A 71,921-nucleotide genomic window follows, 5' to 3' on the forward strand; every position below is an offset into this window, starting at 1 on the left:
ACTAAACTTCCTATAGCAAATAATCTGTGGGCTTTCATTTAAGTTCCTTTAAAATAAAGGAACTATACTAACACTTTCTTCTTTACCTTCAGATATTTTTCAGAAAGTATGCTAAATCCTAGAAAAAAAAATCCATATAATACTCTTCACTGGCACTAGAAACATAAATTTTAAAGCATTGGGAAGGAGCTGGGAGCCTCTTTCCCAGTTCTCCCTAGACTGAGAGCACACCAGATACCAGGCCCTTCAATCACTCTGTAATATTCCCTCTGCTTTGCCAGTGGCACAAACCTTCACTTTTCAGCAGTCCAATTTCCTAACAAGCAATTTTATGTTCCCTTCCAAGTTAGCCATTACACATGGAAAAACCTACCCATTAATAACCATAAAGCTCCTTTATTGTTCTCCTTCAAATCCCCTTAAAAATTAGTTCTGACACCAAACCCTTGTCATTGGCCAGGCCTGTTGCTTTTTATTCTCAAGGCTGCTTTTCCCTTATCCTTCCCCCATGGGTCTGTAGTATACACCTGTTGTCTTTCATCATGGGTTAAGATCATAAGCTCTTTGGGCACAGACCATCTCTCTTATTACATGTGTCTACAGTATGCAACACAATGGGACTGTGAGCCCTCAACGGGGGCCTCTGGGTACTGCCATGATCCAGTTGATAAAGAATAATGATTTTTGACATGGTGAGTTCTGCAGTTTTTCCCAAGTCATTCTGCAGTTGTTCAAGCTGATATAACCAGAATGTGTGTGTGAGCAGTGTCCTTAAACACGATATGTAGGGTAAATGCTACGGAACTATTTACTGGAGGGCACTGACTTCCTGCTTTGGTGTTGGGGGGGGCTCATCTGCTCTTGCACATCGAAATGCACAGACTGACATGCAGCAACTGTTTCTTTTTGTGGGTTTGTACAGAACTAGTGTGAGCAACCCTGCTCTGAAGCTTCTGCATCCTGTCCTTCAAAGAGCCATGAAGACCGTTGGAGTAAAATGAAAGGGAGATGGCTCATACACCACTGGGATGGAGTGTCTGTTCCCTTAAGGTCCATGGGGATTCAGGACACAGCCTTTCCCTGATGCAGTTTCCCTGCTAGATATGGAAACTAGAATAAGTCTCTTTCCTTTCCCTCCTCTCAAGTGTTAAGTCACAGTGGCAAGTGGGGGGATGCAGAAGGGCTGCACCAGTCAAGAGTTGGGCTGCTGGCTTGTGTGGTGGGGAAGGCAAGGAGGCACCCCCTCTCCCTCATGCCCACCAAGCAGGGGAATATGCAGAAAGTGAATTATTTTTCATTAACTCCCTTGCAAAATTCTCCTTCTCCCAAGCTCTGTTCCCAGCCTCCACCATTGACCTTCCTGGTCCTCACCACCTTAGCGATGCACATCAGCATTCTCACGATGCAATCTCTCTCTCCCCAACCCCCAAGATATTATGTTTCTTCTCCTTTTCTCCCTGCTTCTCTCTCTCTGCCCACCACCCCAGAAGAGCCTGACTTCAGGTTTTGCACTTAATTCAAGGGCCTGCCAGAGCTATCCCCTCCCTAATGCAAGACTCTGCAGCGTGCCTGCTCCTTCAGCTCTGCCCAAGCAGCCCTTCTGCAAAGAGCAGAGACCCTTCTGTGCTTTTGCTAATGAGTGCAGCTACATCGAAACGGCAAAAAACCACAGTAACACTAACCCTCGGCATCATAAGAAGAATCAGAAATACTCTCCCCCTTCCCGGGTCTCTCCTGACGGTTTTAAATAACTTTTTTTTTTTTTTTTTTTTTTCGGGGGGGGGGTTGTGAAGAACATGTCCTTAGTAGCACCGACACCCCCTCCTGCCGCCGTGCCACCTCCTGCCCGCCTCCCCCTTCCTTCCACCGTGCTCTTTTAAACTTGGGCGAAGCCCGGGCGCGGGGAGCCTCGATTCGCCCCCGGAGCGCCCCGGGCGGCGGTGGGAGGCGGCGGCGGGGCCCCAGCGCTGCCCGCTCCCGCCGCGGCATCCCCGAAACTGCCCCCCCGGCACCCGGCTGCGGCCCGGCCGCCCCCGGCAGCGCAGGGGCAGTGCGGGAAGGCTGCGGGCTGCCGGCGCGGGCGGGCGGAGGGCAGAAGGAAAAAAAAATGCGGCGTGGGCGATAGCGACCCCCCCTCCCGGCTCCCAAACTTCTCGCGACCCCGCTGGTTTGCCTTCCGGAGCTGAGCTGGAGCCCTGCCTGGGACAGCGGCAGCCCGGTTACCTGAGGCGCGGTCCGGCCAGGGCCGGGGCTGGGGCTGCGCTGCGGGGCGGCCGCGTCTCCGCCTCCCCTGCGGCGGGGCAAAGCGGCGGGGCCGGGGCCGGGCTCCGCTGGCGGGGCGCTGCCCGCCCCACTCCCCCCGCCAATGTCAAGGGGGACTCGGGCTATGCGGGCATCTCCCGAGGAGCCCGCTTCCCGCAGCGCGCCGGCTCGATATATTTAGCATCGCGCCGCTTTTTTCCTCCCCCAAAGTTTCGCCCACTTATTTATTTATTTGCCTGCGTGCGCCGCGCTGCCGCAGAGCAGTAAGAGCCGCTCCACGCCGTGCCTAGCGCTGGAAGCGGCTCTGTATTGCAGCAGGTAGGGCTGAGCGCTAGGACCTCGGAGAATCCTTCCAGCAGCAATCAGGACTACCTTAAACCCAGCCCAATGCCTCTTCCTGCGCCACTCTGCGTGCTGGATGGAGATCCACAGTCAAGAGCTGCAGCTCAGTGCTGGAGTACAACATTTCACAGGGAGCCCTGCAGAAGCAACACCTGTTTCGAGCCAGCCAAGAAAGACACAAGCACTTGTATGTTGCTGCTTTGCTTGTGGATCGTCAAAAATCGTAAACCAGTGGACATCTGCTGATCCTCCTGAGAATTCTGGATAATAGATTTGGACGTCAAAAGTTTTTGTGGCTTTTTTTTCCTTTTTCTTTTTTCCTTTTTTTTTTTTTTTTTGGATTTATCTCAGCCAACAACGTGAGATTCCCCCCTCCCCCTTTGCAGGATTCATGCTGATGTATGCAGTCTGTTATAGAGTAAAAACAGCGCATGCCTTTCTGGAGTCAGAATCCATAAATCCTGACGTAGCCTGTGCATCTTAAAAAAAAAAAAATCCCTATAACGCCTAGGTATTTAAGTTGCTATGGTCATTCTTATCTTAAACCAAATGGAGAAACTACGGATTTTTTTCTTTATTACAGTTGGATGGGCTGAAGACCGTATTGCTTGCTAAGAGCTGGGGATATATGCATTTATATAGATATACACATCTATATGTTTATAAATATGTCAGTGTGTGAGTATAAAGTGGTGGTTTCTTAGACTAACTGGTTTGACCTTGAACCTGTACCAGTCAAAACAGAATATTACTTTTATTTATGCATTTAATGGATTGAAGAAAGAACATTTTCGCTGTAACTGCGATAGGGAGGGGAGAGGAGTGGAATATACCTAATCTTACATCTCCTGGGTTTGGCACCATCATTATTGTTTATTCTTATTCTCTAAAAGCAGAATCTTCTGATGGCTCCCTTAGGTGAAGTTGGGAACTATTTCGGTGTGCAGGATGCAGTACCCTTTGGGAATGTGCCCGTTTTGCCGGTGGATAGTCCGGTTTTGTTAAGTGACCACCTGGGTCAGTCTGAGGCAGGTGGGCTACCTAGGGGGCCTGCGGTCACGGACTTGGACCATTTAAAGGGGATCCTCAGGCGGAGGCAGCTATACTGCAGGACTGGATTTCATTTAGAAATCTTCCCCAATGGTACTATCCAGGGAACCAGGCAAGACCACAGCAGATTTGGTAGGTATTATCCTTAACCCTTTAGTGGTCATGTGATGAAATAATGGGGCAGAACTGCGGGCGGGGGGACGGCGGGGGAGGGGGTGCGAGGCGGACGGGGAGGGGGGGGTTTGTGCTGATGGTTGATCCGCCGAGGTAAAAAATGAATGTGTCCGGGATTGCATACATCGGCACCACCGCAGCGGAGCAGGAGCCCTCGCCGAAGTCGCCGGGTGTTTGATAGCGATGTTTGTGTAGCCCCAAGTTCTGCTTAAGAGCAGACACGTACTGGGAGGTGGTGGCGGCGGAATTTTTACTCAGGACGTTTCTGCTGAATGATTTGATTTCGCGAGTTTAAAGGGTTTTTAATCATTAACCACTGCAATTTAAAATTCACCGAGTTTCCTGAAGGGAGTGGCAGTCGTCTTGTACGCAAATTAACGAGGGCTTTTCTTTCGTTTTCTCTGCCGATTACTTGCCCTAGTAACTGCATGAATTGCAAACCCAGCCTATTTCGCTTGTCGGCGAGGATCCACCGGGGGCTCGCCGCCTCCCCAGCCCGGCTGCGCTCCCGCAGCCGTGCGGCGCTGCCGGTGCCCGGCGCCCTGGGAAGAAGGGAGCGCAGGTGGGGTCGGTGTTCACCCGCCGGGAAGCTTGCACCAAAACCTGCCTTTCCCAAGCTATGTGGCGTGTCAAGCTGGCAGCGAATTTGAAAGAGCCTTCCTTGGATTTCATTTCCAGGGGACGCTATTTGTGACTCAGCAGCGAGGGCTGGAGGGCTCATGGCTTCGTCGCCTCTAGAGAGCCCCGTCCACACACCCATGCCACATGCACACACGCACACGCGAGTCAGTGGGCCTGGAGCTTCTTTGCTGCCAGGGAGACTGCTAAAGGCTGGGCAAATTGAATGTACGAAAGTAGCTAAAACAGCCTGGATGAGCTGATTATTTGGTGTTTTAAGGACGGGTGAGGAAAAGGTGCCAGGTTAGTTCGCCACGCTCCAGCTGTTGGAAGGAGTTAACTTGTGAGTGAACCAACCTGACAGCACTTAAATTCGGTCGTAAAAAAAACAAAAAAAAGTCCTGTGGTGATTTTTTCCCCTCTCTTTGTATGTTAATGCCAGATGTTGAACGACATCTAAACGGTATTTTATTGCTTTGTGAAGCTGTTTAGATATCGCTGGTGTTGTAGGAGATGATCTCCAAAGGGCGCAGAAGGGAAGGGGCGAGGGGGAGGGAAAGGGAGAGGGCTGAGGCTCGCATGGTCGCAGGTTTATCCTCCATGCCCCGCCAGCCGCTGCTCCCTGACACTCTCACGCTGCTTCCAAGCTCTGCCTCCCTCCCACGCCGCCCGCCCGGGGTCCCCGAGGGGGTGGGGGTGGAGGGGAGCGCCGCGGCCCTCCCGGGGGCGCAGCATCGACGCTTGCTGGCGAGAAAAAGTGCGGAAAGTGTTTGAGGCAGCAGGGAATGGGGGAATTGTGCACCTAGGCATTTTCCTTGACACAGGCAAACGTCGCGCGTAGCTGCGGAACGACAGCCGCAGGTTCCCCCTGCCCGCAGCGGGTGCAGGCACACAAGAGGCGGGCGCAGTGCGGGGCCGGCGGGGGGAGGCGCGGTGCGGTGCGGTGCGGAGCGGGGCAGGCGGCCGCGGTGCGGAGCGGAGCAGGGCTGGCAGCAGGTGTAGGCAGACGGGACTGCGGGGGGCCGGCCGCCCGCGGGGCCCCACTGCTCCCGGAGGAGAGCCGCCAGCTGCTCCCTTCGCAAAGCGGCAGCGACCACATTATTCGCGGCGTCTATTTTTAAAAATGGCTTTCCAGCCGCAGTTGTAGGAAGCTGACGGTTCCGAAAGGCAGCTCTTCCAGCTCTTGCAGCGCCTTGCCTTTAAATAGATTTATTTTTTCCTTCTCGCTTTGATCGCTCTCTCCTCACCAAGATGCACTATTGTTATAGACTACTCCTCTCCCACGGAGAGCGCCGGAGGTGCCCCTGTTCGGTCCAGGGTCGGGCGGACCGGGCACAGCAAAGCCATGGGATGCGTCCGGGCTCCCGGCTAATTCTGGGGCAGGTAATGGATCATGGTGCTTTTGGATCGGTGCCGTGACATTGCTGTTGTGTTTGCCGAGAGACCACCGAATAGCAGATGCTATTTGGGTTGTGGTGATTGTAAAGTCTTATCATGATCCTGGGAAGGTCTGCATCCCAACTCAGGAGCTGCCCGGGGGAGAGCGGCCTAACTTGGTCTCCTCTAAGTGTATGACGGAAACCTGCGCGTGTGTGGATGTGGATGTGGGGGGACGAGTCAGAAGGAAGTTTTCCTCCAGGAATAAGGAGGACAAAGAGAAAACCCCGGGGGCTGAGCGTAAACTCTCTGGGCTCTGCCCTGTGGGAATCCCCCTCCCCGCACACACACACACACGCGTACACACCTCTGGAGAGACATCAGATAAGAGTAATTCGTTTAGTTGGATGCTAAGAGTAATGCTATGTTGGATGTGTGCCTATTGCATACAATAAACCGAGCCATATTGTGTGTCTATACTCGCCCGGTTATGGGAGCCCTAGCATTTCGCAATTCCTGCAGCAAGATGTCCATCTCTGAAAGAAAAGCTCCCCGGGAGAGCCCGGCTCGGTGTGTCGCCCCCCCCCTCCAAGTAATGTGATCTCAGGTGATCAAAGCCTTATCTCTCCTGGGTGACAAAATAATTTATTTTATTTTATTGTGTTTTTTTTTTTTTTTTTAATGCAGTCTCCTTTAGTCTAGGGCATTTGCTAGACAGTGGAGTCATTGTAAATTCAGGAACTCTGTAACAGCGGAGAGGCGTGCCTCTGTGCGTCAGCACAAGTACTGCATGCACAGCATTAAAAAAATAGGAGCATGCAGGAAAAAAAAAAAAAGCTTGTCAGCAGGTGACCTCCGCTCCTCGGGACCTGCTGCTACAAGGAACCGCTGCGTTCATCATCTGCGGGAGCCGCGCAGCCGCCCGCCCTCCCGCCTCTCCACCTCGCCCTGCCTGCGCCGGCTCTCGGGCTGGCGAGGCGGGTTCAGAGCCGCGGGGACGCGGGGGGCGGCTCCAGCCGGGGGGGCCTTGCGGCCGCCCGCCCCTTCTGCTGCTGGATGCGGCGGGCCGGGGCTGCCGCCCCCCGCCCTGTGCTGTCTCCAGGGAAAGCCAGCAGACCGGGGCCGGGGTGGGTGGGGGGGAGTGTGATGCATGCGGAGGGCTCTGTCCCCCGGGAGTGGAAATTGCGGACCAGGTTTTAGAGGGAGGGAAGGGCCCCGAGCAGCCCCTTCAGTCTCCCCCGCTGTGGAGCGTTGCAGAGAGGAGAGGATGCGGAGCGGCTGCGAGGGGTGGGGGGGAGGGGCTGGCGGCGCGGAGGGGCTGTGAGGGCGCTGTAAGAGCCTGAAACTGAAGCAGGGCCCTGGGCCGCCTGGGGGCTGGGGATGTCTGCGCTCCCGTCTCTTAATTGGCATCCCACGGGGGAGCGGGCGGGGCCGTGACAGCTGCGACATGCGGGACCCGCATCCCGGAGGAGCTCTCAGCTCAGCCCAGCGCCGCAGCCCCGGCCGGGGGCTGGGGAGCACCGGGGAAACCCTGGCCCTCGCCCCATCAACGACCTGACCTCCCGGCAGCTTCTCAGGCAGAAAGGGCCCTTCTTTACTCGCCCCTCTTCTCTTCCCGGGGTGTCCGATTGCTTGCTAAATACACGGCGGCACAGCTCCAGCCGCCTGCACTCTGACTGCGGATCCTCTGTCACTTCCCTTCTCTCCGTTTACCCAAGAAATCGTGCAAGGTGGCTGGCAGAGATGCTTGTTTACTGTATTCTTTGATGGTGTGTTAAGGTGCTAGGTGGAAGCTAACTGCTTCAATCCAGCAATACAAAGACAGCCTATATATATAGCCAAAGACAAAACTGTGCAAAGGGCTAGAATATTGGCAACAAAATTTTGCAAAAATGTTCACTGCCTAAAGCCAAGGCAGATGCTTCTGTAAGTCTGTTCTTCACTAGAGTTAAGGTAGATGGAAGTTAAAATTTCACGTTGTGTGAACAACCCAGCTCCTCTCTTCTGTGAGCCTGGCAGGGGAGCAGGGCTGGCAAAGGTCCGTGTCCTGCTGCCATCCAGCATGGTCAGAGTTGGATCATGTGCAAGAAAGGGGGTTAAGGATGATGTCGACATGTAAGGAATGGCTTTCCTCAAAACTTTCTTCCTAATCTCTTTGTGGACGAGTGGGTCTTTGCCTTAAAGTGATTTTGTTAAAGAAAATGTTCAGTGTCTGACGAGACTGTAATCGGCGTCCCATGCACTGAGACACTTATTTCCTCTCTTTCCCCATTTTTTGCTATAAATAGGGCCCTAGCTTTTAAAGTTTGAAGCTGTCCTGATTTTCGTTTTGTCCAGCCTCATTTTGTAGAGGAATATCTATTTTAATATCTGGTTCAGGTCCTAAGTACTATCTGTATATTGCAGAAACTATACAGTGAAAATATTCACAGGAGCATTGGGCCAAATCATGCAATCCTTAAACTGGCAAGACTGAAACACTGCATGCTTGGCTCCAGATAATCTCTTGAAGGACTTAACAGCACGGCACATAAAACTTGCTGTGATGAGGCTTTTGAGTATTTCAAATGAACAAGTCTCTATTCTGATCTCAAATATGTGGATGCGCTTTGCCAAGTACCTTAAATTAATCTTCTGCATTTGCAATAGGATGTGAAGAGCTTTTTTTGTGCTTTTGATGCACAAAGCAGCATACTCCCAAGTATTGAAATGTGTACAGCAATTAAAATCTACGTTTATGCTGATGAGAAAGATGCCAGACTTACTAACTTAGCTGTAGTATGGTATATTACATGCTTAACATAAGGTTTAAACTCAGTTAAAATTGCTTGGTAATATATATCAGGTAATATGAGAGTTTGGTAAAAGCTTTACAGAAGAAGCCTTAGTAAGAAATCTGGAGGTATTTCACATCCGGATATAGTGAGAATGTTTACATTTTTCAATGGATTGACTGTATCTGAGATACTATATGTATCAGATAAGCAGCCTGCTACCACTTGTTATTACTTCAAAATATTCTGTTATTATTAAATATTTCCTCCCAGTATTTTTTATTTCTGCATATGTAGAGAATAACTTAAGATACCCAGGCCTTAAAAGATGGTTACCAAAACAATAAGACAATGGTGTTTGTAGTACTGAATAATATATAAGGTAATGATCAATAGTCCCTTACAGGGAAAACATTTCATCTTTACATTAGTTTGACTATAAATTCTCTCCATTCGCTTCAACTTATGCTGTGTTAGATTTATATGATTCATGCCGGTAATTGATTAGTGCTCAACTATTTTACAGGAGATGCCAAATTAATTGGTCAAAAAAATCCATGAAAGTGCTTTTTTTATTGGCCGTATGAAGCTCAACATACTATATGGTTATTTTATTATTTAATGTAAATATAGTTTTCAATAAGCTTTAAGAATAGCTCCATGGTGTTCTTAGACATAAACATTTAAAAAAATGCATTGAAAATGCTACTCTGTGCTTTATCTTGTGTCTCAGAAAGTAGCATAATGCAGCAATGTGCTCCTGAGCATTGCTGGGTAACTCCTGTGAGATCCTTACTATTTGACATGAATACTCCCAAATAGGAAGCAATTTCAGGTTGTTGTTTTTTTTTCACAAGACTTCTAGGTTTATGCAAGGTTTGTCTGGTAGCATCCTCATTGAAGGAGGTAAACAATTTGCAGGGAAGGCTGCTAACAAAACCCCCAAACCCTCAAAACCAGATGAGCTGATAGTTGATGCAAACACTGGCCTTACCATGCGCATTGATGCTGAACCTAGGATCTTTGCAGAAGCAGTGCTTCTCTGCAACATGTTCTTACCTGTAGTGCACAAATGTTTGTGTCAGCTTGCTGTTGTGTGCACAAGAAGACTTAATAACTTATACACTATTACTTAGGTTTAGAATGTATTAATTTTCAAATTTGAGGTGACAAAAAATAACATACCAGAGAGATGGTTAATATCTAGACAGAAATGTATGAGACTCTGGATTATACTAGGGAATTTAATTTCTCAAGTTTCTGAAAGATAATACCATGAGTAAAGCTTTCCACAAATTCCTGATTCATTGATGTCTGGAAGCAGATCTTTTGGTTCCATGGGTAACATTGTTTTCATCTCATAATTCTGGTTCAAAAGTAATTTTTAAAAAAAATTTTTTGCAAGCCAGATTTCATAGGTTCTTTAATATTGCCAATTTTGGCAATCTAAAAACTTGGTTTGTTTTATTTGAATCTCTAATTATTTGTTGTGCAAATCAGAATATGACTGAGCTTTAGATTTTTGTTTTGAAATGATGAGAATGATTGAGAGTAATCTTTTGATTTGGTTTGTTAATGCTGTCTGCAATGCATCAATCTAGCAGAGACTCAAAGGACTTCCCCGTTCAAGTGTCATACTTTAAGATATAGTAATTTCTTCCTCATGTTCCTCCAAACAACTCTGAAAATGGGAACACACCTTTGAAAATAGCTGCTTGTTGCTCAGGGAACAGTCACATCTGAAAAAAAAATAATCAGTGGAAACAACATGTACATTGTTTTGTTTTTTCTGCATTTTATAGGTATACTGGAGTTTATCAGTATAGCAGTGGGCTTGGTCAGCATTCGAGGAGTCGACAGTGGACTCTACCTTGGAATGAATGAGAAAGGGGAACTGTACGGCTCGGTAAGTTCCCATTTGTCTGGGGCAGTCATGATCCTTGCCTTTTGTGGGAAAAGTACTTGATAGCTCCTATAAGTCCCTGTTGCATTAGGTACTGTACAAGCACTGTTTCTGCTTTACGCAGTCTAATTGGAAACAAGACCCTGCGGGTGGTATAATGAGTATGGGAGAGGGAACAGGTGACAACATCAGGAATGAGTAGTAATGTGGATGGACAATGATTTAGATGCAAGCAATGGAGGCTAATGGCCAGAGCTAGTTACTAAAGACTAAGGGATGCATTGTAAGATTTGTAAACCTGTCCTTTCAGTAAGAGACCTGAAACAAGACAAAGTTGCTGCCTGTTGTGCGTAAACAGAGAGCTTTCTAGGAACTGACAAGCAACCAGAGAAGGAGGTGAAGGGTGGCATATGTAGATGAGAAAATGAGAAACAGAAGTGGATAAAAGATATAAAAAGTATAGGAATGGGGGCAAGAGTCTTGGTGGTCTTGCTCTGAAATTTCAGCTCGTGCTTTTTGAGGGATGGCAGCAAAAGTGAGTAACAGGTGTAAGGGAAAAGTAAAACTTAGTATTTCAGATGTGCATTAGACTGGCAAACCAGCCTACCTGCATGTGTGTGTGTGCAATGTGACCCTTACCTGGGAACATTTGAGACATCTGATGTACATCGGGGTTCACACCCTGGCTAGATCTTGGGCAGGAGGAATCTGAAATCAAGCAGGTAACTCCCCAAATAGTAGAAGACAACCTCTTACAGCTTCCATATACATAATCCATGGAGGAATGTAAGTGGAACCAGGAAGTGCTTTTATGGAGGTGTCCAGGTTCTTCAATCCTTTCTAGTAACATTTTGTGTGAGAGAGGAAAGGTAGAGAGGGGAAGGGGACTGTGTTCTGAGCATAGAGCAGAGAGGAAGCCAGAAGGTACAGATCATGACAGTGTACGTGGGAGGCAGAAAAAGAGGTGGTAGAATGTGGGGCAAGGCTGGGATGGACAATATGTGGATGCGGAAGGGGGGGAGATGCAGAGATGGTGAGAATCAGTGAGTGGGAAAGGCCAGAGAAAAGGTATCTAACATAAATGTCAATAGGGAGGAGGAAAAGATTGGAAGGATGGAGAAGAAGAGAGAAAGGGAATGGATGCAATGGCAGATGTAAACAAGTTGTCTGTGAGTGAGTAAGTTGTCATAGGTCACAATCCTTGTGCAGCTGATGAACAGGATAAAGAACTGGTGAAGTAGTGAGTACTTTTATGGTTCAGTTAGGCAGCAAAAAGGCAGAACAACAACAGTAATATGAATCAGTAATGTTGATAATCATCAGGAAGAGTAATTGTTTAAACAGATAAACATAGTGAATCAGTTACTCTGCACTTCATATATTCAGAAAAATAAAATGTGGTTATTGATGGAGCTTAAATGCATGGGCTTGGGAAGGCAAATGTTACATCACTTTTCTGTGCAGTTTATATTTTGTGTTTGCAATATGTTTGACTGTCAGAGTGACTTACTCAAAACATTCTTTGCTTAAGAAATATGCAAAAGAAATTCTTTGTAAATTACTAAGCTTACTGCGTTGGTAAAATAGTTTTTCCATGAACAGCAGTTATAAAGAAGCCTGCTTTCCTAGGGATTTGTGTCTCACAGTTCAAGGCACAGGTTTCCCTGACCTTCTGTCCCTGCAGTAACACAAATTCCCCAGCCTTTTGTGTTTCTTGCATGGAGACAGAAACAGTGTTGTCCATGCTCACTGGATTGTCAGTTTGCAGGCATTACATAGTTTACCACTCCCAAGCGGGACGTGCAAATGATTTCTCTTCTTTACCCTGCCTCTGATTAGTTGCAAAACTGATAGGAACTTAATTTTCTTGAAGACCTTTGCCTCCTGATTGAAACTGGTTGAAAAGCTAAACCAGGACAGACTGGCAGGCAGATGGATGTACAGTATAACTGGATAACCTCTTTTCCCTAAGAAATGACACTAAAAATATGAAGCCATTCATAATGGAAAACTGGCAATCTGTAGGGCCAGAATGCAAAGTTCAGGTTAAAATCTGATGGATGATATGGCTTATTGTCAGCCTCCAGAGATGGGACATACTAAAGAGTGATGGTAATTGAATGACATTACTTCCAATGAAATATAACCTCTAATGGCTACTCAGTGTGATGATGCTTTAAAGCCTTGTCAACACTAGCAATCCTAGAGCCTATATTTCAGCAACTGTCAGCTCTCGTAGAAACACTGAGATAAGAAGGCCTCAGAGTAGATTTTTGTTGGCAGAACATTTTTAAGTGACAGTGTTTTGCTTTTGGTTAAAAAAATGCAATTAATTGAAAATTAAGTTCTCTGATGAGAATAAGTGTTGCCATTTGAACCAAAAACAAGGCACGATCCAGAACAGAATTATCTTTCTGGCATGAGAGATCACCTTAACTGAAATAAGTTTTGAGACTGATGCGTGATAGGCTGAGGTTCAAGTTTTTCACCTGAATTAAGCAGAGTGGTCACTTGAGTTGAACTGTTTTGTAGCACCAGCAAGTCTTCCTTGTGCTGCCTGTGCTGGGAGGTGGGTCCCTCTGTCTTGGTTTCTTCACTAAGGGTCATGAATAGCACCAACTTTGTCATGGAGAAGGTACACTTATGAGGCTGTGAACTTGTTTTCTAAGGTGGGAAGACTGTTTCCCATGCACAACTAAATATCAACCTAAGAAAAACCTGGTTCTGCTCTACATCAGCATTGTGGATCTAAGCAGGGGTGTTTCTGCAGGCATTCAGTACTGCAGCTCTTGACACTATCAGAATAGAAGCCCTGTGTCTATGACACGATCATATTTGTATTCAAATTACTGCATGAAAAATATATTAGGTGTGAATCAGATTAGTGACCTAAAAGACTTCTTTCCTTCTATATTTGTGTTTGAAACATTTGGCACAGGAAGATTTTTCCCAGCATATTTGTGGTGCCACTGGAGATGGGACATATGGCGAAGCAGAGGAGCCAGGATGAATCACTGCCAGTTTTCATGAAAGGCAACAATAAAGGCAGTTTCAGCATATCTTGATCCAGACACGTTCCTCTTGCCCTTTCAAGATGCTGCTTTCCTCCTAGATTAGCTGCCTGACAAACTCTTCCCAACTTGCCACCATTACAGGGGGCAGCTCCTACTGCATCTTCTGATTAAAAGAGCACAGTGACTCTCATGCTGCTCTCAGGCAGCAACGTATGACATAGGATGGCTGTTCTTAAGTTCTTCCTTATCGCACAGATTTAGCCAGGGAAAACTGAATATATATGTATGTGTTACTGCAGAGAAGCTAGTGATAGCTATGTAGTGACGACTTGGAGGCTGGTTAGGGACAGCAGCTTTCCTTCCCATCTCTCTGTTCCTGCTCCCTTTACCTTGCCTTCCCCTTGCAGCCTGGAGCTATGACTCATCATGTTTCACAACAGCGACTGTGCTTGTCACTGGAAAGGAGAAAGAATCCCAACTACAGATAGGACCCAAAGTTTTGTTAAGATGAGACATGAAGACCTTTTTCCTACCCAAGTACTGAACAGCTCTTGCCAGCACTTCTGGCAAGAGTGTTAGCAAATGCCTTAGCTGTGCTCCTTGATTCTACGCCGTGGAGTGAGGGGGGTCTTTCTGATCAGTCCCATGACCTTCATGGGTTGTCATCATGCTGCCCTGCATCATTGGTTGCCTTGGGGAATATTGACAGTTGGTGCCCACGTGGCAAGCAGTGATGAGAGCCCATACCACAGGGTCCCCATCATTTGCACTGCAGCCTGTCCTCCGAGGCAGTTCTGTGCTACCTCGAGCACAGCAGGACCATGGCACACCCTCACCTCAGCAGCCCTTGCTGTCCCAGGCTCTCCTGCAGTAGTGAGCTCTGCTATATCCCACTGCTGGCACCCCTTCCCCACTGATCTCCCACAGTCACAGACCTGCCCCACTTCTCTTCTCTAACTAGATATAAGAGAGAAATTTTTTACAACAAGAGTGATGAAACATAGGAACAGGTTGCCCAGAGAGCTTGTAGATGTCCCATCCCTAGAAACATTGAAGGTCAAGTTGGACAGGACTTTGAGCAACCTGATCTAGTTGAAGATGTCCCTGTTCACTGCAGGGGCATTGGACTAGATGACCTTTAAAAGTTCTTTCCAACCCAAGCCATTCTATTGTTTGATGATTTTACAAAATGCTGGTGTCTTCTTTGCTCCTTGCATCCTTGGCAGGTGGCAAAAGGCAGCTCAGGCTAGACCCTCAGGAAGAAAATTTGGAGTTGGAATATCTGGAGATACAAAGGGAGCTGTGCAGGGGGGAGGAGGAATATAGGAGGGGAGATGGGAGAGAAGAGAGTGCTAGGAGTGCTTGGAAGGAGAAGGAAGAGTAGAGAGAAAGCGAGGTTTCATGTGCCTGCAGAGCAGCTGGGACAGAGCTGAAGAGCCCAGATCTGGAGTCAGAGAGGGAGGCTCCTCACCTCTAGGTTTCAGACTTAAGGGGTGCATGCAGCAAAGTGAGGGTTAGGACTGCTTATAACAGGGTAATAAATTGCTGTCCTTCAAATAATTAACTAAAAACTAGTTTGTCCTAATGTTTTTTGAACACTAGACCTGTCTTTTGCACCTAAAACTACTGGGGAAAGGGTGAAGGAGATGAGAAGAGAGATGCAGAGAGAGAGAGAAAGAAAGAGAGAGAGAGAGAGAACCATCCTTGAGGAAACATGTTTTCCCAGTAAGTGTGCAGGGAGGTGATGATGTGCCGCTTTATTATCCCAGCTGGGCTGCACCTGCAGTGTTTTGTACTTTTGTTTGGGTCTCCATGGTCCTGGAAGGACTATGCAGCTACAAAATTAGGTGAACAGATTCTTTTTTTACAAAAAAAGGACAATTTTTCATAGTTTACTGAAAATTGCTTGGTGTAGGTAAGGATTTGTTTTGCTGCATTCTAAAAATACCTTATATGTTCCCGTGCAAGTAAGGGAAAGGAATTGTTCAGCCCTTCAAATGATAGGTCAAGGTGCACGGAAACAACGTGAAGAAAAAAACAAGATGAAGGTGCATGTTTGGAACAGCATTTGGGCCAAGTATACGGTCACTACAGATATCTAAGAATAGCATAGATAAATAAATTACCACACAGTATAATTCACTAACTTTACTGTTAGTGCTAAACACCTCTGATCTAAAGCCCTTCCACATGCTTCAAATTGATTTTTTTTTGGTTTTGTTGTTTGTTTTTTTTAATAATCTGAATTATCTGTCTGTCAGTGTATGTACAGGCAACTGTGGCTGAGGTGAGCCTGGCACTCCCATGACGAAAAACCCCAATGGTGTCTTTTAGCAGTAAGAGTGACTTGTGTCTTATTCCTGAGTAAATCCCCTTTCAGCAGAGAAGCTGGAAGAAGCAGGCCTGTAGCTAATTTGAAAGGGCAAACTTTGAGATCTGAAGAGGACCAGTTCAAAAAGGGGCTGAGGGTTCTTGGTGTGAAGGAAACTTGAAACTTTGTCAGAGGTGCAGAAATCTGGTGCAAACGGAATCTCAGCAGGGTGAAACTGCCAGGAAGGATTTGGAGACTAACAGGCACTGGGCGCTTGGCAGAGGGTCTGTGAGGAACAGGAGAAATGCAGGTTGCAGAAAAGCACGTGTCTTAGAGGTGTGGAAGCATGGGGATAAAATGGAAATTTTACAATAAAGCTGACTGGGGCCCTGAAGCATAGACTAAAATATAAGGCAAAAATGTTTTAAGCTATATAATTGAAAAGGGAACAAGAGTCCTTAACAGACACAGTGTATTTAGGCAGGAGTGTAAATGCAATATAGTCTGAATGTGGCTGCTGACTGGGCTAGCAAGGATTTCTGATAGGCCCCTTGCAGTGGTGACACGGGGCTGGGGGACGAATAAAGGGAGCAGGGGCAGCTGACACCACTGCTAAAAGAAGTGGCTGTTTTCCCTCCAACCATCTATCCCCCCCTTTTGCTGGCACAAGCATTTCTGTTGCTGCCTGGTGAACTGAAGCAGAGAAGTGGAAAATGATCTGGCCAAGCAGAAGGGCTGTCTTCAGCTACAGTGGGACTCCTCCCAGGTCACTGCAAGATACGGTGCAAAGGTGGGAGCAAGCGTGGGTAAGGGAGTGTTTGCTTCTTTCTGAGGCAATGCAGGTGTTTGCCATCCTTGAGTGTTTGTGGACCTCCAGCTGTGTGGTTTTTGTTTGGCTGGGGGCATGACCCAGGAAGCTGGAAGGCTGTCAATCTGACTTGAGCTGTCCTCAGGGCGTAGGAACAGGCTTTTAAATGAAAGAGTAGAGGAAGATCTGGAAGTACATGCAAGGTGAATTTACTGAAGCTGGATAAAGAGTTTCAGGCAAGCCTAGTATTTTTTTTTTTTTGGTAGGAATTTCTTTTTGTAGAAGCAGGAAATACGGTTGTGCTAATCTGCAGGGCTGCATTAGGTATGACCTGAAGAAAAGAGCATTTGCAATAGTGGGTAAAATGGGTGTTAGTAGAACACTTGCATGATAAATGGTGAAAAAACTGAAGAAAAGAGCAATGGGGAGTGTTGAAAAGTATTAGAACAAAGTGAAGCTATTAGTGGGGTTTTTATGGATTGGTCCTTGGGCTGGTTTTATTCTCTGTTTTTATTAGGGACATAAAACATCTTCTCATAAAACAGTAGCAGTGTGCTGCTGAAATTGTTGCAAAGTTAGCAAGTATTTTCAGCACAGGAGGCAGCCTCACAGAAGGGACTTGGTGACCTAAAGTGCCCAAAGTGTTTATGTGGGGCTCAGGGAGAGTTCTCTTGGTGCCTCTGCATGTGGCACTGGTAGGATCCAGTCTAAATGCAAAGTGCAGTTGTTCACTTGTGCTAAAAAAGATGAATTGAAACCAAAACAGGTGCAGAAGGATCTTACTGGAATGATCAGAGGGATGGAAATACTATCATATGATTGAGTCTAGAGATCTTGGCTTATTTAGCCTGCAGAATGAAAACTGGTAGAGTACACTCTTGGTTTCTGTGAATACATCAAGGTTTAACATGAAGGAGAGAAAGTCCTTGATATAGAGGACAAGGATGAATTGGTTTGAATGGGTCAGAAGAAAGCTTAGGCTGGATAATTGGGAAGTTTCAGGTCATGAGAAAGTGAGATTTTGAACTGGCCTGAGGATTTTTTTGCAAGGAGGAGTAAAGTGAAGCATAAATGCTTTCTCTCTGTGCTGTATGGTAGGAGACAGCTTTGTAATTGTGAACATTTTCTTTGTGGAAGGCATAGGTCTGAGAAAAGCCTTGAAACTTGAGTTACTTGGAAAGATTTGTCTACAACCTCATCTACTTCACCTTTGCAGTTAGCATCCCACTGAATGTGGATGGGCAACCTTGCTGAAAGCTTGGTACTGTTCAATGGTGTTCCTCACAGGTACCAGCACTGGGCTGAGAGCAGAAACTTTACCCACTCAGCAAGGTATGAAGGACTCTGTAGAAAAGAAAAGTCTTTTGAGATGTGGGTTCTGGTATAGGACAAATTGATGATAGGTGAACCCATACACTTAACACAGGTAATATGGGAGAAAGCTCTGCGAGAAACTACAGCTATTACGGTTCTGTTTCTGGCTTCAGTCTGTTGCTTAAATGAGAATTACACAGATTTTAACACCTGTCACCAAAGAGGGACACCTGGTAATACTGTCCTGTGGGACAGATGCTACACTTTTACTGAGGTCTTTGATTTTCATCAGAGGACTTCCTTCCAGATGCTTACTGAGGTCTGAGGATAGTTTTTTTATGAGAGAAAACCCCCAGTGATCTTTGTACTTTGGTCCACAGTTCTGTGCTGAGTTTGGATTCTTACCACATGCCTGGTACAGGAAAGTATTATAATAACCCCTACATAAAAAAAAAAAATATATATATGGGGTGCGTGTGTATAAAACTAAGCTTTGGTAAAACAATATCCTACTCAAACCTTAATTTAATTATTTGCTTCCCTTAATTAAAGATATCTGAAATTTTGTATTCTTACAAAAATGGGAGATTAGAGGTGCTGCTTGAAGAGGCAGCCAAGATGGTCTAGCACCTTGCAGAAACACCCTTCTAGAAAGGTCAGTCTTGGCTCCCTGCCTCTGCTGCCTGCTTCTGCTTTATCCCTTGCTCTCACACCAGCACTCATCTGACCTGTCAGGAGGCTAATTTAGGGATCTAAAGCCACAGAAGAAAGCTTGCCTTCTTTATGCCGGTTGCTTCTCTGCTGGTTTAGCTCCCTGGACTGGCTTGTTGCCTGTTTGGGCAAGCACTAGTGCTCAGTGGGGGAATCGGCTGCAGTGTGGGATGGGAGAGGGCTTGAGTACTGCCTTGTCAGCAGTGGGTAAAGTGCCATAACTGCATCCCAAACCCAAATCCTATCCAGTGAGCATGCACAGGGCACGTTCAGTGTGAGTATCTTCAGTTTCACTTCTTTGCAGTTGTGCAGTTCCCCAGTTGCTGCAGCCCTGAACATTTCTGGAGGCAGCTGTGCTAACGATACAGAGGTGTGAAAGGTTCAGTGTCTTCAGTTGATCTGAGAATACTGTGTTGAAATGACATGCTAAAAGAGCATCATCAGCAGTGACATACTGAGATATGCTTGGGGATTATTCGCTGCATCAGATAAAGATCTGATGTGCTCTGTTTCTGACTCAGGAGCCCGTGGGATGTGAATGTGGCACTCTTTCCCACTTTCCCATTCATCATTTTCAAAGAGAGTACAAAACGTCTGCCCTGTGGGGTCTTCATTAGGGATTTTGTCTAAGTTGAGATTTGCTTTGCAGTCTGAATGTGTTCAGACTGACTTGGTGGTGTGCAGTAATGCAGTTCATTTGTGTCACATTCAAAAATCTTAAGAAATAAAGATTGTTACAGTGCAAATCTATTTCCTGTGTTTTTAGAAAGGCTTTGGTTTCTTTTTCATTCCTTTTATAAAGGCAGACGTCTGCTGTTACTTTTGATTTGAAGATCAAATTTTATATGTGTGTTCCATGACTGCTGCTGAAGTGAAACTTGGCTTCTGGTGTGGATGCTGCATGCTTTTGAGTTCTGGCCCAGGCTATGCATCTTTAACATGCTAATCTTTATTCTTCAAATTTAACACATTTATGGAGGCAACTGTGACTAAGGAGAAATTTTGACTTGATTCTTTTATGGTTGAAATGCCATTTACTTCAATGGAATTGTAATTGGATCTGCTCCTGTAAAGCCACCAATTAATTTTATGGTTGTGTCAGCAGACACTGATCAGGATAAGAGCTCTACTATATTCATAATTTTAAAAATCTAAATCTAAACAGGGTTCCTGCCTGAGCGATTCCTCAATCTAAAGACAGTCTTTTAAAATTTACATTTTTATTGTTTTTGCATATCAAGGGGGATTTTGGCCTGCTGATGCCTTTGTTAGGACAGGAAACTTACTGGGGAAGACTTCAGGAAAATTCTTTGAGTCATTTTAGAATATAGAAATGTAAAGTTTCAACAAAATCATCAGGTGTTGTTTGTTTTTTTTTTCTTTATACTTTGAAAATCTGAAATCTTTGGAAGGCCTTTGTGCTGCTGGTACTTGGTAGACCAGCTGCTTGGTCTTTGAGCTCTTCAGTCACCAGTTCTGTTGAAGTTGTTGTTATGTGTATGTATATATAAATATTTTTTTATTATTATTATTTTTTTTTTTCAGACTGATTGACTTCTATAGTCAAAGCTGAAATTAACTGCATGGCTAAAGCCTGACCCACTGAAAGACAGGTCCACTGATATGTATTTGTGTGTTTGTGAGGAGTAGGGAGCTCATGCAGAAGCAGAGCCACCAGACTTCCTCCTGCTTTTCCCAAAGGCTGGGTTGGCTGGATCACGAAGAACATAAGCCAGGGCATAGCAACACCAAAGATATGTGCATTTTCTGAGAAATCTTGGGGAGGTCTGTTTTGTCCTACTCAGAAAGTGAAATACTAAAATTGTGTGTCTAGATCCATGACTTTTTGGTGGGATTGCCTCTAGGAAAAGGGATGGGGGTGTCTCCAAAGAGTCCTCTCTGGAGAGACCACTTACGAGAAATGTTTGCCAACAGAGGTGCACTTCTGTCTATAAGGGCAAACGTGACATCTTTTCTTCAGCACCACCTCTTTGAAAAGCTGGCCTTCCTTTGTGTCCAAAAAAGAGTGGGAAAGACCTTATTTTTAAACAACTCAAACTGAATATGCAATTGAGTCCTGCTGTGTAAATAACAGAGTACTGACCCTCTGCTGTACTGTCCATCAAAACACTGTAGATTTTTAAATCTCTTGGGTTCCAATTTCTTGGTTTCCAAGACTCCAGTGGATGTTTGGCATTTCGGTAGGGAGGACTGGATCTTTAAATAATGCAATAGCCTATGGTGTTTTGTTTGTTTCATGACCCTCATCCAGAATGACAATGTGGTCAGTAATGTCCCTGTCCTCTGAGCTCATACCTAACAGGTAGCTTTACATAAGATCAAAACCAAAATATAGAGACAGGCTTTTGTTCATCAGTCCTAGACCAAATAATATTGCGGAAAGAGTAAAACATGAAGTACTTTGTAGTGTATATGTTTGTCACTACAGATGTGTTATAATTATTTGGTCCCTGTGGCAAAGTGTTTTATGAAGGGCCCTGAGCATTCTGCTGTTTATATGACGATACCTTGTAGCTGAGGGATAAGGTGCTCCTTTAATGATGGATAAATCCAGTTTGGGAAGTACCCACTGAGTTTAGACACTCATGCACTGTAAGTACTTTTGGCAGCTCTTTCTGTTGAAGGAGGGCTGTCTTTCCTTTAGCCTGGTGTTCTGTGCTTACAGAACTACAAAGTAAAAAATACTGACAAAACAGATGGTTTTCTGCTCCATTTTAGTAGTATTTAAGGAAAGCATATTGTATTTAAAAATCTCTATACATTTAAAAGCTTAACTAGTATTTCAGGCCAAAGAGTGTGTCTGTAGCTGTAGGATAACAGCCCTGATTTGACATACATGTTGTCTTTTGATAGAAGCGAATTTGTGGAGTGAGGAGCCAGGGTAGGTCAAGTTACAGCTTTCAGTAAATCTGAGCATGCCTGAAATGGTTCTTTTAATGTCTTAAAATATTTCTTGCCTTTTTATCATTGCAAGCCTGATCCAAGTTCCATTTAAGCTGATGGGAACTTTTCTCCTGTCTTCTTTAAAAATTGGCTCTGGCCCCCGTATCAGATTGCATACCACCTTGCTTTCTGATTCTTGGAAGGGTTCAGCCAAGCGTTATGAATTAGATGCTTAGATAACATTGATGACTGCATTTCTTGATTGTGCCAGGGAACCCAAAAATAAAATAGAGGTCAGAAGTGTGACTAGTAAATGGCACAGTGTGGGCCCAGTTCTGCTGGCGTGGGAGGGGAACACACCTGCTTGTTTGTTAGTTTTTGAGAGTTGACTTCATCCCAGTCCTGCTCTGTTGTGACACAGAGAAGGAAGCTCTCCAGCTTCCAGTAAATGGTGCTGGGACAGCTCAGGTGGCCAGAGGCCTGTCCCTGGAGCTTTATTGTGACTTCCAACAGCAGCATGAGCAGGCCCTGGGTGTTTAGGTGAAAATGAGATTTCATCTAATGCACCTGGCTGGGCAGATGTAAATCAAACCTTTATGGACACAAGCATGGCTGCTGGTAGGCAGCCTGTGCTGGCAGATTTGAGCTCAGGCACAGTGAGGTTGCTTTTCCTATAAGGATTCCATGTCCAGGGTGGGCATGCTTAAAGCTGGACAGATGCTGCAAACTTAAAAAGTCACAGAATCACAGAATCATCCTAGTTGACAAGGATCTTGAAAATCATCAAGTCCAATCATAACCTAAATCCACCTACCATAACCTAATCTACCCATTTGATGCTTAAATCATGTCCCTAAGCACTACATCCATGTTTCTTTTAAACACTTCCAGGGATGGTGACTCCACCACTCAGAGGAGTTAATACCAGTAAATCCAAGAGCTGTGGATTTGGCACTAGCAAAAATGGATGGAGGCCCAGTTGGCATCTTGTCCTGCATCTCATGTCAGAAGAACTCTGAGTAGGGCTGGATCCCAGTCTGTCCCCTCCAGAGGGGGTCTGTGATAGTGAAAAGAGCAAGAGAGTGGGAAAAGAGGGGCAATGAGGCAAAGGGAAGCAGCAGTGAAAACCCTGCTGCACTGACAGCCTCCTGTGGTTTTACTGTTGATGTTGGAATCTGCTTGCTTGGTTCAGGAAGCTCTGATTTTCTGTTGCCTTCATCAGGACGTGGAAGCACCACGGTGTCTGCATCTGTGCAGCTATTGCTGCTGTTGATAACACTCCTAAGGGGACCATGTTCTGCTGTGTCTTGAGAGCTTTACAGGCTTTCTGTATGGAAGATATTTATCTTTAAGCACTCCCATAATTGCTGCACAGCAGCACTACAGAACTGTTTTGTTTTGTTTTGTTTTTTTGTTTTGTTTTTGTAAGTGGGGATTTATGTATAATAAAAATTTTATACAAATTACTTACACGTTTAGTAGGAGTACTCCATCTCTAAAAGTACAAGGTGACCTCAGGTGGGGAGAATGCAATTGCCCAACTGTGGTTTTGCCAGGCTACCTTGCCTAATTTTCCTCATCTTATACAAGTGACACGGAATATGAAATGCACGTGAGTGGCAGCATGGGTGCCTGGCTATTTGCTTGGTCTCTCTTCTGGCCCTTCAGAGTTTTCTGCTATCTTTCTGAAGTGCTCATGGAGAAGCACTGATACACAGAAAACCAGTGAGTTAGTCCTTTTGGCAAGTTTTTTTTTCTTTCTTCTCTTTTTTTTTTTTTTCCCCGCCCATGTTTTGTCAAATTCTTAAACAAGTGTTATGCAAAAACACTGCTTGGAGAAACTGTTCAAAGAAAACTCTGTGATATTCACAGAATCACTCAATGTGCAGGGGCTTGCTTCCCATTGTTGTCTCACTTGGAAAAGAAAGTGGCACTGCTCAGACACCGGGACTTGGCTTCTTGTTGTGGCTGGAGGTTGTTGGCCCAGCCAGGGACTAACAGGTTTAGCGTGGGAGATCAGACAACGCCACGGCAAATGCTAAACTACACCTTTATTTATGACAACTCTGGATGAGTGTTAATTATTAGCTGAATGTAGTATGTTCTAGAGGCTGTTTGCATTACAGCATGGGAAGGGCCAACTGAATGTAAAATGGGTGAGTTTGTAGGCAGTGCCGCAAAGAAAACCACTTTGGAAAAGTTTTGTTTGTAGTTGTTTCTCTTCACTACATACACTGTTTTCATTAACATCATAGAGCCAAACTGGGGGATTTGCATAAACTTATTTAGGATACTACATATTTAAACATGATTTCGTTAAGACAGGGTGGATCAACATGGTGATAAAGTGCAGCAAGTATGTAGGAAGTGCTGACTATGTCAGATATACTTCTCGTTAATAGCTGTTTGGACTTCTGATTAGGTGTTTTCTTGTGGATTGTCTCTATTGAATCAGTGTAGCAGTTTGTAAAAGGGAAATCTGTCGTTAGTATAAAACAGAAGAGTTTGCTAGACATTAAATATATCTGTTGTGATTTTAGGAATGATGGTCTGAATAGGTTTCCTTTTGTCAGGTTACAAAATACATTGGAGTTTTACCTCTGTAAAGTTGTTTAAAAGAAAAAAAAATAATATTGATGTATTCTATCCAGGACCCAGTACTGTGCTTTCAATTACTAAGAAGCACAAATGTCTTACCATTCTTTAGATTAATGAAACCATTCTCTGGGCATTGTATATGTGTTTAGCCTATTTCCACTTATTTCCAATTAGCTGCTCCACAGGGATATCTATTTTTAAACAAGCTGGCAAATCTTTCTTTGTGATGGCTGTAACTATCTACTTCATTAATTTACAGTCTCTTAATCAATCTACCTGGAAATAGGATAACATAATTATTTTTCTCCCTGGTTAGATGGTGGAGAATATAGGAGGGGTAAGGGATTCTGGGCTTGCTAACACTGACCAGGCAATTAGCAGACTTCTGAATTAAATCTGCCTTGGGATTCCTCCCTTATAGTGTGTGCATCTTTGCATAATTCAATTATTTGAATGTTCCAAGTTAAATAACAGGTTAACAAAACAAAACAAAACAGGTACATGTGGAAATGTAGTAAAATGAGAATAAACCACTTTGTATTGGAATGTATCAACAGTCCTCATTTAGAAAACGTGGTAAGAGGTGCAACACCTGATTTATATAATTTTGAGGTCACCTCCTTACTTGGCCTCTGAATTAAAAGATTTGATCAAGACAGGCAGCCTCCGCTTTCACAGGAATGCAGGTTGCTTTCCACAGCTGTTCCAGTTGAGTATGTTTGGTATTTGTGTCAGTCTTTGACAGAGACATCTAGTGACATTAAATATGGTCTAAGGAAATGCTGGCACTGAAAAAATGATAAAGAAGTCCATTGCTAGAAGAAAAGTAAGCAAAAAATGCTGTATTCTAGGGCTAAATCTGGCTTTTCAACTGTGCATACAGGGACTTTCTAAAAGTCATAGCCAGAAGGGGAAATGCAAGCCACTTGTGATAAGGAAACACCATCTCTTTCCCATACCGGGGGAGTTGGCTTTCAGCAAGACTTTCCCATCCTAAGCTGGTGAGGTAAGGAGGTGCTTGTTGGCATGATGAATCAGCCTCACCCCGTATGATGCTGATTTTTGGTTTGAATGAAGACGTGTGCTCAAAACATGAGTGTAAACTAGTATTAAGTAGTGTTATGGTAGTATATGGTTTACTGGTGGACTTGGCAGTGTTAACAGCTAGGCTCAATGATCTTAAAGGTCTTTTCCAACCTAAATGCTCTGTGATGCTATGTAGATGACTATGCTATTGATATTGTTTTCTGTTGTGGTACAAGATAAGCCATTATAGTAAGGATCTCCCAGGGTGTGGGAAGAAGGATATGCTGAGATTTTTGTAGCATGTTATTTACAGGGTCAGATCCAAAGTCACTGACACTGATTTATTTCAGTGGTCTCTGACTAGAACCAGAGTATCTAAGTGTCCTAGAAGGAAATGGTTTGATGCATTAATAAAGAAATTATTTCACTTTCTGAAAGTGTGATGGTAGTGCCCCTAGATATCTGAATCTGCATCCTGATTGCTCTGTCAAATTCCAAAACCAAGATCAGCTTGTAAAATAAATACGGAATTTGTAAGCTTGAAAACTACTGAACTCATCCAGAGCGCAGTGCAATGCAAATTCCCTTATTCAAGGTCTGCTAGTTAAGTGTACCACAGCTCTGTCATGATCTATCAAACCTGCCAGATAAAGAGAGGCTATTTTAAAATTTCTCCTTTAGGGCATGGGGAAGTACTGTACTTGCAAAGATAGAAATGTGTGATGATGCTAAAAAAAAATGCAGATGAAGTGAATAATTAATGAATTCAAGACAGGACTGAAATATCTTCCTAAAATGTTGCTATTTTTAGCAGGGAGTGCTTCTGCAGTGGTTGTCATGTGATCCTATTGCCTTTCTGAGAGGAGGAAGACAATTTGAATTAGTTTCTCTTTCCCCATGGACTTACAGGCCCAGCATATAATACCCCTTAGCATCTACTTCTGCCTTAAAGCAAACAAAGTGATTTTAAATCTCATGAAAAACAGAACACTAATGAAAGCTGTACTTTCATTACAGATAAAGACAATCTTTATAGGAGCTGATGTAATAGTTTTTACACTGAGGCTGGACAAGGGGGTTGCTGCAATGTGTGTAGCTTTCAGGTGCTGCTGTGGCCTAGTAATATTCATTGCTGCTGCAGTTTCTAGCTGTCAAAGGCAATTATCAATAGGAGGCTGCAGGATCTGTAATGAGATTTATGCTTCTTTTCTCTCTAACCAGTATGAAGTGTTGCTTTGTTTGGGCTGTTGTTGCACATTAAAAACATTGCAGTCAGAAAGGCCTCTAAAATGAATTGTTATATATAGCTACCCTGCACACGTTTCCACATGTGCTGTTCAGCTGGACCCGCAGGGAGAGAATCTCCTGGTTGAACCACCGGAGAGGGTGCAAGGGATGGGACTGCCATCTTCTTCTGCATCACTGGCTCCTCCTGTGACTGTGCAAGGTACAGCTACCCATGTCCACACAGGGACATGGCTGTGCTATGGTGAATGCTCAAGTGTTTAACATCCAAAACCTGGTCCTGTCAGGGTTTTCTCTTTCCTCAGGGGTCATAAAGTTCCCAGTACCCATCAAAGGGGAAGTCAGGAGCTGCTTACTTGCTCCTTTTTTACCTACTGGAGTTGCCACAGGTTGAATTTAGAAGAAACCTCCAAATCCCAAACCTTTAGGCACTGAGGAGGGCCCTGGCTTTACAGCCCAGTACCCAGTTTGTAGGGGTGCTGGCTTGCTCTCCTACTTGTGCAGGAGTTGTTCTCCCTATGTGGGATGGTTCCTGAGTGACTTCTGTAAGGAGCATAGCCCTCCTTGGACCAGGCTAGGACTCCAGTCCCCAACCCCAGTGGGCTGCAGAGCTCTGCCGGGCGAGCAGTGTGCTTGCCAGGCAAAGCAGCAGCAAAACACCTGGGCTGGAGCACATAGCTTTGGGAAAGGGTTGTGGGCAGTGTCCTGAGCGGCAGAGGTGGCCCCAGAAACAACTGCAGTCCCAGGGCAGATTGCAAGCTCTGGTGATGGTGGGTGTTCGGAATCTCCTGGATTAGGCCATGGATGGTGGCTTCCTGGGGGCACTGGAGCTTGAGCTGTGGCTCCTTAGCTGTGTTCAGGCAGACATTTACAGCTTAGGTGCCATAAATGCTTTGCTGCATCTGGGCCTTGGTATCCATTTTCCCTTCTCTTGTATCTATCTAAAAGGACTGTTTTATGATTTAATGTCTGTAAAACACATGTACACAAGTCTGGGTTGTGTGGAGCTTTGTATTACTTAAAAATTGATCCTTGGCTGGAAGTTTGGTTTGGTTGATGTAAGAGAACACTTGTTATGAGAAAAAAAAATGTATTGAATTGCCATTATTATCTTTTTTTGAGCCAGCTGAAAAGACTTTTTCCAGGCTTATTTTTCCCAGCTTTCCATCAGCTTTCCCATACTAGAGCTCCCCACTGTTTTTCAGTCTTCTTGTGTGAATCCTTCCTAAAATGAATCTGGTTATCAGGTTGCTTCTTTTTAAGCAAACACCATCAGTTTAGACCAAAAGGACAAGTGGGTGAGCTGAAAGGGTAGAGAGGCTGTGTCAGGGGGATCTGATGAAGGGTTGATGTCTTCATTGGGTGCTGTCCTTTAGGACACAAGGACAATCGTAGTAGAGCAAGCCTGGTGGAGTTTCCTCACCTAACTTGATGTCAGGGCGTGGGGTTTGTGCTCCTGTTGTGGTTCTGTGATACATAAAATAAACCAAAGGACAGTAAATTGTGTATTTTTTAATTAGTGAAATGCATCGAGTTCTTAATACAATTAAAGGTCATAGAGATTTTAAAGCTCCGTATTATATCACAGTGCTGCAAACCAGTTCTAGTTTTCTTTATTTATATCTGCTTGTTTGAATACCTGCACTCATGACTGAAACAATTAGTTATACAAGTCCAGTAGTGTCCCGTGTGCAGCTTGGGGATGATCAGAAAGTAAAAGATCTGTTTTCAGAGTTTTTGTTGCTGTTTTGATTTGGACAGTGAGGCTTTTGGAGAATAATTTTGTTTTGCTTCCCATAAAGTTATCTACCCTTGTGACTGCTTAATGAAATACCCAGCAATACAGCTTCACTTAGCTGAAACTGGGAATACTTAAATGGTTCTTTCTGCAAATTGACCAAAGAGTTACTCATTTCTAGCAGTGAAAATAGTAATTCTTTTAAAAATAGTTTATTTTTATGGCTATCTATCTCCTTACTGCATTTTCTTTTCTTTCCATAGGAAAAATTAACCCAGGAGTGTGTATTCAGAGAGCAGTTTGAAGAAAACTGGTATAACACATATTCATCAAATCTATATAAACACGTGGACACTGGAAGACGATACTACGTTGCGTTAAATAAAGATGGGACTCCGAGAGAAGGGACTAGGACTAAACGGCATCAAAAATTTACACATTTTTTACCTAGACCAGTGGACCCTGAGAAAGTTCCGGAACTATATAAGGATATTTTAAGCCAAAGTTGACAAAGACAATTCCTTCACTTGAGCCCTTAAAAAGTAACCACTATAAAGGTTTCATGCAGTGGGTTCTTATTGATTAGCTGTGTCATCACATCAGCTCCACTGTTGCCAAACTTTGTCGCATGCATAATGTATGATGGAGGCTTGGATGGAACATGCTGATTTTGTTCTGCACTTAAAGGTTTGTCCTCCTGGAGGAGAGCCTATGCCCACTCGCTTGATTTAGTACAAGAAGGAGCGTGAGAGTGAGTGCGAGAGAGAGAGAGAGAAAGGGAGAGGGTGAATGGGAGTGTGAGCGCAAGAGAGAGGAGCCAAGGGAAGGAGGAGGAGGAAGACCTGATGCATGCTGGGGAATAGACACGCTTTTAAATTTTTGATCAGTTGTACTTCGTCATATATCAGCATAGCTGCCATACTTCGATTCATCAGGATTTTTGACTGGTGGCCTGCTCAAGTGTACGCTGCATTTACAAAGGCATGGAGGGTGCAGTCTTACTTAAACAAGAGACTTTTCAGTTAATCGCTCTCTGGGTCTCACCCCACTGAGTTTAAAGCAAAGACCTCTTAGTAAGAAAATAAAAATAAAAAGTTAAATTTATTTATAGAAATTCCAAAGGCAACATTTTATTTATTTTATATATTTATTTATTATATAGAGTTTATTTTTAATGAAATATGTACAGGCCAGATAGGCATTTTGGAAGCTTTAGGCTCTGTAAGCATTAAAATGGCAAAGGCCACTCTGAACCTGTGGTATATTCATGCAAGTAAATCTAAAGGTGCATGGATAAAAAAAAACACAAAACAAAGCAACACAATAAAAAGGTAATAATAATAATAATAAATTCTAGTGACCCTCATGTAAAGGTGACAATCTCTTTTGTGCCCGTATTATTGTACAAGTATGCACACCACTCATGACACTGAGTCTTCACTCTTCTGACTGCTTGTTTCATAGCTTAACCCCAGAGGATTAAAGAGAAAACTGGGTCTTTGACTTTTTTTTTTTTTGTGTCCGTAATATTTCCTCTCTGATAAAGTGACTTCTTACATCGGTGTAAACTTCACAGCTGTGGAAAATACAGGGGTTGGCATATATTCTATTTGTTAAAAACCTATTGCAGATTATACCAAAGCTAAATTATAAATATGCTCCCCCCCCAAGCAGAGTGCCAGAAACATCATAAGTAATATGAAAAATTGTACTAATTTCAAGATTCCACAAATAGCACATAACGATGTCCGAGGGCAAAAAACAGGTTAACAGGATCATTCTTGTAAACATGTTTATTTGTGCTCTTGACTATCTGCTATGAAGTTATACAAGTTCCATAGGGGTCATTGTAACATCTTTTATGAAAAATTGCTTTCAGTGTGAATTGTCATAATACATGATATTAGCACCCTTCCTAAAGTAAAACTTGCAAAATGAACTAATAAATCTCTATCAATAATGACAATGAGGGGCACAATATTAGACTATTTTTTTTTTTTTTCCTAAAGAATGTTCGAATTTTCATGAACTGGAAGTGAGCTGACAGTAAGTAATATTTAGGAATTGTAGGAGTTTATGTTAAGCACACAAACACGTTGATTAGCAGTTACCATTTGGGAATTAATGCTTATGAAGAGGCATTTTCCCCCAGTACCCTGCAGTAAAAAAAAAATAAAATAAAAAAAGAGAGAGAAAAATCATGTACGTTCCATGCGACAAATGCATTTTGTAGTTGTTGTATCCCTTGGGATTTGAATATGGTGCCACTCAGTTGAGTGTAACCTTTGCCACTGGATCTGTCAGGAGCATGGCTGGTCCTGATACCCCCTTTTGTCTGCAGAGGTACAGAGGCTGAGCACAAATGTGCTTTGGAAGAGCTATACAGGAGTTTGTAGCCTATTTGTAGTTAAGTACTTTTTGCTCTATGGCACTCTTATCCATGTGCTATATATATATTATTTGACACATAATTCTGTTCTGGAATAACCTCTGGCTTGGTGACCTGAATGAATGTGACCTCTCTTACTAGGGCAGGTAGGAGGGGCCACGTCTCAACTGGTAATATCAGTAATCCTAATAGAACGTGGCATTTTATTATAATTGTTTATGAATGATAAAGATACGTAAATTATGTTAGTTGTTTTGTAGGATACAGTTAGACATACTTGTCTAGGGACTGTTATTGCCTGGGAATTTACAGCCTTCGACTGCAGCCCATGAGTTCGTTTTAGCCCTTTGGAGCTGCTGAGACTTGCAAGCAGTTTGGCTGCTGTGGGTCCAACGGGTGCTGGATCATTTGTTCAGGTGGTGCAAAGCCATGCTGGACCATAGGAGAAGAAAGCCAGGTTCTGGTGAGGACTAGGGTTCATTGCTCAGTGTTAAACAGATCAATACTACTGCAGGGAAAGGAGGTCACAACTCTGCTTTTTCAGTAGATCTGACATAGACCAGGAAATTAATCACAAAGGTAAAAATGCTGTGAGTTGAGGCCACAATACTAGGGCACAGTGTGAGTCTTAATGTTAAATTGACTTGGATTTTTAGTCATAGGCAAATCATTACTGCTAGTTAACATGTTTTATTTAATTTATTTTTTTGTATTTTTCTAAAGAAAGGATTAAACCCAAGAAAAATGTTATGAGTTTATGGCAGTTCATATAAATAAACTGTAACCGATTTACTCGAATAACCCATAATGGTGTGTAAATACTGACTTTATGTAAATACAGAAACATGTAATTTAACATAGGCGTTATTGCAAGACTGGATGGTCCAGGAGCTGGCAGTTTGCCACTCCCTGCAGGTTCATTGGGTCAAATTTGGCCTTTTTTGGGTGGCGAACAACAGATTCTGTTCAGTCACTTGTGTAAAATGAGTTATTTCTGTTTGTTTCCTGGTGGGCGATGGACAAAACCATCATTACCTGGGTGCTCCTGAGCTCCTTTGCCAAAGTGTGAAGAGGTATGGATGCTCTCCTGCTCCTTATGTGATCCTGCTAAAATAGGGCTGGAGAGGGCTGACATGGCACAGCAGGAAGGCTTGCAGTGCCTCTCTTCCTGTGCTGTGGACAAACAGAAATCTTCATTTTCTAGTGCTGTCCATCTGGCACCTTCCTTGAGCACTAAAATTCACTTGAAAAAAAATCTGAGGGAAAAACAGAAGAATAATTGGTGTTATTTACTTGATATTCTGTAATGGTGTGTAAATACATACAGAATTATGTAATTTGTATAAATACATTGCTACAGAATTTTGAAAATTGGTATTATTTGCTTGATGTCCCTTCAGAGCATTTTCTTATAACCATGCACATATGTAATAATGGGATTGCAAAAAGGTGTCCTTTCTTATTCCTAGAATGAGTGTGAGAAAATTCTGGGGAGACAAAAAAAATCTCTTTTTTGCTAAGTTGGAAAAAACGTGCCAGGGTATCTTTTTGTCAAGAAGTGGATTAGCATTTCACCTGCAGCAGGTCTGTCTGGGGTAAAAAGGTGATGGAGATCCAGAGCAATGTTATTGTATGGGCTGGTTTTGAGCTGCATCTGGTTATGTGTCAGGCAGTGCTCTCAAACTGAGACGAGGAGGATCAAACCTAGCAGAACTGGGTGGTGCAAGGAGTGGAAGGAGGAAAACAGGAAGTTTTCTTAAATTGTCACTAATCAGTGCAGAACTTGAACTGCCCACTGGCAGGAAAAAGAAGATGCCTTTCATAAATCCCTGGGTGCAAGACGAGGAGGCTCGAGATGAGACTCTCTGGTGTAAAAACTCAAGCATTACTGTTGTCCCCCTGGCAAAAGATAAAAGTGGGTTTAATAAGTACTAATAGGACGGAGTTGAAGAGACTGCTTACAAAGCAGTCTCTCAGTTTCTTTGGAGACAGACTATGACAGGAGGTAAGACAGGATGCATCTGCAGCATGTCTTTCAGAGTCCCTTGCATCATCTTCTTATGTTATGCTCTTCTCTGCATGTTTTTTGATCAAGTAAAGAAGTAAATATAAGGTCCAGCTCTGTTACCCATGATTGTAGCAGTAGAAATAAATGGGCTGTGAGCCATTCTGAATATCTTTTTGTATGAGCTGCTGTCCCAGCTAGTGAATTCTCATAAGGTTCCTGTGAGGTACATTTACAAACATGGAGACAGGGATATGGCCAGGCTCCTTCCAACTGCATTTTGTTTTGCAGAAATGTGAGATTCCTGATTCTTTGAAATTTTGATGAAATCTTGAAAACTCGCCCCCTGCTCATGTAGCTGTGTCCGTGTAGGAGCTGCATTTGTAGGTAGGGAATCTGGGGGAAGAAGTAACCAAAAAATCGTCCTCAGCATTTCCATGTGGCCTATCATTTACTGATCTGAGAGCAGAAACCAGAAGCCGCCTGTTTTCCAGACTTTTCTGTTTTTAAACTGTTAGAGCTCTCTGTGGGTTGCTCACAGGTCATTTCTGTCCTGCCCTGGTGTTATCTTTCACTTTACCATAAAACTACAAGGTGTTTTTTCCATCTGGCCCCTAAATAGGTACCAGTAGTGTAACCTCACCTCCTCTTGTCAAGAACCTGGAACAACCTGCCAAAGAGTTGGTTGCTGAAGATTTTGGCATTGAGAAGTGAGCAGGATAAGGCTAATTAGCACCTTCAATTTAGGATTTATAAATTTATCCATCAAGGATAAGAAAGACAGTGCATGATTATGAACAAATAAATGCTATTGCTCAAAGTGTCTTGTCAGCTCAGTTGCAGGAAGTTTGAAACCAGAAAATGTTTCTTGATGTTCAGGAAATTTAAAATGAGAATAATAATAAAGTTCCACCTGTGGAGGAGTTTATAAAACCCAGTCTTGTTACCTTTTCCCCTGATGGTTATATATCTTTAATAGCTTGTGTGCATTTTCATCTAACTGATGATATTGGAAAAGATTTTTATTTTTAATTCATTATTACTAAAGTCCAGCTGTCTTTGCAAAATTTTTCAGTTATTCTGGTCTGAAACCTGGGGCGGGAAAATAGCTATGTGATCCTGGGTTAGGATAGAGGGTCACACGTGTTACAAAGATGCTGTGGTTGTGCTCTGAAGCTGGTACAGTCCATAGAATGATGTTGTCCTGTTGTAGCTAAAACACAGAGGGCTATAAGATTATTTGTACCTTAATACATTATGTGTTGTTGTTATCATAGGTGAGATCTTTTCAAATGATCTTCAAGTCATGCTGGATTTATTAAACCTGCATCTGTCTCTTGAACACATTTTCACCAACATCCTGTGGTGGAGAGCAGTGTGTAAAGTAAATTTTAACTCCATATTAGTGATGCAGAGAGGTTTCACCTCATAGCAAAAGAAATAAAATTAAAAAATATATCCTTTTTTCTTTAGGTCAACGGAAGTTATTTTTATGTGCAGTCCTCACAAGTAGCAGCTACAACATAGTTAAAAGACTTCTGGAATTAGACTGAACTGTCAACACGTTTCTCACATTTCTGTTTTCTTGAGAAATCACAGACCATCACGTTATGGTGATGTGCAAAATACACCCTGTAGATTTTTTTTTTCCCATGTCCAGAGGGCCTGGATTTATGTATATCTTACTGTTGGAGGCAGCAAGTCTAGGTGAAAAGAGCATTTCTGTAATGTTGTAACTCATTCCTTTTATTGACAGCCTTCTCCCTCCCCCTGCCAAGTGTAGTTTTTGTTAAAATTAGTATCATTTCTACCCTTGTTGAGTGAGTAGATGTAAACCTTGAAACAGTGTCTTGAAACATTTCCTCACAGCTGTGCTCTTGAATGCATACTTCTTTCTTTTATATTTCTTACCTAATATAACTTCTATTGCTTTTTGGAAACGTTTATGCTTGTTATTAATATACATTTACTCAATTACAGCCAAATTAAGTCTTCTTTAGTTAAGCCAGTTTTCTCTTTCTGGGCCTCATGTTTTGGCAGGCAAGGCAATAACTTCTCAGCTAGGATCCTTATTTTTTCTTTTCTCTTTTTTTCCTGCCACAATCAGTCTTTTTTATTCATAGACTGTAGGTAGTTTTGCAAACCTTCACAAAGAAAGTGCATGGTGAGACTGTATATCCTGTCTTATCTTCACTCAAGCAAAGCAGAACACTTGCTGGTAACCATCCTCTGTGCATTTTTATCCTTGAGACATTGCTTGCTTTGACTCCAGATGGAATCAGCACTTATATTTTCCTCTTTATATCCCCGATGTTCCTAATAGGATTATTAGAAAGGTTGTTCCATGCATAATGGCAGTTTATTCAGATGTGGCATATCCATTTCCATTTCTTCTTCCACAAAGTGTTCTGTGGAAGCCCTCATTTGTTACCCATTCACATCAGTTAATATCTAAAGTCCATTGCAGACATCACCTTCTTAACTTGAAATCTCTTAATCAGCTGCTTTGTATTACTTGATGTTTGCAACTCTTTTAATGATAATGATTTAACATGTGTGTTAAAGATGCAAAGTCTGGTTGTCAATCACTTTTGTTGCAAGACCTGAACTGTTTCCTGAAGAGCAAAAGCCACGTACACGTCCCCAGTTCCAGTAAGGATATTTTTCTCTGTGGTGCCAGTCCACCTCACTGTCCTTCAGAGGAAAGCAGGTCTTTTGGCCCCTTCAGTGTGCATGGAAATCACTCCCAAATGGCCTGCTCCATCACCTGCACTCCTGTATTAGCTCTTTAATAAAAACTCCCTCTTCCAAACAATTTTTTTTAGCTGCTTCTTCCTATAACCTTCATCTTCCTAAAATAATTTTGTGGTATTTGGGTGTTGAGGCAGATACTGTAAATGAAAACTGTATTTTATAATTGTTGTGATTGGGTTCATTGTATTCTAATTTCTAATCAAGCCAGTCTTTATGCAGTAAAAAAAAACTATGAAGAAAATAGTGAAGGAAAAGAAAACTACATGTTGTTACCCCCTTATCTCAACTGGGTTTGAAGGAGAGCTAATGTGAACTTGTTAACGCTAAGATCCCTCTTAAAAGACTTCCATACTCTTAGCTGTCTTTCTGGGGTTCTGTAATGACCCATTATTTTCCAAGTGATATTATCTGCCATCCTAGCAAAAGCTTTTTTCAGTGTCTCTGAAGTTCATGTACAATGAACTCCATGAATGCTCTGCTAAGAGGATGTTCTTACAAGCTGCCATGGCCACTGGCAATTTCTGTTTCTTGAGATCAGCCTGCTCTTTTCCAAGCTAAACATCTCCTTGTTTCAGCCTCTGTAACAGTGTGCCTGCCAGGCTGCTGCTTGGTGTAGAAGGGAAGATGGTATCTCTTGGTTTATTATACTGCACAAGGAGAGGAGACCACCTTCCTTGTTCTGAGACCACATGAAGGAATTCATACTTAGCTTCAGTAGAATTTGCACCTCTTATCTTTCCCACCTCAGCCCATATTCCACACACTTAATTAATGTTTCTATTTTTATGGCCTTATTATCTATCTGAAAACTGCACTGTTGATGTATGCCAGATGGCTGTTCTGAGCAGACTGGTGTTTTCCTCCTGGACTGTCTTTTTATTGGTACATGCACACATGGGCACACTACATCTTTTCCCAAGGATGGCTAGAAGCATCTTGTAGCCTTCATTCTCTTTAGGACAAACAGGCCTTCTTGGTTAGATTAAGGTAGAATACTCCATCCCCGGAGTATCACTCCTGTGGCAGTATAATGGAAAACAGGCAAAGCTCTTGTCTCAGTTGTCAGTAACTCTCTTTGCTGTATAAACTTGGTGGCTATGACGTTAAACAAAAAGAGATCTAGATGAACAACAGGCTTGAGTGTATATGCAACCAGTTTGTTTCCACTTCCTCTCTTGCATTACTTACATAACCAATTAAAGATCAGCCAAGATAATCTTGAGCTGAAATTTTGAAGTCAAAGCTATGTTACTTGTAGTCATAGTTTCAGTTGTGATAATAGTCACATAACTGCTCTACAGCATATGAAGCAATGTGCAGCTGAATGCCCATTTCTTTCTTGATGGAAAATGTGATTTGTTCACAGAAATGTAGCCTTGGAGACCATATTCAGCTGTTACATGGGTATGCGGGGCCTCTAATGCACAGTAAAAGTGCTTACTACCCACCTGCTGCAGATGCCCATTAAACCTTCCCCTCAGCTGCCTGTAGCCCAGCTGCAGGGTTGAACTTCCACCGGGGCAAAGTGCTTGCTCAGACAGGCTGAGGTGCTTGTCTGTGCTGCAGGCAAAGTCTCTCTGGAATGGGGGAAACCATATCCCTTTGGAAATGAAAGAGACAGCAAAGAGAGAAGTGGAGAAAACAGGGTTCATCTAAGAGGGGGTACAAGGAAGGTCCTGGATTTGCCAGGGGAAAATCAGTACAGGCTGGAAATGGGGATAGAGACATGTAACACAGGAATACAAGTGTTTTGGTTCCTTCTCCCTGCTTTCCTGTGCGTTGGCTGCTCTTAGTTTTCCAGCTATCATGAGTTGTAGTTGAAGTAACTGGTGCTTCTTAGCAACTTTAGAAGATCACACATTGCACACCTTTAGTGAGTGATCCATCTTAAGGATTAGTTCCATAATTCAAGTGACACAAAAAAGATTCAGACCATCCAAAGAAGTGTGTTTGGTTTGCAAGCAGACCTGCCCTGTTGGGGCTGGGGGCCCTTCCTCCGTGTACTGAGGTCTATAACTGCCTCGCAGTTGACATGAGTGGGTCCTGCAGAGCCTGGTTTGCTGAGGTGTGTGCTGGGCTGTGGTGGTGACAGCAAAGGTGTCTGCTGAGCAGGGGCCATGCCTAGCATCAGGAGGTGCCTGTGTTCTGTCTGCAAAATCCCTGGGTGGCCAAAGGCAGCTATTGAAGGTGTGGGCAATTTGTTCTTATTTTATCTACACATAAGTGAGTTTAGAGCTAAGTCCTGGCTTGGAGGAAATGAAAGGATGGCAACAAAGATGATTGGGGGATTGGAGCATCTCCCTTATGAGGAAAGGCTGAGAGAGCTGGGACTCAGCTTGGAGAAGAGAAGGCTGAGGGGAGACCCTATTAACGTCTAGAAGTATCTAAAGGGTGGGTGCAAGGAGGATGGAGCCAGACTCTTTTCAGTAGTTCCCAGTGACAGGACAAGGGGCAGTGGGCACAACCTGGAACAGACAAAGTTCCATTTAAATGTGATAAAAACTTCTTTATGGTGAGGGTGACAGAGCACTGGAACAGGCTGCCCAGAGAGGTTGTGGAGTCCATGTCTCTGAGGATGTTCAAGACCCACCTGGATGCAGTCCTGAGTAATGTGCTCTAGGGGATCCTGCTTTAGCAGGGGACTGGATGATCTCTAGAGGTTCCTTCCAACTCTGAGAGTTCTGTGACTCTGTGAAAACCTGTACAATCAGTATAACTGATACAACTAAGGAATCAGGATTAATAATGAGAGAAAGTAGGCTGGCCTTTAAACTTTCCTTTCTTCCATAGTGCTGCTAATCACAGACATGAACCAATGTTTTTTTTGTAGAGGTGTTCCTCTTGCTAGGGTCATGATAATTCACTGCTTGGTCTCCAACAGCCAGTTAGGGTGCATTATTTGAGCTATAGCCTGCTGTAGAAATAAATATACAGAATGGAAACAACATTGTGAACATCACAATGGGGTGAAAATAATGTGAAAATAAGATACTGTTGTTTCTCGATTGGCTTGAGCCAGAAATCAAATATCTGAGGCAGGATATCTTGGTAACCTCAGGCTTCTTACACCAGTGTTGTCCCTGGGACCTGCAGGTTGTCTCTGGCAGCAGCAGGCAGGGTGCACACTGCCCTGTGAAGCACTCTCCCTGTCCTTGACTTACCCCTCCTGGTGTGCTGGGTGTGGGGGCTGCTACAGGAGTGATGCAGTGAGTTCAGAGGAACCAGGGACCAGCTCTTCATGCCGCCATGTACTGGTGGGCAGGACTAAAGCTGTTTCAATGCTGGCATCAGTTCTTGAGCTTGCTCTCAGCAAAAGCTCCCTTAGATTTCAGAACTTCCCAGGAATCCAGTTTAGAAATGGGTGTTTCTCCTAGAGGTAAGATTTGATTAAGGTAAATGGGAAAATTTTTATCCTGATCTTATTTTTCAAGCTATCAGGTGTGTCCGCATAATCATGAGTTTTTTTCCTTTTTTCTTTGTATTCTACCCTTCCTAGTAAAAACCAGCCAAATGACAGCTTGCCATGAAATGTCTCTGCCTCTTCCCACTCTCAAATTGAAAATTTGCATCTGTGGGTAATTAAGGTGGACAGGGCTTTAATAATGTCCATAAGGCTAATGCCTAAATTAGGGCCTTAAAAAGACAAATAGAAATCCATTGCAGTGGGGTTCTTCTAGGACCAAGACAGGAAATGTGAGATTAAGGTAAAAAGCTGGCACTCTGAGTTGCTTCTGCCTCTCAAAAAGGCAGAAAGGGTCCCTTTATAATCTCTCCAAACACTGACCATCAGGTATGCCAGTGTCTTGGGGTGGTAACTGACTGCTGAGCTGGAAGCAAAACGCTTTGGTGCTCACCTGCTCCTTCTCTGAGGTGTTTGTTATGATGCTGGGAAACATCAGAAGCACAGAGCATGTCACCTGTTATGTTTTATAGAAGATTCAGACAAAAGAAAAATCACCTTTCTGAAACTGATCCTCTTGCCCAAAGCAAACAAAGAAATTACTACTACACTTTACCTGAAAACTTGTATTTTCTGGTATTGTTTCCTCATCAGGAGCTTACATTGATTTTATAGTACTCATTATCGCTCTGTTCACCTCCTGTAAGAGTAGACAGTTCTTCATCTATTGAACCTTATGTTGTTCCTAATGCTCTGACCATGAAGCTTTGTGTTGCTGCTCCTGTCCTGGGTAAAAGGTGTGTGTTCTACATGAAGCAGGCAAAGATGTTAGTTATCCAAACAGAACAGCTCCTGTTGAGATGCACAAGAAGCTTCTTCTTCCCTTTCCCTATCATCCAAAGAAAGCCTGGGCCAAGAGTCTGACATTTAAACTGGTGGAAATACAAACTCACTTTGCAGAAGTAACAGGAGGATAAATAAAAAACTGAGATTGGCATAGTGTCCTGTGCACAGCTCAGCAGAACTGGCAGTATTTTTTCAGCTCACCTGCAGCCATTCTTGGTAGGCAAATTCACGGCACAGACACCCAGCTGCTCCACGGGAATACACTTGAAAAGAGTGGATTGTCACCCTGCTCTTTGTGTAACAACAGAGCTGAAGGGCCTCTGCTTTCTAATAGAGAACATTTGTTTTGATAACAATCTTAAATATATCAGACTATGAGATTTTGAGCAAAATTTGGCCCTGAATTGATTTGAAAATCGTAGGGAACCACATGCAATTGCCTACTCTGTTTTACTTCAAGGAGGAGGGACTGCACTAGTCATTGGTTCTGGGAAGACCAAGGGGCATCTCCAAAAAATGTGAAAACAGACAGGTAGTTTCCACTTTGTGACTAACGAGTTACACAGAAGTTTTGGAAATAACCTGCACAGTACAAATCATTGGAGGGGAGTTGAACAGGAGTTGATGAGCCCATACCTGGATGTATATTGTAATTTTGTGAGGCAGCTGTTTAAAATTGCAAACACACGGTCCTTATTTGGCTGTACGCTTAATGAAAAGGTAGCAGAGTAATTGATTTCTGAAGCTAAACAAAACAAATATAAAAAATCCACCCCAAACTGTGATACAGGAATTGAGAAGCACTGAGAGGAGTTATTGACCGTTCAAAGTCTTGGCTTTAAAGTTTTTCCTAATCTTTTTGGGTCTGACCATTCAGTGCCAAAACTCTTGCAAGATCTGTAAAAAAGCAGCTCACTGGCTTTTTTTTCTCAAAGTAATTGGAAAATTGACTTAAATGTCAAACAGTAAAATGCATAGCTGCTTAGTGAGGTGAAGGAGAAAGATCTGCCTTTCAGACCCTTCTTCTTCAGTTTACTAAGTAGCTATTTTGTTTACAGTCTTGGAAACCCCTTGGCTTCTCCTTGATTTATTTTCAGCTCCCATCTTGGCCCAGGTCTCATTGTCCCTGTAGCTGTAGGATGCTCATCAGCCCTTGCAGGTAATTTGTTGCAACTATCTTGGTAATTCTCCAGTTTAGACCTTCTCTGGTTTCTTGCTGTCTTGAATTGTATGCATGTGGTGCAAAACTGGGCACAGCATTTCCCATTTTTCACACACTGCAGACATGCCCCATCTCCATTATGAAAAATAAAGTGGCTCCAATGAGCCAAGTCCCTTTCATACCACAAGATGCAATTATTGAACTCTCATCCCCTTCCTTGTCCCTGCTTTAAAGTATTAGATTAGAGCATCATGTCCAGTTATTTAAGCATATTGGAGATCTGCTAGAAATGCTTGGCTGACAGGACTAAATCTTTACACTCGCTGTAGAGTGTGGTACAGCAAAGTGTGTTCTTCCCAGCTCCTTCAGATCAAAGTGACCTTCAGTAGCAAAATCCTTTCTCTGAAAACAAAACAAAAAAACCCACATTCATTTGGAATGTTAATTAATCTGCAGCTAGCAGGCTTGGTTTTAATTTTTGTTCATGAAAACACGTATTTGAGGAGAAGCAGTTGAAAAAGGGTCCATACTTAACTGTGGAAACTGGACGAGATGAATTTTAGGGGGATTTTTCCCATTTTGTTTCACATGCTTTAGTTTTACTAGGATTTTTGAACTGCCAGTTTTTGGACAGACCTGTCTGAATTGCACAAAAGGGTGCTGAAAAGCAAAGTACAGAGAAATAGTTCAAAATATAATTTCCCTTCATGTGACATTTATTGCTTTAGTGCTACAGAAAGCGGCTCACTCCACCCTGCAGCTAGTGGGGAGGCAGTAACTGTGAGCCCTGGTATGTGGCACTGAGGTGGGCAATGCTGCTGCTCTCAGAGCCTGCCTGTGTGGAATGGGCTCATGGATATACAGGAAAGCCTAAGGCTCAAGGTCAGCACACCCAGCCCCCCTGAAGCAGCAGGGCCGAGGACCTGGAGGAGCACAGAGGTCGAGCCAGCAGCTCCTGCGGTGGAGATGCTTCTGGGGCATGGAAAGGGTCCTGAAGGCTTGGAGATGGGCTTCAACTCAGCTTCTGCTTAGGGCGCTCTTTGTTTGCCCTTCTTTTTGCCACCAAAAAATGCTTACCCAGGCTGATGATTTCACCCTGAAAGTCAAACATGATGACAGCTGCCAGGCATAACACTGGGTCTTGTCTAATGCACCAGGTTTGATTTTTCTCTGACTGCTGCTGCAGTAAGTGAGCAAAGAGGAGCTCCTGACCCCAAGAAAGACCAGCAGTGTGAGTCAGGATTCGGCTAAGTAAGTTCCCTGCTGTTAGGTAGTTGCCGTTCTGTAAACTCATCTTCCTATCCTGCTGGGACAGAAAAAGAGGCAAATTAAGCAAAATGTACAGTTCTGCTGCTGTAGATACTGTGCTTTTCCAGCATTTCTCATCCTTCCCAAAAAGATTTTTCTCCTTTCTGGTTCCTGATATCCTAACCAGGACAAATAGAGAAAGATACTCAGTGGGCAGCACTGCTCCTGACTGCGTACGGCTTATTGAGCAACCTGAGCCAGCTCAGCTGCTGTTTGGTTTTGTTGATTAGGCCAGGGACTGTCATAATTTTCAGTTTCAGACAGCGGTGACCACCCGACCAGGCTTTAGCAAATAAAATACCATGAATACGTTCTGAAAAATGTGAACATAATACTCATGAAGGACTATTAATGTTTGCAGAAACTATGCAGGCTGCAAATACACCTTTGTCCTGACCTACAACATTCCTCTTACTTTAGTCCTAATGGAGGTAGCCAATTATGGTTTTATGATATAGATTATGGGTGAGGCGCCTGTTGCTGTTTGTTCCAATCAGAGTTTTGCTGGTGGTTTCTGAAGGGTCTGAGTTTTTCTTTGTTTTTTTTTTTTGTATCTATAAAGAGGGAAGCTAAACATGTTACTCTACCAAGTAATTTCACTATAATAATACACAAAAGTCACAACGTTATTTCAAACTGGTGCATAATTTTTTGAGCTTGACACACCATTTCATAGAATCATAGAATCAAATAATGGTTTAGATTGGAAGGAACCTTTAAGATGATCTAGTTCCAACCTCCCTGCATGGGCAGGGACACCTTCCACTAGACCAGGTTGCTCAAAGCCCCATCTAACCTGACCTTGAACACTTCCAGGTTTGGAGCATCCACAGCCTCCCTGGGCAACCTGTTCCAGTGTCTCACCACCTTCACAGTGAAGAATTTCTTCCAGATGTCTAATCTAAATCTACCCTCTTCCAGTTTAAGCCATTAGCCCTTGTCCTGTTGTTACATGCTCTTATAAAAAGTCCCTCCCCAGCTTTCCTGTAGGCTCCTTCAGGTACTGGAAGGCTGCTATAAGATCTCCACAGAGTCTTGTACAGGCTGAACAACGCCAACTTTCTCAGCCCTCAGGAGAAGAGCTCCAGTCCTCTGAGCATCTTTGTGGCCCTTCTCTGAAATCATGGATCACAGATCTGAAAAAGAAGAATAAACTGCTTAGGTCGTTGTGATAAAAAATAGGCTTGTTTCTTACTGGATTTTTAAGGATTTAAAACCCTTTAAAAATTAAAAAAACTCCATCTCAGAGGCAGAGGACTCCTCATTTGCTAGCAGTGGAAGAACCATGGTAACCAAAATCTTCATTGGGAAAACTTCAGCTCAGCTAGACAGTTCAAGAGGAGAGTCCTGTGTGGAAAATATATTTTGGATATGTGACATTTGGACAATATTTAAGTTAGATTTTTCCAGTAAGACTGCTGAGGGATGTTATTTTAAACTTGGAGGGAACAGAAGGTGACATTTCCCCCTCACATGCTGAACAGTTATGTTAATGTGGGAGCCATCTGAACATGGCTGCGGTGTATCTGATGTGTCCTACTTTGATGGCATTTCATTTGCAAAAAAGGAGGCAATATCTGGATGTCTGGAGTCTGAGTTGCACAAAGGGCTCAGTGCTACAAACACTTCATTCTTTCCAGCTCCATAGAAAGTTTGATTTTTTTTTCTTTCATTTCTCCGTTTGACAATATCTTTCTACCTTTAGATTGTTGTTGGCATAGGTATGGTATTTCCCGTAGGTGATCATCAAGTTTTACCTCTGTTCACTAACAGCCTCCAGCTAGATGGACAGAAAGATGGACATATGGGGTGAGAGGTCCCCCTGCCTCAACCTGATAGGAATCAAATCTTTCCTGCATCCAGTGCTAACAACACTGTGAGATACCCCTCAGGGGAAGAGTAGCACTATGACTGTCCTGAAGCTGTTCAACCCTTACTTGCTTGACCTTTCCAATGCAAATGTTCCTCTGAGAGTATCTCTCCCCAGGCCACCAGTAATGCTTATGCTTTCATAAGTGGCCACAGGTTTCTAAGAACACCACACTTGCAAATTCCTAGAACACTTTTGCTCTGTGTAAGTAAGCCGGAGCGTTGTTTTGCTAGACAGAGTATGTGAATGACAACCTGGTGCCCATCTACTCAAGGCCTCTGGAATGTGAATAGATTTCCAGCACGGGGCTGAATACTTCTGTTTGTTAACTTAGTGGAAACCACTTGGCATAGAGGAACATGTTCGAATCATGGTGCAGGAGCTTGAACTTAGTACAAAGTACTCTTGCTGGCTGGGGATCCAGCTGTCGAAAGGACCCATGAAACCAAACTCAGGGCTTTTTTTCAGATTTGTTCACTAGAAAAGGTTTTAGAAAGTCAGTGCTGCAGATTTCTCATTTCTGCTCGGTCAAAAATGATCCTGAAAATTGTCCTCATGTATGGAAGCATTTCTAGCCCAGACAGATTATGCCCTGCTGAGCCTCAAAATGCAGGAGATATCTGACTGATCAAAATAGTATCAAATGTCAACAATTTCCTGGAAGGTAGAGAGATGAATATTCAGAAAGCTGCTCTGTTTCCTCTCTCTCCAAGCCTAAGTGACTTCACTGAGACCCTGTTGCAGGCAGAACCTGTCTGTGTGCAAATGGCCCCTGAAGTGCAGGCACAGCAAAGAGCTTTCATGGTCAGCTTTCTTCAGGTTCACATAACTTGTGCTTTTGTGCTTGGTTGGCATAGGGACACAAAAAAAAGCAAATCTTTCTAATTTAGGCTTGGAAACTATTAATTTTTATAACACTAAAATTCAGCACTATGAAAAATCTATTTTAATGTATTACCTTCCTTTGTTAAGAATGTAGGCTTTCAAGTAGGACTACTCCCAGCTCTGTTAGTGCTCTCAGCTCCTGTTCTCTGTTTAACCCAACTTCACTTGCCACAGCAGCTGCTGGAGCTGATGGCTGGCCATGGTGCTTCTAGTTCTCAGAGCTTCAGAATGCAGCCTTGAAAACTATTGAAAACTCTATTCAGAGCTGAAGCTTGGAGGAGAAACTATGATGATGTGGTAGCAGCATGGGAATAAAATCTGATAGTTCATGGACTGCTGGCCAAAGTGAATCCATTTTCTCCCCTAAAAGAAGTATTTAATTTTGCATTCACATACCTATAGCTGATCAGAGAACTTAAAGGGATCTTTAAGAACAAGAACTGAATTTTTGCTTTAAATTTCAAAAATGTGCTTCAAATTCCATAAGATTTTAAGTAAACAATATAATTATGTATGTGAGCTTCAGTATTATGAATCATGGTCTCTTAGAAAGCTGTTTTTTTTTTTTAACACTCAACTACAAAGAAGAGTTACAGATGGATTTTTTTTTATTTTTTAACCAGATTTAAAAATACTTTCATACACAAGTGAATTGATTGTATTACAATTTGAAAAGGAAAAAGAAGCCCAGTGTAGGGATGTCATTCTGATGGGGCTAGCCAGATGAGAAATTAAGGTTACAGAACTAAGAGTAAAAAAATTATCAGCTCCTTTCTTCTTCTCCTCACTGTCTTACTCTCTGGCTGCAAGAGACTAGGGAATTGGAATAAAATGAGAAACTTGTCAATCTGCAGGGTGTCCTATACTTGACATTGTTAAGACTGAAGAAGATTATCTGCAGTGCTGAATGAGCCAAGTGGGATAATGAAGGGTATGAATATCTGAGCGTTTTATAGCCTTCTCTCCATAAATGGGTTTCGGGATGACTTTGGGGAGAGCCCAGTGTGGTCTTTGTAGCCAAACATGTCAGAAGCTACTGCAGTGGCTTATAGGCATTTTTTCCTAAGTGTTTCCAAGCAGCTATATAAAGGAACAAGGCAAGAAATTGTCTTGCAGGAGAGAATGGGGTAGAAAAGTCCCTCTGCCACTGGTGTCAGCTGTGGGTTTGGACAACCCTTGTGGGAAAAAAGGGTGTCAGCTGAGCAACCTCTGTGCTGCTGCTCCTATTCTTTGGACAGGCTTTCCCCTACCTCCTCAGCACTCTCTCATAAATAACTACAGAAAGGAAACTAAGACTAGTATGTGCTTCTGCTGCCTCCGCTCAGTCTGGTGTTATACATCATTCCCTTCTTGCTTGTGTGCTGAACTGTCAGTATAAGAAATAGGTTGTTCTTATATTTAGAAAGTAATGCATTAGCTGAGTGGCAGTTTGTCTGGCACGTGGTTTGCTATCTTTCTTTGTCCAGCTTTGTGTAATTTAATTTTAGGAGACAGCCATTTCCACCTTCAAAAGAACATCTCGGCAATGTTTCCTCCAATTCCCATTTGTTAGAGGCTTTCATCAAATAAAAGGTTCCTGCTTGTTGTGCACAGCTTGCCCAGCACAAGCTTATTTCGTTGCCTCTAAAAATGTCGGATTGACTCTGGGGGAGCTGACACAGCATGCAGCGTGTCAGACTGTACCCAGCAGTGGTGACGCTACCCCCTTTGCCATAAATACTGAAGTATTGAAAACTTCATCAGGGCTCCAGTAAAAGCAGCCAACAGCCATCAGGAAAACGGAAGCAGACAATAAAATGCAGATATTGTTTTGATTGATAACTTGGGAGAAGCATCAATGCTCCTTGTGGGTGTAACAAAATACAATTCAAGCTTAACATGACAATGAAGTGTCTTTTGCTTCAACATCTTTATCAATGACCTTGATGATGGGACAGAGTGTCTTCTCAGCAAGTTTGCTGATGACACCAAGCTGGGAGGATTGGCTGATTCACCTGAAGGCTGTGCAGCCATTCAGCAAGATTTGGACAGGCTGGAGTGCTGGGCATAGAGGAACCTAATGAGATTCAACAAGAGCAAAGTGCACCTGGGAAGGAACAACAAAATGCATCAGTACAGGTTAGCAGATGATCTGCTAGAGAGCAGCTCCATGGAGAAGGACCTTGGAGTCCTGATAGACAACAAGTTACCCATGGGACAACAACGTGCCCTTATGGCTAAGAAGGCCAATGGTATCTTGGGGTGCATCAAGAGGAGTGTCTCCAGCAGATTGAGGGAGGTTCTCCTCCCCCTCCACTTGGACCTGGTGAGACCTCACTTGGGGTATTGTGTCCAGTTCTGAGCTCCCCAGTTCAAGAAGGACAGGGATCTACCTGAGAGGGTCCAATGGAGGCTACGAGGATGATTAAGGGACTGGAACACCTGCCTTATGAGGAAAGGCTGAGAGACCTGGGGCTTTTCAGTCTAGAGAGGAGAAGAGTGAGGGGAGATCTAATTAATGTCTATAAATACATGAGGACTGGGCATCAAGAAGGCAGGAACAAGCTCTTTGGTGCCCTGTGATTGGATGAGGGGCAATGGACTCAAACTCGAGCATAGGAAGTTCCACCTCAACATGAGGAAGAACTTCTTTACTGTGAGGGTTACAGAGCACTGGAACAGGCTCCCCAGAGAGGTTGTGGAGTCTCCTTTTCTGGAGACTTTCAAGATCTGTCTGGATGCCTTTCTGAGTGATCTGCCCTAGTTGTGTGTGGTTTTTTGGTCCTGCTCTGGCATGGGGGTTGGACTCAATGATCTTTGGAGGTCCCTTCCAACATAATATTCTGTGTTTCTGTGATCCTGTGATTTGCCTTACAGATGGCTAAAGCACTGGAAGCTGCTAAGAGGCTTAACATCCCTGGTGGGCAGGTGGGAAGGGGCTGCCCAGGAACCCAACACTGGGCAAACCTGTGTGGTGGCAAGTGTCTGTATGGGACAAGGAATGGAAACCAGAAGGGAGAAGGTGGGAAGGAGGCAGGGCTGAGGGTGAGTCGGGAAGCCTTTGAGGGACAGAGACAGGACACACTTTGGGGTGCCTTGGAATAGGACAATCACTGGGTCAGTGAGAAAATGAACCATCTCCTGAGGTTTGAGTCCTGCTGGTTCAGAGCAGCAGGACTTTGTGTACAGTCTTTAAATAAACAGGATTACAGCAGAAAATAAAATAAATCCTTGTTTGCGTCATTCTCTTCCCAATGGAAACAACATGTAGGACACTGAAGTTTGGCTACTTACTCAAGTTGCAAAAAGGCTGGGTAGTAAAGAACAGCAAAGGTAAAGGGGATATTAATAGATGGCACATTCTTTAGAAATAGGGTTTGAAGCAGAACTAGGTAAAACTGCAGGAGATGAATGGGGTTTTTTTCAAATAACTGTCAGCCATAAAGTAAGATTGAAAATTATCCCTGTATCTTTTTTAAACAGGGGAGGGCTGGGACCAAGCTGGTGGCAGAGGATACTCCGGTTAGGCAATTTTCAGACCAGAGATGCAATTATTGTGGAAACATTTGTAAGTCTGTAACAAGAAATGGTGTTCATAAGAAAGTAAGTTCAGCCTTCAATCAGAGCATATTCATTTCCAAAACTGAATATGTGGCCTGTCACAGTGAGAGTCGAGTTGGCACTGTCATCACAGAGAATGCTGGGGCTTTTGGAAATAACTTTCTCACATGCATGTGGGTATAGGTCCTGAGGATACACACCTTGAGAGAGCTCCATCTGCTATGCTGAGCATGGCAGAGAAGGCAGCAGCAGGGTCTGTCCTCTGCCAGACCTGGATGGGTTTCTCCATGCAGCAGCAAAGCACGGCAGAGAGCTGCAGTGCAGCACAGAGAAGGCTGCACCACCCAGAGAGAGAGCAAGCACAGGGAATAGCGTAACTGTGAGTAACCTGGCTGAGTTACACTCAGCATGCCTGGCACTCATCTTTTATTTGCCCTTTGCGGGGCCTTTTTGCCCATGTTGTGGAGAGTTAAAACAATGCCATCCTGATGTGCTGAATATACTGAACCTGTTGTGGGGGGTGAGATGTTGCAAACCAGGCTGGACTGCTAGTGCTTCCTGGAAAGGTGGTAGCTGACAGCAGGCAGCAGTGCCAAGTGTTTTATCTCAGCCTTTAATAAAACTGTGAGATTCCTTTTACAGCTGTGCAGTCCTAGAGAAGCTGGGGGATTGCATGGATTTACACGATGGCAGAGTTTGTCCCTGGGTGTATAGGAGGGGGAACTGTTAGCATTCTTGTACAAAGAATATGACCAGAGACAGCTGGCAGCCTATTTCTGGTACTCACCACTTCAGTTTCTCATATGACATCTGAGAGCACCTACCAGCATTTAATTCTCATTAGTACATTCTTGACAATTTTTGTAGTTCACATGATGTGCAAATTCTGCACCTCTTTTCCTTCACTAGGTGCTAGGAAAAAAGTGGTCATAGAAGACACCCATCTAACTGTTTTCTCCAGCCATGTAATTCCCATAGCTCTGTGCTTTGGTTTGCACACAGCCATCACTGCCTTTAAATAGACAGTATAAAGATTACTCCACCCTCCCCTTCCTTTGTTTCTCTGCTCTAAACATAAAGAAGTGAGGAATGAGCCAAAAACTGCCTCTAATGCCACAGTGTATAAGTATTTGTGGCCGCAGTCAATAAACTAAAAAATCTTGAATGCTATGATTTAAAGTAGCATAATAACGGATGTCTGGAGTTTACCAATATAAGATCTGGGGGAAAAATAGGAGGGAAGTGGCTCATGCTGTCTGCTTTAGGCTATATCAGGCTTCAAACTGAGGTGGAATCCAGTCTGCTTCAGGCAGGCACCTCCAAGGCATGCCTGAAGTTAAATGGAGACCTTTTCTGGAGGACAGCCCTGCATTGGAGAAAAGGATGGAGTCAGCAGTCTCTGACAGCTTTCATGGGCAGAGAAGGGGAAAAGAGTCTGGGCTAGTGGATGATATCCCCAGTGGTTTCTATCTGCAGTGAGATGAGGGAAGGCAGCTCGTCCTGGTGATGAAAGGTCATGTAACTGTGCTGGGGAGGAAGAAATAGAAAGTTGCCCAGATTGAGGAGGAAGATAATGTTCAGGCAGGTGGTGAACAACTGTGAGCTGCATGGAGACAGTTGTCTAAAAGGGACCGGATGTATAGCCAGTGTATGAAGGCTATCTGGCTTTCAGAAATGATAATTTTTTTTCTCTCCAGCTTTTACCGTTCTTTGTGAGGACTGTGCCTTCTCTGCTTCTGCTTCTTCCATTTTAAGCTTTAAGCTTTAGGCTTTCCCTAAATTCAGCGTCAGTCTTAGAAAAGACAGAGGAAGAATTAATTTCAATTCAAATGTGTGCTTGTGAGTGGAAGAGGACTTGCGCAAATCCATTAAATCTCCAGATCTAGCTAGGGTTTTCAGCAGCATTTTTCAGCAGTTTCCTATTCTGAGCCTGCCTTGAGGCCGAAGTCCTCTCATTTTGGGAACAAATGGGACAATGTCACACATTCATCCTACCTTGAAGAGGGACCCCTGGTAGTGTGACCCTTCATAAGGTAAAGATACATGTTTCTATCAAACAGTACAATGAGTTTCTTTATAGATTTTGGTGAAAATTTTTGGTCTCTGACTAAAAAGAAGAAATGAGATGAGTTTTTCTTACAGCAGAGAAGCAGTAAGGAAATAATCTCAATTGTGGCTGTTATAGAAATGGATTTAAAAATGTAAAAAATTAACTCTGGTACATGACAAGAAGAACAGCAAGCTGACCTCATGTCTGTCAAGTTTTCCTCCTACTTCCATCCTCCAAGGTTGACCATGACTGCAAAGGAGACCTGGCCTACAGGGTAGGAGTGGAAGATGTTTTCAGACCTTTCCTCACAAGTATGTACCCTTTACAGCAGCTACAGGTGTCCTGGAGCTTCCCAGTTCTGCTACAGCACCACACAGGGTGGGTGGCTGAGGACTTCAGAGCTGTGTGCAGGGACCCCAGGCTTCCCTGCTGGACATGTGTCATGTGGGGTGGGCTCCTGTGTCTCTGGCATCCCTGATGGGGACCTCAGGGTGCTGTGCAAGGTGGCTGGCTCATCCTCCTCTCCCACGGGTGTGCTTTCCCTGCCTGCTCCTGGACTCCTCCGCATGGGAATGTGTTTGGGGGAAATTCCCAAGCTCCGAAACAACATTACAAAACTCTTCACACTGAGGCTAAACCGGTGCTAGTTTCATCTTTCACTGTATTTTAGCAAATAAAGAGAAGCAGTGAAGCACCCACACCTCAACTAACATGGGTAGGCACAGCACTGGCCTGGCTGTGGGCGCACAAGGGGTGCAGGGTCTAGTACCCTGAAGCGCAGCAGGAGCTCAGTGGGGACACTGCTGCCCTTTGGCTCTGCCCTGCCATGGGGATGTGTGGAATAAGGGTGGGTGAGGACACCCAGCCAGGACATGAACAGGAACATGGGGCCTGAGGCAGCAAGTTGGGAGCTGCTGCTGCAGGAGCAGCAGGGCCATGGCACAGCTTGGTGCTGGAAGAGTGAAACCAGAGAGCGGACACTGAGAGCACCAGTGGGACCCTCAGCTTCAGAGCCTTGCTCTGGGCTGTCCTTGGGGCTGGGTTACACACTGTGTTGGTCTTTTGTCAAAGCTTGGTACAGCACAGGATAACGACCTCTTTATTTCCGGTCACCAGAAGACTCGGAAAGCAGCTGTGATGGGGGCCAGAGCAGAGGGGTCAGAGCCTTTTAGCAGTTACCTTAGGGTGTGTTGTTATAGACCACCAGATCCAGCCCCCTTAAAGGGCTTTGTGCACAGCTGGACTGCCCCCAGGTGCTCAGTGCCCCCCACACCCACTGCTCGGAGGCTCAGGCCTTTGGCAATGCCTTTGCTGGGAACCACTGTGTGCTGGTTGGAGGGGAAGAATAGGTTCCAGGTCCCACGGTGAGCTGGGTGCCCTGTATGCTGAAAAGGAACCATACAGGGATGTCAGTGTCATTTGCATGACAGGGTTCTGTAATGCATTTCTGCATTGTTTACACCCACCCTGTATTTAAGCCCCAGACTGAATATGTGCTATATATGATGTGTATCTTATGCTGGTTTGGACTCCAACCACATACCGTTATTTTTCCACAATCTCCATTGAGATGCAAACCTAGCTGCCTTTTTTTTGAGCTCAGAGACTACAGGATGGGCAATCCCAGCTTCTGCATGAGGAGAGAAGGGCAGTGCCCTTCCAGCTCTAGACCAGGCTTGCAGAGGAGAGGGCAGAAAGCTTGCTCTTCAGAGGTTTTGGAGTTATCCTACGGGAAAAAAACAACACAAAACATACAGCAGGGGTGATCCAGGAGGGAGGTGAACTGCCTGACCTCAGCAGGTGCTTTCTATCCAGCTTTCGTGGAAGGGGGGCGGTGAGGTGCTTAGACCAACAGTAATTAAGACTTGGATCACAAGTTAGGAAAACAACCACTGGGTTTAATAAGGCTGGACCACCTGGCTGCCCACAGAGCAGTGTCTCCTCCTGAAACTCTCCATGGGGTTGTGGCAAGGGTGCCAGCCCTCAAGAGGCAGCTGCTTTTATGGCAGGGGCTGGTGTGCTCTGGTGATGCTTCAAGACCTCCTCAATACACTCAGAGCAGACTGGAAGTTTTAAACCGGTCCCCTCAGGTCTGCTCCTGAGTGGAGCAACACCTCATCTGGCCCTCTCCACCCAGCAGGGAACAAATGTGAACAAATTTTCCATCTTTCACACAGCAGGTGTAAATCCTGGGTTCAAACAGTTCCCAGGCATGAATAAAGCTCAAATTCAAAAGGAAAAAGCAGCAAATTAGCCTGTGTGAAACAATATATCACGACCAAACCTGTCCTGTTCCTGTTTGAACTCTGTGAACTGCCCCCACCCCATTTTCCACCCCAGCCTGTGTCCTGCAGCCTGCTCCCTATCTAATCTCTCTATATTGCAAAAGGTGTTTGCTAACATCCAAGTATCTTTTACTGTTCTGCATACTCTTATCAACATCTTGGAGGCAGCTTGGTGTAAGCAGTAGGTCTTGTTAGGCAAACAAATACTTTTTCACATTAAGTTGTACTTAATAGCTGACCAAAAATTCACTATCTTCTATTAATAAAATGCTGAGCTGGAACCACCTCAGGCTTTTTGAACACACCTTCTGAATATTTACATCTGGAGAGTACACAGTGTTTACAAGAACTCATGTTTATTTATCCAAGAACACTTTCACAGAAAAGCTTCTGTATGACTTGCTGTACATTTTCTTTTGCCAGTTTATTGACCTTTAGCAATACATGGCTATTTGCTTGTTAAAAATGATAGCGTTAATCTTAACCTGCCACGTGTAATACATCTGGGCAACTACTTTCCTTTTTAAAAGAAAGATTTTGTGTGGCAGGAAGCCCCCCTGAGCACTGGGAGGAGGGTTTGAATCCAGCACAGCTTGGTAATAAGCAAATCTCATTGCTATCTGATGAAACTTGCTAAGTGGCTGGGCTAAAACGAGTCCATGCTGGGAGCTCACTTGTTAGCACATCCCTGGTGATCCTGCTGGCACTTTCAACCTCTCCTAATAGTTTTATCCTTGGGCAGCTGGGGGCCATGCAGCTGGATGTCCCTCTGCTCAGGTGGCCCTGCCAGGTGCTCCAGCACAGGGCAGCTGCCTCTTCCCTGGTTCATCAGATGACTTTCAAACCCCTTGCTACCTACACCGGCATTTCCTCAGAATGAAGTGTATTTATCCAAGAGCACTTCTGGAGAAAGGCCCCTGTATGTTTTGCTGTATATTTTCCCTGCCAGCATCCTGACCTTTAGCGGGATTGTCTCAAAAGATTGCATGTCAGCAGACTCTGTGCTGAGCTGTGCAGGAGCCAGCAGGCACTGTCCCAGGGAGGGTGCTGACTGCCGAGGACCACCCTGTGCAGAGCTGGGCTTCCACAAAATCCATCTGGCCATGCCAGGCACTGCTGATGTTCCAGCTCCATGAGTACCTGGCTAAGCAAAGCCAAACTTCTCAGAAGTGAGAGAAGGCAGGAATGAGGGAGGAAGGTGCATCAGGAAGGTGCATCAGCAGATTGTAGAAGCTGATAGACATTGCTTTCCTCAAATTGCAAGGGCAGAGTATTTAATTCAGTTCTTGGTAAGAATGGAGATTACCTCTAAGTTAATTAAAGAAGATTTCATGCAGCATTTTTTTTTTTTTTGAGAGGAAGCTATTTACATGTGCAGAAGGGGACTTGAGGCAAAGCCATGAATTTCTATTTCATTAATTTGTAGTTTTATATAAAGTAGCACAGGACTAGAAACTGAATCTAACTTTCTGTGCTTTCGAGGGCACTAAGCTCAGGTTGCAGTCATAACCACACTTCTCCAGCCTCAGGAATAACTAGACCATGCAGTTTGGAGTAGCTGTATGAGGCAAGACTACAAAGTCGTATTTCAGATGTCTGTGCATATGGTCACTGATAGTTGCCATAAGCTCAAGATGGGAGCTGAGGGTGGGAACACTGTGTGGGAGTGCCCCTAGCACTGTGTTTGCAGCAGGAAAAGGAAGGTGAAAACTAGTTGGGATGGTGAAGAGGGAATGACTGAAGATCAACAGAGAGGACCAAGAATGAGAATCCACAAAGGTAAATGAGAAGTGGAAGAAACAGCATGAGATGAATAACTAATTGGTCTTCCTTTCTCAAATGGCAAGGAAGCCATGTAGTAAAATACACTAAAAAACATAATTAAAGTTGCAGAATTGAGAACTGGAAATATGAAAGCCGCTTGAACAACATGTTCACATAATGAGCATTTAATGGCATAGGCAATTAATCACTGGGAAGGCTCATGAAGGAGATGTGGTAGAATGCATCACTTGAAGGCTTCAAATGAAGACTAGAAGCCTTAAAACACTGACTGTGGTCTTCCTAGGAAGATACTGCTCTTGACTGATGAACCATCAGGGTAGATTCTGTGGTGAGACTGATAAAAGAGACTCCAGCTAAACATCCAGTGCAGTAGAGCTGTGGCTGCTCTGGCATGGTCTAGGAATGCCATGTACTGACCTGGCCACACTAATACCTGAGCCTGACCTCACCTCTGCCTCTGGCAGAGCCTTGTACTTCCTGAAAGGAAAGGATGCAAAAAGAGCAGAAGCCACAGTGAGTGCTGGAGAGGTAGTGATGGAGTAGAGGCATCTTAAGAACCTGATTATACTTTATGTTGAGTCTCCTCTACTGGTTTGTGCTGTCAGGACTTAAATATGAATTGTCAAGGTTGGGAGACTCTGGCCATAGAGTCCCTGTCTCTGCAGAGGAGGAGAAGACTTAGGGGACTTACACGTTAGAGCAGAGGGTACCAAGATGATGTCAGTAAGTCACTGCAGAAGCCAAAGGAAATAAATGTTCTCAAACTACCAGTGGCAGAAGGTAAGGGAACTGCATTTCTCTGTAGCCTGTTGCCCCCAAAGCTTTTCTTCACAGCTGATAAAATAATAACAACAACAACAACAACAATAATAATAACAACAATAATATTGTTTTAAAGCTCTGAGGTCTGAGTTCAGTTCTTCCTTTAGATGTCTCTGAGCAAAACCAGTGAGCCATCAAGGTAGGTGTGGCTAATGTATATAGTCTATGCCTGCTCCTAACTAGTCAAAGTTTAAATTTGGTAAGGGGACAGCCCTGGACTTGAACCCTCTGGGGGCATTGCAGAACTGGGGAGGCAGATGCTCAGCCAGCTGGGAAAATCACAACAGTCCAGCCTGACTTTTAACCCACTGGAAGCTTGCAAAGTGCAAAGCAACCTAGAAAGTTCACTGGGAGTTGATGGTATTCAGCACCTCCCAGCTCTGGGCTGTCAAAGAATGATTTTAATAACACATTAAATATGGGATTCTGGAACGTGATCAAGACCTAACACAAGGAAGTAGCTTTTAATTAACAAGTTCCACATGCTATGTATGAAAAATAACAGCCAGTATAATTTATTAGAATTAAGTTATATATCAAAAAACCTCCAGTGCTGAGTTTAGCTACTTTAATTTAAAATAAACATTTCTACATCAAGATGGCACAAAAGAAAATTTGCTTAAGTTTAATTTTTATACTACTGAAAGGTATTTTACAGCTTAGAGTACATGCTTTACTTCACACCATACAACTGCTGAAAATTGGATTAATTGTACTGCTTTCAGCAATTGTACTGGCATAAACCACTAATAATTTAGACTCATGGGGTTTGTTTTGTTTAATTTATTAAAAAGCATATTTTTACTGTAGTATGTTAAAATAACATGTAACCAATCATTTAGATTTATATGGAGAGTTCCAGCCAGTAAAAACCTTAATTAGAATGAAATTAGCTGTGTTCAGACCTTGAAATTCTAGAGACTTATCAAAAGCAGCCATATGAAACCAGAAGCTCAAAGAGATAGTTTGATTTGGTTTTGCTGAAGTTTTAGAGCTAACATTCATTATAGCATTGCTGCAATAAGTACTAGAGAGGTGAAGTCATGCCTACCTCCATTCTCATGTTGCTGTTTTCTCCCAGCTCTCTCTAGCTTTGGCACATCATTTTATTAGGCAAGAAGATAACTTTGAATGCTTTTACAGTGTCATAGTGCTCTGCTGCTGCCACTGGAATTAGTTGAGTTGGTTTAGTGGATCAGATGATGGAATGCTTATATTTTGCAGTCCACTTCACAAATTAGATCATGATCTGTGGTTTCATAGAGTTTTCATAGCTTTTAAATGTTGCACAAAAACTTCTAAAGAATTTGTATTTAAAAATAAAATACCCTAGAACTAAGCTGTATGGAGAGAGGGAGGAATGGATAGGGCCAGAGGGGACCTCTAAGGTCACCGAATCCAGTCTTTGCTACCACAGGCAACCACATCACAGGGTCCCCTTCAAAAGAGATTCATAAGTCTTCAGAAAGCATTCTCCTCTCTGCAAGCCCTTTGATATCGAATACAGCCTAATTGTGTAGCACGTACATTCCTGTTTAAAAAGAGAGAGAGGAAAAAAGAAAAGAAATAGAAGTAAAGTCCATGCGGGCTGAGGTTAAGATTTACTGAATAGAAGAAACTATCTCATTCCACCCACTAAAATACAGCTAATCAGAGCTTGCTCTGTTGCCCAGGACAGCCAAAGACAGAAGCTGCTTTGCAGCCTTGTGCTGTGCACAGATGACCAGGCACCATCCCTGGAGTGCAGCTGCACTTCCCACATGCCTGCAGTGGGAGGCTGTGGTTCAGCTTCCTGCCTACTGCTGTGTGGCGGGTTCCAAGCACTCCCAAACCACCACAAGACCCATAATGTCACCAAATACAAGTCAATATTGTCATTTTTTGGCTGGGATTGTGTAGCTTATGACATAGAGTTTTCAATACTGTCTTTAGGAAGTGAAGGCTGAAAATCTATTGTTATAAAACTATTCCAGGTACCATGATGTTAGGCTTATCCCAAGAAGGCCAGGAAAGGCCAGAAGCTTCAAGTTGCACCAGACAGCTCTCTGTGAGCAGAGATGTTCTTGTGTATGATTACGCACACAATGTTTTGTACCCCCATTGCAGCACAGACTCAACATATATTCTGTGTGCATGTCCTTGCTGCAGTGTTGGTGGCACTTGTGCAAGCCCCAGCATGCAGGTGACAGGAAGATGCTTTGGGTGACGACTCGTTTTCTGTAAGGAAAGCTGCCTTTCTGTGTCAAGCTTCCTGGCTTTGAAGTGTGCTTTGCTGATTGCTTGTTTGAATGCTGGACACTTCATGCTTTTGTAACTCCTGCTTCTCCCTGGGCACTTTTCCAGTGCCCCACAAAGGCCAGGCTGCTGCAGAGGGTGCTGGGTCCCTCCTCGCTCGTCCAAGCAGTGATCCCCCACATCAGTTAAGGGATCACTGATTTCTGGGGTTCCCACCAGCAGCGCAACAAGGTTTGCAGAATTAATACAAGCTTTAGAAATTCCATTTTCTGCTCTGAAACCATGCTCTGAAATCTCTTGTGTCTGTACCCTGCATACTTGTGCAAGCTCATCCGTGCTGCCCAGTGCTGGCTGCCCCTTGACTCTCCCCTCACTCCCTTCCACCGCTGGTGGTCAGGCCCGCCTCACGGCTGTGCCAGCTGTCTGGATTAATTGCTCTCTCTCTCTTTCCACCTCACCAACTCCCCATCTGTTTTTCAGCTATAGCTGAAAACCTTTTGATCTGATCCTGAATTGCTGACTCCAGCAGGAGCCTGCGCACAGGCTGTTTTTCGGACCAGGTCTCTCCTTCCCTCCCACTCCCTGCTCCCTGTGATGTTAGCCTGTGGTGCTTACTCCTGTGTATTGAATTTCTCCTTGCCATTGGCTTGCTGGGGAAACCATGGCCTTTATCCTTAAGAGTGCATTCATAGCTGTATTTTGTTGGGGGCCTATTAAAATGAAGGCTGCTCTTCGTGCTTTTCTGGAGAGCATCCAGAATATGTAGCACATGGCAGGATTGAGCCTTCCCATCCCAAACTCTTCTGTAGACATGCTGCTATTCATTGTATAGCCAAGCACATAGGGAGCACTGCATTTGAAAAAGGCATTTTATTGACCCTAGCACTTATTTAAAGCCATTATTTATTTATTCAATTTAGTTAACTTAATGCATCACTATTTACACAATATATTTGGATTGGAGACAGGGAACATCATGTTAATTGGAACTGCAACATGGTTCAGTTATTGTGTAGTCATGAAAGCTTAATTGTGTGATCAGAAACAGCTACTGCTGGTGACTCTTTTGTACCTCAAGCACTGGCATTGATTGTAAGCCAAAAGGGCTAAAATTCTACACAAGAACAATCTTCGCAGCTTAATCTGTGTTCTGGATTCTGAGAAGCAGTAACACAGAATGCCCCACACAGCCAATGTTTCTCAAGACTTCATCAGCCTTTTTCACTCGTGTATGAAGAGATTAAACAGCAGATTTATGGACAGTTTGGTTGTGCACTTTCCAAATGTGTACTTCAAAGTGCCTCTGTTTTCTTGGTGTTATGATAGATAAAACAGGTACACACAAGATACATCTGCTTCCACAAACATGAATGCAAAGACCCAGAGTCCTCTCACTGCAATTACAGGATAAGCAGAGAGACGTTAATGTAAACTGTTACTGAGGAATGTGTGCTCAGGCAATTGAGTCTCCCTTTTTATGTGCGGGAGCCAAGCAGAGAAAAGAATCAAGGCAGAGCTTGCAGGTGAGCACAGAAATCTGCAAAATGGAAATCTGGGAATTATCTGAGACACCTAATACAGATAAGAAATTACTGTACCCATCTTTTTTTTTTTTTTTTTAATAGGTTGGTAAATGGAACGTGGGAGATTACACCAGCAAGAAAATCAGTATCTTTAATAAAGATTTGCAAATTTATAGAAGTAGCAAACAAATGGTAATCATCACTTGATGTAAACCAAAGGAAAAAGCTGAGCTTGAGGGCCTACCATTAAGCCTGCCTTTAAGGTTTGATCCTGCACAGCACTGAATAACCTGAGCTCCCACTGAAATCAATGGAAGTTCAATGCCTTCTGCAAAAAGCTGAGTCAGCAAGCTGAGGTGATTTATGATATTGTAATACTGTGACATCAGAGGAAAGTTCTAGAAAGATCTGGAAGGAAAATAAAAATCTTGTGAGAAAAATAGCAAGGTGTGTTATTTGAGCAATGAGAGACTCAAAGGGATTAGAAAACAGAGGGTGAGTTACCAGACTCTCAGTTAAATGAGTTTGCAGGAGCCACATAGTGGGGTTTCTGGGCCTCCTCCCTGTCCTCACAAAAGTCAGGAAAGGGAGACATTTGTGCTGATGATGCCTCACCAGGTGGCAGATGCCTGTCCCTTCTCTAGAGCAAGATCTGCTCCCCTGTTCTGCTCAGGAAAGTAGGCAGATGCTGTGTGTCTGCACATGGTGCAGCTTGCAGAAGGTCTTACCTAGAAAAAAGCAGATAAATGGATTTTAGCAAAGCTGGAAGTGGCCCCCAGCATTCTGCATTATTTTCTGTGGTCCCTGATTGTGTCTAGTTTCACATTTCACTGTTCCACCAGGCATAAGATGGCACTGATGGAAAGAGAGACAGGAACTGACAGTGATATGCTCATGTAGGGACATAGAGGCAAACAGGTGCGAGGGCCTGCTGGGGTCCCTGAAAGCCTTTCAGACTTAATTATTCTCTATGCCAGCCTCAACGTGTCTTCTGCATTTCATCATCCTGACCAGATGACATTCATCTGCATCTCACTAAGACACCTAATCCAGCTGGGTATGCTCTCCCCATGTTCCCAACCTACAATCCTTAACAGGACCTAGATCCCATCCTAGGCCTAGAACATCAGTTTTGTCTGTGCTTAGCTTCTTCTGCCAGCTCTGAGGATCCAAAGCACTCCTGTCCTTGTGAAGGCTTTTCCACGGGTGGAAAGTATCCATCATCTACTCGGCTGCAGCTACCACGGTGTCTGGTGCAAGGCTGCTCTTGGCTTTTAAGTAACTTCCCTTCCTTCATCTTTGGCATTGGAAAGCTCCAGCCATTATAAAATTACCTTTTCCCTGTAAGGTATTGCTAGAAAGGCAGAGTGATAAAAAGAGACCTTTTCCCTTACAACTGCATTGAACTGGCTGGGTTTGGGCTTAGCTGCCCCAACTGAAGCTGCTTCCTTTCTGTATGTGCCCCCACCCCTCTTTACAGTCTACTCTGCCTATCCAGCCTCCTCCACTCATGCAGCTTCTTGGAGGAAAGGACAGAGGCAAGGGGAGGTTTATAAAAGAAACACTCAGCTGAAAAAAGTAAGGCTTGGGCTTCTGCTGCCGTTAGTAGTCACTGAGCAGTCATGCTGGGGGTTCTTGGAGATGTTCTGGCTGGCTGGCAAAACACTTCGATACACACATCACTTTCACCCACTTGAGGGGTCTCAAGTCTCCTAAAGGTCAGGCAGATCTGAGCTGAATCCAAATAAGCTGGTAGGTACAGAAATACTAAGTTTGGGATCTGGGAAGTGGTGTAGCTTTGCTGGCACTAGGCTACTCCTTGTTAATCAGGCCTGTCCCTCCGCAAGATTAATTAACTTGGGCAAAGTGGCTGGGCTGACCAAATGATCCTGGAGAGGTCTGTACCACTTGCTGACAGACCTCTACATGTGCTCCTCTGTTGCCCTACCTCCCAGCACCAACTGACCTCAGGGGCTGAGGATATATTTAGAGAACAAAAAGCCTAGGACCACCGAGCATTTCTGCACCCAGCTTCCAGCTCTGAGTCCCTGTTTCAAGAGCTAAGTACTGCATGACCAGAGATCTCTGCAAGAACTCCAGTGTGTGGATAGCTGTCCCTCCTGCTCTTCAGCTACCCTGCCTGCACTGTGAAAAGAATTACACTATTGAAGAGGAGCCATGGCATGAAATGACTTGGAGAAACTCTCCCACAGAGGAACAGGCAAGGATATATATATGCTTGCACACAAGATAGGCAGATGTATCTTGAAATACAAGGAAAATATAGAATGCAAAGTGAAGCCATATCTGGAATTCATTGAGCTAACTGCAAAAGTACTTAAGGGGGCCTCCTTTGGGTTAACATTTTCATGGGTCGCCAGAGAAAATATATATATATATATATATATATATATTTATATATATATATATATATATATATATATATTTATAGTCTGGTATAGTCTGGTTGAGTTGTTTTGTTTGCATTAATCTCTCTGCAGCAATCACCACCTTCTTCATAATCTTTAAATTAAGGCATGTATTAATTATTTATACAGCTCCATCCATGTATTTGGATGTTTTATGAAGTAAATAAAATGAGGCCTTATTCGCAGTGGAGGATATAATTTAGCACAGGCAGAGGCAAAATGGGTGAAAAATTCAGGTGTGGAAGAAGCAGTGGAGAAGAGACTAAGGTGGGAAGGACTTGCAGAGTAAGTTGTTTTTCTAGAAGAAAAGCAATGACATTCAGTTGCTGGGAAGGGCTGATTGGTGGGAAGCTTGGAAAGGATGGCCAAGACTGGGGTGTTTGGAAGTGAGTGGGGGTGGTGGGGTATGAGGCAGAAGGAGTGAAGTCCTGAACGAAGACAACAGAGGCAGTAGGAGAACATGGTGGGATTGTCCAGGATTTCTGGCATGACTGAGACACAAAACATGATGAAGAACAAAAAGCCCACGAGGGCAGAAGCAGATGAAGATTTTTAGTCCAGATGGTTTCCATTATTATCTTTTGCAGAATCTCTATCTTTATCTTTCTTTATCACTTGAAGACCATGATGGTCCGACCACAGGGCTGCTTGAAACTCATTTCAGGTAAGTGAAGGAATAACAGCCACACAGCCATAGGAATACAGACTGTCATCCTTCTGTCATTCTTCACAGCTTGTGCTGTTGAAGGAGTCCAAGGTTCAGCCATTACTACTGGGTTGTTTCTGGATTTCCATTAGCTGTGCATTGGAGGGTATGGCCTTTGCTCCCAGCCTTTGTTCCTATGTCTCTTCCCTTCCTGAGCTGGTGCTTCCCAATGGAACAACTGCTCAGCAGGAGGAGAGCAGCACAGCACACTCTGATGGCTCATTTCTGCACTGCGCATCTTCAGCCAAATGTAGTTCACACTGCTCCCCAGGAGAGCTGGGCAGTTCAAACTGCAGGTCATTTGTGGATCCAAGACACTACCACTCAAACTCCCTTCTTAGTGCAGTTGGAGAAATTTTCCATTGTTAGTGCAAGCAGCTCCCCTGCCCCCTGTTCTGAGATGCAGCCTAGAACTTAAAACTCTTGCTCCTTAGCCTCTTGTGACCTGCAGCCATTCAAAACTGCTCAGGTAGGTCCTCCAGAAAATTTCCTGTCATTGTGTGTACATCTGGAGAGTAGTGGGGATCTGGGACACCCACCTCGGATGGTCTGCATGGCTTCCCCTCAGCTGGCATGCTCTGGCATGGGAAAGAGCTGTTTGTGGCTTTTGGATGCCTGCTCAGAGACACTCACTCTGCAGCGTGAATCAAAACCTACCAGAGATCAGATATCTTTGCTGGGAAATTATCATCCTGTGAAGCTCTGGGATTTAAAAGAAGTTACAGTTTGACAAATCTTCAAGATATATTGTTGCTTTCCTTGGGAAAAACACAGAAAAGGAACTCTTCTGGATCTCCTGCTTGTCACTGGACTCACTCATGAGGAGGAAATCTCATACCCAAACTTCTGCTGTAGATTAAGCCAATTTTTATTTTTTTTTCTCTTCTAACTGGATGCTTTGAATACCAACACATTGCAAGGGCTCTTTCCTTTTCTTTGTCCCCGTATTTCATCTAGTACTTCAGAGCCCCTTTCTGAGTAGACTTTAATCAAACAGGTAAGTTTCCATGAAAACTGATGATTTTGCTGAACCACTATTTTCCTGTGTAGAATTGCTCAGTTGAAAAATTCTCCACCAAATCTCTGGGTGAGTGCTTGTGAGGGGCTGCCTTTACATACCTGCACTGCCCTCTGGTCTGTCTCTTGTGAGGGGGCCCTGCTCCCCCTCTCTCCACAGACTTCTCACGTTTACAAAAGAAGGACATTTATTTATTTACATCTTGCTGCCTCTCTCTATCAACCCTTGCCCTCCATGTGAGGTTCCCATGGTACAAATATCCTGTAAAACATTCAGCTGTTGCGTCAGGGTTGCTTTGAGCTCGAAGTCTGTCTGTGAGGACCTGCACACCCTGGCACTCCCTTTCTTACACAAGGGTCTGGTTAGCTCCCAGGCGTGCTGGAGGTCAAACTGACCCACTTTCTCTCAGCTTCATCTCTATGGGGCTTTCTGAGCAATGGTGCACAGCCCCAGACACCCCAACCAGTCCAGGTGATTGCAGTGGAAGACAGGGGGACCCTGCCTCAGGCAGAGCTTTTAGAACAGGCTTCCCGGAAGCCTTTGCTAAGACAGAGCATGCCAAAACTACAGAAAGGCCTCTTAAAATAAAAATCTAGTGTGGTTTGAACAGGAACTGTAACAGGTAAATTTAAAAAATAAAGCTCAAAATCTGTTGGGAGAGACACAATGAAAATCAGAGAAGGTTTGTGAGCTGGTCTTCTTCTGCATGCTAGATTTCTGCAGGTGGGCCTTCTTCTCCAGGCAGGGCTGCACACCCACAGCTTGGTAATTTTTGAAGGTGTGGTGATGCTACTTAGTGTGTCTGTATTACGACAGTGAACTCCATCGATCCATCGATCCATCCATCCATCCATCCATCCATCCATCCATCCATCCATCCATCCATCCCTCCATCCATCCATCCATCCATCCATCCATCCATCCATCCATCCATCCATCTATCCATCCATCCATCCATCTATCCATCTCTGGTGGATGCCTGCTCCATGTTCCTTGCAGCACACTCCCAAATGTGGCTTTGCAAAGCACCAGTCCATGGCTCTCCTGGTCTCTCACTGCCTCATTCCATGCATTTGCTGGCTTTCCCCATGTGCTGATGCTCCCAGGAGGGCACAGGGTCTTCTTCCTCACCTGAGTCTCACACAATGGCCAAGGCAATGAGCTGCCTTGCATCTCGCACCCAGCCATAGCTTTTGGAAACAAGCAATGTAAAAACTATACAAGTACTGTCCATTGCAGCAAACAAAATAAAATGCTTATAGAGTTACACGACCATGTTCATGATAATGATAGAAATATGTGTTATCACAGATGCCCAGCAGCACAGACTGGGCAGTTGAGTATCTTTTTGGTGACTCCTGGAAAACTCTTACTGACTCAGGATTGCCACCAACATGTGAGATGTGAGACTCGTGGTCTCTTAGCCGGTTATATTTGCGTCTATGTCAAAGTAACTTACTGAGGTTTCTCTGTAAATGTTCACAGTACTTTTGAAATAATTTACCACTTGAAGTGCTTTGCTCAGGTGTCTTATATAGACAGCTTTGCTTGCTCCTCTTCCTTCTGACACTCCTCCCCTTGAAATACAAACTGAAACTGAAACAAATGTAAACAACATAATGACAAATGCGAGAATCTTTGCTGATTTCCAGGAATAATCCCACATAGCCCCACCATTTCACTGGAATGACACGGGAGAAGGATAGGTGCACTCTTGCCTAACTAATTTTTCTTCTGTAGATGTTTTCTGAAAAATGGCATTGTTTTACACAGGTGAAGTCAGCCTCTCTTCCTGGGTTTCTCAGTGCCACTTCTCTCTTTGCATGACGCCAGGGCTCTGTCACACACGAGAAGGGTGCTGTACAAGGAATGAATTAGTCAGCCAAGAAAGTAAGAGATGTCCTGACCCCAGTCAACTGCTATAAAATATGTTTCAAGGTTTTAAAAAAAATATTTTTATCCACATTACTGTGAATGTAAAATCAGGCCTCCCATGAACAGGTTTGAAGCTTGTAGTTTATTAGGTAAGCTTGCTATGCATTTTAGCTTTTAATTATTTATTTGCCCTACAGTTCTTTAATCACAGATACTTTCCATAGCAGCCTTCCATGTCACGTTACTGGTAATATACAGTGACTTAAAGTAACACATACCTACGCACAAATCATGGGGTGTGTGGGCCTGACATTGTTTCAAAGGTCATCTCTATTTACCACTGAACATACTTTCCTGCTTATTTAATAATGGCATTTTTGGACAACAACATGTAAAATATTTCCATGTCATAGTCAATAAACAGCTTTTCTAATTAAAAAGGTGAGGAAGGTTTATATTTGGGGGAGAAGAGAAATAATGGATACAAGACACAGCTGCTGATATTTGGATACTACTTTGTGAGTGTAATATAATACTAAGTACTCAGACATAAATCCTGTGCACTCAGCAGTCCACTAGGCAACTGCTTGCCTCATGTCCATATTTTAATTTTTGTTGGAAGCGTGTACACACTGGGAATCTGGTCACTCAACAGCTGGATTATGGCATCAGTGTTTTTTAAAATTCTTGCAATTCATCCCCTGTTTAATGGCAATTCACGTGTTTTCCTGGTGAGCCATCTCCTGTAATTTCTTGACCACTTCTAGTTGTCCCTGTCTGGTCTATGTGCATGAGAATGGGCCTGGATCCAGTAAAATATTTAAGCATGTGCTTAACTCTGAGTACCTGATAAAGAAGAGGGCTTGGGAAGTACTGACACAAACACTCCTCTGAGTGCCTGTCAGTTATGCCTGAGAGCTCTTTGACTGAATGGGCTGCAAAGATGAGAAGAAGGACTGGTCTTGTGATAGATTCTATCCCAGAGGATCCTGAAGAAAGAAGCATAAGTAGGAGGTTGCTCATCCTTGGGACAGTAGTTAGTCATATTCTGGTAGACTTGAGCCACTGACCCAGCCACAGTGCTCACTATAAATGCTGGTGCCCATGTTTCTCACAGCTGGAGACAAGATCTTCTGAGTGGTCCCCACCCCTTTGAGGAGAAAGTCTCTCCTATGCATGTGAGATGCATCCCAGCATCATGTCAGCAGCAAATTTCACTAATGTGCTCTTCCTTTTTTGTGTTGTAGCCATCACTGGCACTGCTGCACAGGGACAAGTCCCCGAAGCAGCTCTTTCAAGTCTTCACTCCTCACCTCCCTTAGGTCTGCATCTTCCTTGACCTGGGTAACCCACTTACACCTCCATGCGCCTCTTCTCCACCCATCTCAAGGGTTTTGTGCTGATTCCCAGTCACATAGCATCTCCAGTGTGGCACTACAGCAGGTTCCTCAGTGGAAACCAGGCAAGAGAAATGCACCACCTTTCTTTTTGCGTGTAGTGTATCCTTAAATAAGCATTAAATTTATGGATTGGGTTGTGATTTGTTTTCACTAGCTTTTAAATGTTTGTTGTATTAATTTGTTTTTCCCAGTATTATTGATGGAGTCCATTCAATAAAACTGTGAAATGATATTTTGTGAAATGTAAATTATCCATAAGCCAGCAATGTGCCCTTGCTGCTAAGAAGGCAAATGGAATCCTGGGGTGCATAAGGAAGAGTGTGATCAGTAGGTTGAGAGAGGTGATTCTCCCCCTCTACTCTGCCCTGGTGAGGCCACATCTGGAATACTGCATCCAGTTCTGGGCGCCCCAGTTCAAGAGAGACAGGGGACTGCTAGAGAGAGTGGAGTGGGGGGCAACTAAGATGACTGGGAATTGAAGCATCACCCTTATAAGGAAAGGCTGAGAGAGCTGGGACTCTAGTCTGGAGAGGAGAAAGCTGAGAGGAGTCCTCATGAATACCTGTAAGTATCTCAAGGGTGTGTGCAGGGAGAATGGAGCCAGATTCTTTTCAGTAGTTTGCAGTGACAGGATGAGGGACAATGGGCACAAGCTGGAAAAGACAGAGTTCCATTTAAGTATGGTGAAAACTTCTTTATGGTGAGGGTGACAGAGCACTGGAACAGGCTGCCCAGGGAGGTTGTGGAGTCCCTGTCTCTGAAGATATTCAAGACCCACCTGGATGCAGTCCTGAGTAAGGTGCTCTAGGGGATCCTGCTTTAGCAGGGGAGTTGGACTAGATGATCTTTAGAGGTCCCTTCCAACTCTGGCGATTCTGCGATTGTGATTCTGTGATACTTCTCTCATTTTAATTGCTGTCAGTACTCCCACTTGAAATAAATCATGGTTAAATCCTGGAGAAACCTATTAAAAGAAAACAAACATCTATGTCAGGCCTCATCCACGGTGACTGGTTCAAGAGAAACTGTCTGCATTCACTCGGGCAAAATAAGCTGCTTTGTAGTGTTTTCCATTGAAAAATATGTGGTACTTATTGAGGACATCCAATAAATGTCACCTATCAAGTTATCTGTTTGCAGATGTTCAGGGATTTTTTAATCAGTTTTGTGCAGTTTAAATTAGTATTTAAACCAGTTGGACAAATATGCTTTAAAAACAAAGAAAGAGAATATTTGAACACTTTCTCACCATGAACACTTTCTATGCTTTCTTCAGTCTTTTAAACACAAAGACTGGACAATTAATATAAGACTCAGAAAGAAATGTATATTAAAATTGCAATTTTACTTTTGAAGAGAACATGGTTTGACAATGGTTACACAGATTTTCCTTCCAAACAATTTAAAATGTGTTTTATGACCTTTGCTATATTACAGTGATTTAATAAAATATGACTTTAATTTTCTTGTCAATCAAAATATAAAACTTTTAATACAGAAGAACTCTTTTAATCCCACTAAAGAAAAGCACTTGAGCAAACTCTTTGCCAGAAATACAGATACTCTGAAACACTACTGGAAATTTTGTCATTAACCACTCTGAGTTAGAATAAAGTGAGTCTAAATTCTGTCTATTTTCATAATAACACTACCGAGCGCCTAAATATAGTGAATTTTGTAAGCAAAAATTATTTGTACTATCACTGAAGATGTTATAGCTGGGGGATTAGTTTCTAAGAACATGAATACTTTTTGACCTTTCTTGTCTTCTCAGTATTTTGAGGTATTCTGTGACCCGATGCTTCTTCCTACAGTGGCAGTGACTTCATTTCCCAGTGCTGCAATATGCAGGGTTAATGCTGGCCCTGTATACTCAGGATTTATCTCCTCAGTGTACTGCAGTGCTATGTAAAGTCTCCCGAGTAGCTCTGTAGACATCCCCTGTGTAAACATATTTGGCATCAGTAAAATAATTGCAAGGTGCTATATAAATCTAACCTAATCTTATTCATTTGGGGAAGTACATGAGATGATATGTGTGTGTTACCAGGGAATACATAATATTATTGCATCCAACTTCCCACATTTGTCTTTATTGTGAGTGTTTTTGTTTTGCTTTGCCCCCCAGTAATCTGCACATCTTCACTCAGAGATTTGTGTATTACATGGGTGAACATCTTTTGGGGCAAGAACCTCTCAGGCATTTTAAGCAACATGCACAAGCTTTTGAGGTTATATACATCATAAATAATGAAATTAGGATGCACAGATTTCTTAATACTCTGGCTGGCTGGATGTTCCTTTAGATCAACATTTAATATTTTTTTTTTTTTTTTTAATAAAAAGTCTACATGTCAGTCTGGATATTTTTTTAATAAATAACAATTCATGAGGTTCTTGTGACAGTAGAAGTTAAAAAACATACTATCTCAGTGGTGTCTGCTTTTCCAGACTTGGACAAATCATAGTAGGATAGACAAGAATGATGTTCTCATGCTCAAATTTTGATAAAAGTCATTACTATGGCAGGTTGGGTGAGCTTTCTCCTTTCTCAGGGGTAAGACTGTGCAAACATAACACAGAATTATTATTTTTTTTTTCCCCAGAATCCTTTTGTACAGCTCTCAGGGGCGAGTCTTGATGAGGGTGAGGCACTGGCTGCTGCATGGCTCCGCAGTCCTCTCCTTGGAAAGGCTCACAGTTCTGTCATATTGGTGAAAAACAACAAAAAAACAACCCACCCAACTGAAAAAACACCTCACAAAACCAGCCACAAAACCCAAACAGACAGTTTTGAATTTGTTCCAAAGCCCATGTCCCTCCTAAATTTACTGTGCTGCTTTGGAAAAACGTGCTTCATCCCTCTCACAGCCAGAGCTTTATTGAATTATCCAGCACCCACTGGGGCAGACTTGGCTTTCTGAACCCCAAGCAACCAAAGGGACTCCATAGATATTGGGACAGCTACATGGGAGACAAAATACAGAGACTAAACAATTTCAGAAGGTGAATGTGCAACATCATCTCTGCTTTCGCAGCAAGCAGACTACTGCTGAAACTCCCTTTAGACTGAGAGGTCCCTCACCAGCCAGTAACACTGGTGGTGCTGATGGGGCTGGGAGTGAGGGTCAGGCTGTTTGTGCCATTGCATTGAGCTCACTCGACGGGGAGGGTCACCTGGGAGCACTCTCATCCCTGGAGTGGGATTAGGACAGATGTCTGCAGAAGCACCTGAGCTCCACCCATAAAACTGACACCTGAATCCTGTTTTTACCAACAAACACATGGCTTTAGAGAAAGGTGGGTGGAGAGGGCAAGAAAAGCATGTTCACAAAGTTGTGTAAGCTCATTCTGCATGCAGCTTGATAGTTGCAATATCAATTATGCTCCTTCAGCTTCCAAGAAACAGCTGACCACAAGGATGAAACTCGTGTGGGAGGAAGAGGGAGCATGCTTGGCAGCTGGCCTCAGACGCAGGAATTGCTGCCACAGGCGGACAGGTTAGTAACAAACTGGTCTTATTTGGAGCATGGTGTATGAGTTCCGAGTTTCAGCCTTCCAGGATAATAACTCTCAGAGGGAGAGAGGAGAAGACAATGGTGAGATTTTGCTTTCTGTGCAAGTTTCACATTTATAAAGTACTCAGCCACAGTACTGGTGAGAACAGAATTATTTTCTTCTAAAGATCTAGGAGTCTTGTACTGGTGACTAGGATTTTCCCTTGTATTAAAAAACCTGGGTATGTAGTGTAATGCTAGATACCTGTACTTTCAAGGGATATTGTGTTCATGAGAGCTATGGTAATTCTGGGAGAAGGGAAGATTATTCCCCCTTTTTTGGGACATATTTGGGATGATCCAGAAATTATAATACCATAGTGTTATGGTTTGACAAAGATGAAACATTAAACTTGGGATATCTTGGAGAAAGCACTATGTTAAATAGAATCTTATGGCCTTTTAAAATGTTTATGAATATAAGGACTTACTTTTTTTCCTTGGGTCTTTACACGCTGCGGATATAGAAAGAACAGTCATCAGTCATTTTTAGCTGCTGGTCTCATAAGTAGGAACAGATAAAACATTTTAGGTAGAACACATACATGTTATGTTTAGAACAGCCACCCACTACGTACCATATGCTGTCACACTCTTTTCACAGAATGAAACAAACTGAGTTCCCTACTTGTTTTTCAGGTGTTTCTCTTTAATACTTTCCTCACTGTATGTTAAATTTTACAAATGACAGACAATGTTATTTTCTAAAGTAGGCTGAAATGCAGGTACTTTTTGTTTCACAGTCATGGTTTCTTAACGCTTCTAGCTTTATATTACCTGTTTCATGAGGAAACTTTACCAAAGTATACCAAGCTCTACAACTAAATTTAAAGTCTAATACAAACTACCTCATTGTGGTGTGTGAACAAGCTAAAGAGTACCTAAGTGTATGGAGCTCAATTAACTGATGAAAGCATGCAAGGAGTCTTGAAAGATAAATAAATTAGAAGTTATCCTGCAAGGCTGCAAGTGTCTTGCAGGACACACTGTAGGTATTTTGCAAGATTAGGCCAAAATGCTCAGGACTTTATGAAACTGATAGTTAATGAAGCAATAGGTCATTTTTTATGTCATGGTCTCATCTACATGTTATTTTGTAATATCTAATACTTTCTACAAAGTTAAAACAATGTCAATGTCTCAGAAAGAACAGCACAGGGGCTGTGTTGTGGGCTGAGCATCACTTTATGTCTCAAGGGGTGGGAAAGGCTGAACCACCCATAATTAATGCTTCTGAGGCTCCCCTCGGAGCAAGAAAACTGCTAGGTTCCTCTACCAGGGTAGTCCTGCCAACCGAGCATTCACAGGAGGGTAAATCCCTGGCTTGGGTGTGCTGTGACGGTATGCAGGTAAATTGAAGTTAAAATTGATCCACAGTCTTGGCAAGCATGGAAGGGTGGGATTCCCAGGAGGCACATGGCGGAGGGATCCTGTGCTAACACAGTCATTTGGAGTTCCGTAAACCTTCTTCCCCAAGCCTAAGAGGACAGCTGGCTACACACATTTTCACTGAATTGCACAAATGTGCAGAATACTTTTGAGATGAGATGGACTTTTTCCTTCTCCAAGACACCTTTTGCTTTTCTAACCTGCCTCTTTAAAATGGACCCAGTAAGCCTGAGGTAGCCCCAGGCAACTGGGGGGACTGCCTGGTTTCCAGAACAGTATTGCCATTTTATTCTCTGCCATACTGTGTTTTTCTACCCATCTGATGCTCCTGCACTTTTTTCTTTGAATATTTTCAGATGCAGTACATATGCATGAGCAGAACAATACAGATTTAGCCCATGTCCTCAGAAAGTGGGTTAAACCACAGACTGGTATATGGCTGCTTGCTGTGCACTGCTACAGGAACAATGTGGAGGAGATGGTGTGACTTCAGCTTATGGAGAGAGCAGTAATACCGTG

The 71,921-nt window shown here is 43.6% G+C and overlaps 1 protein-coding gene across 1 annotated transcript; it reads left to right on the forward strand.

Annotated features, from left to right (window-relative positions):
• The first annotated feature begins 2,485 nt into the window (after positions 1-2,485).
• On the forward strand, positions 2,486-35,378 carry FGF9 (fibroblast growth factor 9). The gene is made up of 3 exons (XM_051607986.1): positions 2,486-3,786; positions 10,400-10,503; positions 28,433-35,378. Exons 1-3 carry the CDS (start codon positions 3,510-3,512, stop codon positions 28,676-28,678), a joined length of 627 nt encoding a protein of 208 aa, XP_051463946.1. The 5' UTR covers positions 2,486-3,509; the 3' UTR covers positions 28,679-35,378.
• The last annotated feature ends 36,543 nt before the right edge of the window (positions 35,379-71,921 follow it).

The sequence above is a fragment of the Apus apus genome, chromosome 1, assembly GCF_020740795.1.
Source record: "Apus apus isolate bApuApu2 chromosome 1, bApuApu2.pri.cur, whole genome shotgun sequence".
Taxonomy (NCBI): domain Eukaryota; kingdom Metazoa; phylum Chordata; class Aves; order Apodiformes; family Apodidae; genus Apus; species Apus apus.

Excerpts from the sequence above, each read along its gene's own strand:
- FGF9 (XM_051607986.1), top strand. The coding sequence starts at position 3,510 with ATGGCTCCCTTAGGTGAAGTTGGGAACTATTTCGGTGTGCAGGATGCA. Across the intron at positions 3,787-10,399 it reads GCAAGACCACAGCAGATTTG|GTATACTGGAGTTTATCAGT; the intron begins GTAGGTATTATC and ends TGCATTTTATAG. Across the intron at positions 10,504-28,432 it reads AAGGGGAACTGTACGGCTCG|GAAAAATTAACCCAGGAGTG; the intron begins GTAAGTTCCCAT and ends TTCTTTCCATAG.